Source organism: Peromyscus eremicus, chromosome 6 (assembly GCF_949786415.1).
Source record: "Peromyscus eremicus chromosome 6, PerEre_H2_v1, whole genome shotgun sequence".
In the NCBI taxonomy this organism is placed as follows: domain Eukaryota; kingdom Metazoa; phylum Chordata; class Mammalia; order Rodentia; family Cricetidae; genus Peromyscus; species Peromyscus eremicus.
In genome coordinates, this window is record NC_081421.1 from 41110597 (window position 1) to 41182685 (window position 72089).

General features: G+C 40.0%; 1 protein-coding gene across 1 annotated transcript; it reads left to right on the top strand.

Moving 5' to 3' along the window:
- The first annotated feature begins 29970 nt into the window (after positions 1-29970).
- On the top strand, positions 29971-56612 carry Tiparp (TCDD inducible poly(ADP-ribose) polymerase). Its single transcript, XM_059265430.1, has 6 exons — positions 29971-30189; positions 32731-33691; positions 47327-47495; positions 48677-48837; positions 53971-54246; positions 54571-56612. The coding sequence occupies exons 2-6, from the start codon at positions 32772-32774 to the stop codon at positions 55016-55018; spliced, it is 1974 nt and encodes a 657-aa protein (XP_059121413.1). The 5' UTR covers positions 29971-30189; positions 32731-32771; the 3' UTR covers positions 55019-56612.
- Positions 56613-72089: the final 15477 nt, after the last annotated feature.

The window sequence follows — 72089 nt, forward strand, 5'->3', positions numbered from 1 at the left end:
TCCATCTTTTCTATTTTTAACACTGATGAGACAGATAAAGTACTAAGGGTGTTCATACTGTAGGGACATATGGCATACATTTGTTTTAAACAGTATTTCAGTCATATTTCCAAAAAACATGCTGAATGTTTTTTTTCTTTAACTTCTGGCCCCTTTCTAGCAATAGATCTCTAAATCCAATGGGATGGGTCTAATTGTTAATCTGAAAAAAGTACAATTAAAATACAAGAGTATCCAGAAGCCTGGAAACAAGTTACGTCTTACCTTTTCGAAGATTAACCTCTAAATCCACGGTTTTATTTTATTCGATTGATTGGTTGGTTAGTTGATTGGTTGAGACAGGATCTCATTATGTAGTCCTGGCTGGCCTGGATCTTGTTATGTAGAGCAGGCTGGCCTTGAACTCACAGAGATCAGCTTTCCTCTACCTCCTAAGTGTTGAGATTAAAGGCGTGCACCATCACACTAGGAACGGCCATTTAAAATGTAGCTATTCCTCATCTGAAATATATTTGAAAACAAAAGTAATACAGAGATTTGTCTTTTAAAGTATGAATACCATAATTTTATAATGGAAATTTCTCTTCTGTCTTCTGAGTTTTCAAACACCCTGCAAATGTTCTATAACTTGAAACTTAAGACTCCTTGACTGGTGTGCATTCCTCTGTGCTGAATTTCCAGTTTATTGGATTACTAAAAGAGCCACTTACTTACCTACACATAAACCCTCCCCTAGGAAAGATCAACTGAAACTCCGTGTGATTCTAATGATATATTCATCACAACATCTCAAGACTTAAGATGCTTTGGCGTTTTGCATTTTAACGATCTGGAGACGAAATCTTGGGGCCTCCAACAAGACACAGAATAGAAAAGGGTCACTGTGCCCTATTTTTTCTTTAGTCTAAAAGAAAACTTTTATTACATAAATATTGCATCTGTACTACACAATAAGCCTAAATAAGTGAGAAAAAAAAACCTTACTTACAATCTTGTCCCCTCCGCAGGTCAAACTCTTTGTGCATCCTTCCTAGCCACCGCGGGCAACTGCAATCAGTGTCTTCTGTAACTGGAAATTTCCCTGTGTCCTGCGGTCAGGACAAATCTTTCTCACCCGCCAGTCCCGCAGCTGTGGACCCAAGTAAACATACAGAAGCTTATATTATTTTAAACTATGGCCATGGCAGGCTTCCTGCTAGCTAGCTCTTATATCTTAAATTAACCCATTTCTATTAATCTATGTTTTGCCACGTTTTCTGTGGCTTTACCTGCATCCCATTACATGTTGTTCCTTCGGCTGCTCACTGGCCTGTCTCCCCCTTCTTCTTCCTGTCTGTCTCTTTGAATTTCCTGCCTGCCTCTAAGCTGCCTTGTCAAAGGCCAAACGGCTTTATTTATCAACCAATTAGAGCAACACATATTTGAAGCATACAGAAAGATTTCTCCTTCAGTCTTCTGTCACTGAAACCATTCTAGAAGTATGTTCTACATTGCTGGTGTAGCTATTAAGATTTTTTAGGAATCCACCTGGCTCCACTTCATTAGTACTGGGATGACAGGCATGTGGCTGTGCCTGGCTTTTTAGTGAGAGCTGGTAGCCAAACCCAGGACCACAGGTTTTCAAAGCAAGTGCTTTCCAGAGTGAGCTGTCTCCCTAGCTCAGTCTTCATAAGATGTTAACAGCTACATTGTATTTTAATTAATCTCTTATTGTACAGCATTTGTTATGTAATCCCTTCTAAAACAAGTAATCCACAGCAAGCTGATGTCTAGTTTAGGTTTCTTCCTCCTTGTGGATTATTAATCCAGAGGTGGGAGGACATGACCAGGAGCCAGGAAGAAAGGAAGTTCTCATTTCACCCGTTAGAAGAGGCACCTCCAGCCTCCCATCCTTTTTCAGCCAAGGTTTGTTCAGTAGCTGCAACAGAGTCCCAGACCACTGGGACAAGCTCAGGTCCGTTCTCAGGAAACACAGGCTGAAGGGTCATGACCTCAATGATCTAGTTATGTGTTACTACACGGTTTTCCACTCCTTGTAAGGAGAAACACCAACCAGCATGTTAAGAGTAGACCTGTGTCACTAAAAACAAAACAATTAAATAAATAAATAAATAAATAAATAAATAAATAAATAAATAAATAAAAATAAATAAAAAGATTAACTAGTCGGTTTTGTGGCCTTTAATCCCAGCACTTGGGATGTCCAAGCAGACTAATTGCTGTGAGTTCTAGGTCAGCCTGTTCTACATAGCACGTTCCGGGTCAGCCAGGTACAGAGCGAGACTCTGCCTTTTCACTTTTCTTACAATTCTAAGGTTATATTAATGAGCCACATTCTCCTCTAGTAGCTCCAGAAAGTATTGGATGCTGGTTTTGTTTCACAAGGCTACACAAATCTTTAGTATCTATTTTTCCAGAGAGGGCAACAAAAAGTGACCAGTTTGTTGGGGTTTTTATAACATGCCTGGCATCATCAAGGTAAATGTCTTTGCTAGGTAAATTATCAGCGCTAAACGTGTGTAATGACTCGTTTCTTTTCACAACACAAAACAGTCAATTAACATGGACAGAGAAAGTAATTCAGTGAGGGCTTTAGAATGTGGGGAAGGAACAGCTAGTTTCTCTTGGGCGACACTGGAGAAGGGCATGTCATACAGGATGAGCAGGTGAGAGGTAGGCTGGGAAGAAATGAGAGACGCTCCTCCTCACTCTGCCTCCCCACTCCCTTGTAACCACCGGGTCTGATTCCATAGGGAGCAGTTTGTTAACTGTTTTTAATGTTCCCCGTTGTCTCCAGTGCTATTGTCATTTTCAAACATCTCCAACATCTTCTTTTCTCTTTCCGTGGCATTATAGCACCAGCGGGTTGATGAGCTAAGTCCAGGCCCTGCCATTTGGTAGCCCTTGACTTCTGCCAGCTCTTATCCTAGCCTTAATCCATCTGTAAAGTGAAACGAAGTGCCTATTTCTAGAAGGCTGCTATGACGATTCAAGGAGAAAATATTTGCTTCACATGGTAGGGTCAACTGTTACATTTGAAGCCTCTTCTAGGAGTGACTTCTCAACCCCACTGATGTTAATGCGGGGCCTAAGACTTGATTTAACTGAAGAAGTCTTAGTGGTAATAATTTATGGCACTTTGAGAAGGACTGCCTAAGAGCCATGTAAGGAGGTTTGAGTAGTTCTAGTTGGGATTACAGGCCTGTATCACTACACCTGTCACCTAGTATTTTTTTTTTGTTTTTTTTTTGTTTTGTTTTTTTTGTTTTTCGAGACAGGGTTTCTCTGTGTAGCTTTGCGCCTTTCCTAGAACTCACTTGGTAGCCCAGGCTGGCCTCGAACTCGCAGAGATCCGCCGGCCTTTGCCTCGCGAGTGCTGGGATTAAAGGCGTGCGCCACCACCGCCCGGCTTTCACCCAGTATTTTTCAAAGGAAAGGCTTTTGTAAAAGAAGTTCTCGTTCGTTTAAGTAAGGTAGAATTTGTGATTATTGTAGCACCTTCTGCAGGACTGTCCTCTTTCAAGAGTTGCTCATTACTCTAATCAAAATGTAGAGGCAACTGTTTCCAGTCACTGAGCAACAAACAGACAGTGTTGTCTCTGTCTCAGAGCGGGAAATAAATGAGATGAGTTCTACAGCATGCCTAGTTCCTCTAGGAGGTGCTTTTCGGAGCGGCGAGACAAGGCTAAGGAGAATGCGGTCCCACTGAGTTTCAGTCACAGGTTAGAATCTCAGGTGGGTAACAGCTGCAACTTCAAGAGCAGAGTTCCAAAAGTACTATTAAAAAAGGGTAACATCTTTGAAGTTATTGCCGAATAAATAGCAATAATGAAAAAGAGTGGAAATCCAAGTAGGTTTCATGATATAATAACTGGGGAATTTTCAGATACATTCCCAGTTTTCCAACAGACCTTGAAGACATTTGACTTTCAACTACCCACAGCAGAATGTACCTCATGTCCCCTAGCATCAGAGCTTCAAAACACATGACACAAAAACTAACAGAACTGTCATGGTTTGAGAAATGTGCATGTATTTAAACATCTGGTCCCCTGTTGGTAGTCCTGTTCGGAGAGGTTACATGACATGGAGGGGATCTGTCTATAGTCTCACCCCACTTTAAGTTTACCCTCTCCGCTCTCTGCCTGCGGATCAAGAGGTGACCCTTCCATTTCCTGCCCGGTGCTTCCTCCTGCCGTGCCTCCCCCACAATAATAGACCCTTCCCCCGGATCTTTCTTAGGCTGCCTTTGGCCCTGACATTTTATCACAGCAGGAAAAAGTAACTAAAAAGAACCCCGAGGGAAAATGGGCAAATCAGTAATTACAATCCAAAATGTTATGATTTCTCAACAGTAGATGAACAAGTAGACAGTAAATCACAAAAGGCATAGAATAGGTGGGGCAATATCCTCAATCAGCTAGAATTGTTTTGTTTTGTTTTGTTTAACATTTATAGACTATTCCACTCAACAAAGAGCAGAATACATTTTCACTTACACTTAAAATCATCATGAAGAATGCATTCTGTATCTTGAAGCCAGTTTCAGAAATTGAAATTATTCCAAGCATATTCTTTGATCATAAGAAATTTAATTAGAAATCAATAAAATAAAGAAAATTGGAAAACTACTAAAATTTTGCAAGTTCTATTGTACATTTCTAAATAACCTGTGAATCAAAAAAGAAACATGAGTCAACGTGGTGTTACAAACCTTAATCTCAGTACTCAGGAGGAAAGGCAGGCAGAGTCTGTTAGTAAGGCAGGGCGCTGTGAAACCACTGAACTAGACTGCCTACAGTTAGAAAGAAAGGTTTATTGGGCATCAAACTGCCAAGGCTATTTCCTGGGGGTAGGGGACAGAGAAAAGAGCAAAAGAGAAAAAAAAAAGCGTATTCTATATGACAGTCAGCAGGGTGAGGTCTTTAAGTTGATGTAAGCTGTTGGGATTCCTTGGGAATTAGGTGCCATTGCCCAAGGTAGTGGCCTTTGGGGTGAATTAAGGAAGGTTCCTGGTGACTTAAATGAGGCTCCTGGTAAACAGGAACCCACCTTTAGGTCTCTGTTTACCCAACAACAATCCTTCTGTTTACAGCAAAGTCCTTCTGGTTAGGATAGTGTCACCAGCACTGCTATTTTGGGGTGCCACTTGAGACCTAACAAATCTCTAGAAGTTCAAGGTTATCCTAGGCTACATAGTGAGTTCCAGGACAACCAGAGCTATGTAGGGAGACCCTGTCTCAAGAAACGGGTAGAAAATTTTAAATGTCTTGAATAGTTGGTAGTGTGGCTCAAAGGTAAATAAAAGTAAACAAATGTATCAACTCCTTAGAAGACATAAATAATCAAATTTGATTCAAGAAGAAAAAAATCATCCTATTAAGCTCACATCTATTGAAATTGGCCAAATGTGTTACTGAAAGCAATAACTGCAGCACTCAGGAGTTCAGATGTCAGGGTTTCAGCTCAGGACTAGCCTGGTCTAGACAGTAAGACCTAGTCTCAAACAAAACAAGAAAAGTAGCCACCCTGCACAGAAAAAGAGAAAGAAATAAAATTTTAAAAATTACTTATTTCCAAGCATGGTAGCACATGACTTTAATCCCAGCACTTGGGAGGTAGAGGCAGGTAGATTTCTGTGAGTTCAAGCTTAGCTTGGACTACTTAGTAAATTCCAGGCCACCCAATGTTATGTAGTGAGACTCTGTCTCAGAAATTTTACTTATTATTACTGTGTACCTGTGAGATGGGGGAGGTGTGTGTTGTGCCGCAGTGCATTTGTGGAAGTCAGGGGACAACATTGGAGGAGGTTCTCTCCTCCCACTTCACGTGGGTCCCGAGGATTGAATTTATGTCTTCAGGCTTGCATGGCAAGAGCTTTTATCCGGTAAGACATTTCTCTGGCTCAAAAATTAAAGTATTTGCCGGGCGGTGGTGGCGCACGCCTTTAATCCCAGCATTCGGGAGGCAGAGCCAGGTGGATCTCTGTGAGTTCAAGGCCAGCCTGGTCTCCAAAGCGAGTTCCAGGAAAGGCGCAAAGCTACACAGAGAAACCCTGTCTCGAAAAACCAAAAAAAAAAAAAAAAAAAAAAAAAAAAAATTAAAGTATTCATACCTATTTTTAAAAATTGAGGTCCTAATTAGGGCTTTGCTTTAAGCCCAAAATAGTTTTAGTTGTGAATCTTATTAAACATTTAAGAAAAAAGTCAGTTCTACCCACACCCCTTCACGAACCAGAAGAGGACTATTTCCCAATTCATTCTGTGATGGTATAACTGCTCTAACAACACTGATAATGATGTTATAAGATTAAAACCACCACCTAACACACCTCATGAACAACGATGTAATTTATCTATGAACCTTATGTTACCGAATTCTGTCCAGGGGCACTTTTAAAAAGTTGCCATATGAAGTTTATCTCAGAAACAAAGGTTGGCTTGAAATTCGAACACTGACCAATGTAATTCTCCATACTTACAGAATAAAGGATGCGATCAAATAATCATCTCAATACATAAAAAGTATTTGGTAAGTATCCCAGTTACGACAATTTCTCAGCACATAAGAAGTAGGGGGGAATTTCTTTAACTTGATATAAAGCATCTACAAAAGTCTGCAATGAATATCATAATTATAAAAGGCTATCTGAGAAAACTTGGGAGATACTTAGCAAAGTTGGGATAGGCTAGGAGTCTTTAGAACGAAAACAAGGACAAATCATTAAAGTTTCATCAAAATGAAAAAAGTCTGTTCTTAGACAAATTAAGGAAGTGAACAGATAAACCACAAAATATTTGCAAATTATGCACATGACAAAAGACCCAAATTTATAATATATTTATTATTATGTTGATACTGATACAGCTATAATATGGATCAGTCAGCTTAACTGTAAAATAAAACAATAAAACACAGAACAGATGATTTTTTATAAAACAAGATATTTGGATAGTCAGTACACAAATGAAAAAATACTGTTGTGGTTTGAATCCAGCATTCTCCTAAAGGCTCATCTGTTGTACCATTGATTGCTACCTGATGAGCTTTGGGGAAGTGACTGGATCTGGGGAGCTGTGACCTAATCAGTGTATGAATTCATTGATGGATTCATAATATGATGACATTTATTGGGAAGTGACACTTAGCAGGGGGAAGTAAAGAGTTATACCTTGACTCTGGTCTTTCGGTGTCTCACTCTTTCCCGGCTATCGGCTATCGTTAGATAAGCAGTTTTGCTCTGCATGTTGTTACATCATGATGTGAATGGCTAAGAAACAAAGGACCCAGCTAATGGTGGACCGAAAGTTCTCATATCATGAGCCAAAATAAATTCTTCTTTAAGTAGTTTTTTTTTTTTCAGTTACTTTGTCACAGTGGTAAAAATTGTAAGCGATTCTCAATATCACTAATCTTCAAGGAAATATGAATTAAAGCCACAGTACATCCATTAAAAAGGCTAAAATTTAAGGCCGACACAACCACTATTGGTAAGGGCATGGAATTCCATTTTTTTCCCCAACATTATTACACAGTTTTCAACATGTTAAATAAGTGTTTATTCGATAGTTTACTCACTAACGAAATATTTATCAAGCGTCCACCATGCATACAATGCCATGCTCAAACCAGAGATGAACAGTGTGAGAGAAAAGAAGTGGACAGTGAAGGGAAAAGCCCAATTCAAGTGTTTGTGTTTAGTTGGAGTTTCTCTTTGAAATGAGGGAAAAGTGTTGGAAACAGTAATGACGATTGGACAATATTGTGAATGTACTGGTGACACTGAATTATGCTTAAAAGTGGTAACTGGTAAGTTTTATGTTACATCTATCTTACCATAGTAAAATGTTTATTTGTACTTGATAGAGAAAAAAAAAAAAACAATCCTACAGCTTTGCTTTACAGATTGGCAGAGACGATGTGACATTAGAAAAGTCAGGATAACTGCTCCATCTCATCTTGTGGCAAAAATGTAAAGAAAAATAGTTACCTATAAAATGCTCTAAAGGTTTAAGATGGGGGTGTTTTTTAATATCTTGACAGGGAAAAATGGTGAAATTCAGATCCATTTTGGGATTATTTTATGTACCCCAAATGCTTGATCTATCAAGCACTTGTCTAGAAATATAAAATTGCCACCAACTCTACTACAAAGTGCTTCCCACACAGGAGCTATAAAAATACAAGATTCTGCACCTGTTAGCAAAATTATGAATTGAAATTTCTTGAATTCCAGTGTTAAGTTGCCCCAAAGCTGCATGATTAACACACCCCCTCCTTAGAACTTATGTAACGTCATTTGCTTGTTTATTTTGAATACCTCTATAGAAGCACTGATTTTGTTCCGAATGATTAGATTTCAGGAAATATTCTCAAAGCAGCAACCTAAAAAGTATCATTAGTTCATTTCAGACATTTTTAAGCACATGGATGAGGGTTCATTTTATGTACATAAACTATTTACATATTTCTCTTTCTCTTGACAGAAATTACTTTGGGGGAAAGTATGTTGTTGAAAGTGATTACAATTATTTAAGAAGTACAGACTAAGAACAGAGACTTTTGTGGATAAATTAGATTTGACTAGTTATACCATGTCATATCCTACCATAAATGCAGGATTAAAGGTTACTTGATAGTCCCAATAAAAAAAGAAAGTGTTATTCACAAAGAAGATATAACTTGATACCTAGCATGCTCCAGACCCTGGGTTCAATTCCAAGTTTTGTTTTGTTTTGTTTTTTAAAGGAGAGAAAGTGAAATAGCTCAGTTGGAGGAGCACGCACAAAATTCTGTTTCCATCCCCAGCACTGTACAGATTGAGTGCATGCCTATAATCCTACTACTCGGGAGATGGAGGCAGAAGGGTCAGAAATTCTGAGGTCATCTTGCCACACAGCAAGTTTAAGGTTAGCCTGGGCTACATGAGCCACCGTCTCATCATCAACAACAGAAACCTCACCTATTTTCAAAATGTCACTATGATAATATAATTTCTGACCTCCTACCCCCACGAAATCCAACTCACTGACAGTTATTGATCCGAACAAAGCAATGGTGTGGATCATTACAAGAAGAAGATATATTCTGTGTATTATTTTCTTTTCTGGTTTTTTGAGATAGGGTTTCTCTGGGGAGACTTGGCTATCCTGGAACACTCTCTGTAGTCCAGGATGGCCTTTGGAACTCACAGAGATCCCCCTGTCTCTGCCTCCCAAGTGCTGGGATTAAAGGTGTGGGCTACCCTCCATCCAGCTCTGTATTGTTTTCTTTACAAATTACATAAGTTAAAGTTTTGACCAGAATATGGAGTATGGTAAGATCTCTTAAATACAGAAGACCAGTGAAAATTCTAGTGATGCTTAAATGAACTACCTGGCCCTACTTTTGACTTACATTTTTTTTAGCATATGTTATGTTGATTCAATTCTCTACTTAGGGGTTATAGATGTCTAATTAGGTGTTACATATGACTAAACATAGAAATTTAATTATTCCGTAGTAAATGCAGTTTGCTTAGTAGACAATGGCTTTGAAAACATGAGATCTTGTTGGAAAAGTATAATGAGATGAATCTTTGGTGATGAGAATGTCAGGACCCATGAGTCTATACTAACCATTGGCAAGTACTTGTCTCTAATATCACTGCCTGGGTAATTGTTATTTATCTAAATTATAATCTTTCTTTTTCTGAAATCAGTTAAATTCTCATGCTACCTAAATACCATTCTGACAAAAATTATTTTTAATCTACCAACAGAAAAGCAGAGTCCTTAAAACAAAAGAAGTACTAGTCATGGGTACGTACATAAACATCATTCTGTTGTTCCAAAGGGCATTTTCTGGCTCATGGGGATGATCCCCGTGATGACTATTCTTGGTTGTCAAATTGGCTACATCTAGACTTAACTAAAACCCAAGTGGCTGGGCACACCTGTGAGGGATTTTTCTCAATGAAATAATTTGAAGCGTGAAGACCCACTTTTGATTGGTTCTTCTGGGGTAGAAAGATATAACTTTAATCCAGATCTTTTGAGTCGGGGAGATCCATCTTTTATCTGGGCCACACTTTCTACTGGCAGTCTATATAAAGGACACAGAAGAAGAAAACTTCAACTACTTGCCTGCTTGCTTTCACTCTCACTGGTAAGTTCATTCCTTTACTGGCATTAGAACATACTTCATTTGGGATTATGGTGTATACTGAACACCAGCTGAGACATCAAGCCTCATGGACTGAACAGTTACTGGATTCTTGGACCTTTATTCGCAGACAGCCATTTTTGGACTAGCTGGACCACAGCCTGTAAGCCATTCTAATAAGTCCTATATATATGGGATTTATATATCATTCTCTCTATATATATTTCACTTTATAAGTTTTGTTCCTCTAGAGAACCCTGACTAATACAGTCCCTCTATATCTACTTCACATAACATCAGGTTGTTTATTAAATGCTCTAGTTAGATTCACTTTTTGTACGAGCCTGCTACGTGCCAATTATTGTGTCAAATGCCAAGTGCAATCAAGGAGAATACATATCGAGCAGTAGGCAGAGAGTGTTCAAGGAAAAGGGAACCATTCATGCAAAATCTTGAGGTGGGGAAGAGTTGGGCTGGTCCCAGAAACTGAAAGGGCAAAATGACATGAGATTAGAAAGACTAGCAAAAGGCAATCCATGCATGCCCTTGTGGGCACATTAAGAAATTCTTAACAGTCTGCTCTCTAGCTGGTTCTTAGCAAATATATTGGGGGCAGAGTCCCAAGAAGTACATCTGAGAGATCAGTTAGGATGGGACTGGCCAGAATCTAAGCATCGGCTTAAACTGAAGAGATAGGAGGGAAATAAATAGGAGAAACAGATTGGAGATTTTTTTTTTTTAAGAAAACCATAGGAATTACAAAGTATTTAGATGTGCAAGATGAAGGAATGGAAAGGTTTCTAGCTTGAATAAACTAAAGTACCATTTACTAAGCTGGAAATACAAAAATAGCAGGTCAGGCAAGGAAGATTTGAAATGATTCAAGAGTTTGTTTGAACCAGCCATTCATGGTGACATAACCCTGCCATCCTAGCTATTCAAGAGACTAAGCCCCATAGTGTGGCCCAGTCGCAAAAACTAAGCAAACTAGGGCCAGGGAGACAGTTCAGTGGGTAAAAATGCTAGCTGTGAAAGCCAGGAGAATTCAGTCCCTGGAATCCAAGTACTAGTCAAGTGCAGTGGTGTACGTCTGTAACCACTATAGTGCTAGGCTGGCAAGCCAGGAGGCAGAGACAGAGTCTACAGACAGCACTGGAGCCAGCGGGCCTGCAGTGGGAAGAAACACAGGAGCTAGAGACCCTACATTCTCAAAAACTGACAACTTGTAAGTTGTCTTGCAACCTCCAAATACATGCAGTGACATATGCGTGTCTACACACACACACACACACACACACACACACACACAGCCACATATGTGCAAATAAATATTAAATAAACACAAACCAAGAATTTGAATGAAGGTCGGGTATGTCATATTTCAGATGCTTGACAGAGAGCAAACAAAAGAGAGCCATATCAAATTTGTATTTACACGTAGAAGTTTGGAGCCTACTACCAGTTTATTATTAATACGTATTAACAGTATTGTTAGTGCATACTACTAGTATTTAAAGAGATATCAGAAGTCCGTATTTTGGAGATTGGCTGAAGAGGAGACTGTGAGAAAACAGAGAAGGAACAAAGAAACAGGAGGGAAAGCGGAATATGTCACGTAGCAGAGGCTAAAAGCAGGGGAGAATCAGCTGGAGAGTGTGCGGTTTGAATGCTGATGAGAATGAACAGTGACTATTCGGATGGCCTCCACCAGGGTCACTGAAGGCCTCCACCAGGCACTTTCAGGAACATAAAGAAGAATGAAGACTGATTGGAGAACACACAAAAGGGAGCGTTTTTGCATCAGCACAAAAGACTACTCTTTTTTTTTTTTTTTTTTTTGTAATTTAGGAGAGCACATAAAAAGGAAATTGAAGAAGAGGAGACAAAATTGGTGGAGGGAGACGGGACAGGAGGATGAACTAAGTTTTAGATGCAATGAGATTCAGTTAGCTACAGAGCGTGGTTTTCTTACAGAAGGTTGGATGGATTGAGCTTTAGAATCATGTATGTGCATCTCTCGTCCAGATGTCCTTTTAACATGCCCTACCCCCTTGTCCAGTCCGTCCTGAAGGTTGTGCAATAAAAGAGAAGACTTAGTACATGACCCCTCTTCCACACGTAAGTCCCATACTGCTCCTAAGCTGGGAACAACTCTCCTCCTCTAGAGTCTTCAAACCTCTTTGGTCCTTTACCTGAACCCTTGGGAATTTCCTGAAAGCTGAATTTTTCCAAGTAATATTTCTAGGCTACAAAGTATGCATTGGTCTGATACGTCAGAATGAGGAGCCATTGGAGACGTCAGAATGAGGAGCCATCAGAGACCTCAGAAAGCTGAACTGGAGACCTCAGAAAGCTGAGTGGGATATAGTATGTTTCTTTGTTCCTTCCCTGAGCTGTAACATCTCATTGCTGATTGTTTTCTGTACTTTGCTAAATAGATGAGGAACTCAATCCCTCCAGGAGCTAGCTAGTGTGGTCATTTAGACAATTCTTGAACCAGCACTTTCCTTCAAGTGAGCAATAGGGAGACATTATGAATGTAGAAAAGGCAGAGGACTTTGGGGGTGGGAACCATTAGGCCCAACTGGAGTCTCCTTGGCAATTTATGAAGACGGTTCAAACATGCTTCATGGGAATGCTTTCTTCTAAGAACATGTAGGTATATCTTATAGGCTTCTTTTTCTTTAAAAAAAAAAAAACAAACCTAAAAACAGCTCACATACACCTCCTCAAATAAGTTACCTATTTCATATGAACTGACTCATTTATCAACAGCAAATGCAGAAGTCAGTCATCTCATCATGAAGAGATAATGCGTACTATGTTCAGCTCCAGCATGTTGGAAAGAAATGAGATTTTTCATTGCTCTCTCTCTCTCTCTCTCTCTCTCTCTCTCTCTCTCTCTCTCTCTCTCTCTTTCTCTCTCTCTCTTATTTTTTGTTGTTGCTATGCTGATGGCATCCACTGATTCACACAAGGTTTCTCTGTCCTGAGAGAGACTATGAGTTTTGTACGAAGGAGACAAGGATAGGACATGGACAGATGTAGGAAAGAAAATTTTGGGATATGTCAATTATGTCAACCTCACTGTATTTTCTAGGAAAGCTTTAACAAGCTACCGGAAACTTGATGGCTTAAGCAATCCAAATCTGCTTTCTGAGTTCTGGAGACTAGAAGTAGAAACTAAGCCCACACCTCTTCTGAAACCTGTAGCTGATTCTATCCTGGCCCTTTCCTAGCTTCTGGTGGTATGGTGGCAACCTTTGACAACGCTTGCTTGCAGCTCTATGACGCTACCCTTCATCACCATAAAGCATTCTGCCTGAGGATCTCTTGTGCACGCTGCCATCTCCATATAAAAACAATCATATTAGCCTGGGGCCCACTTTCCCTCATTTTCACCAACTACATGCCTTTCAAACTCCTGTGACCTTATTTTAAATAAGGTCACATTCTGAAATATGATTGGTTAGAACTTCCAATGTATTTTTTTAGAGTCATAATTCAGTAATAACATTCATTATCACAGAAAGGAAAATAACAGTTAAAGACAAAGGTTTGGGAAGCTAGTTGTCCTCATTACTATTTCTGGGCCCATTCCACCCACCCTCTTTTAACAAAAGTTTGCTTCTTTGGGCCTCTCAACTGCATTATCCCCTTTTCTTCTGGTAGATTTTGTTATGGATGGGTTGATCAGTTACCTCTCTCCACAAAATTTTAGGGAGTGGGTTTCAAATTTTGTTGTTGATTTCAAGTCACTGGAGAATGTGGTAAAAATATACAAAAGCCTAGGCTCTATCCTCCTTCAGCGGGTCCACCCCGCTGTAAGCCATCTAAGCTCTGTAACTGTGTTTGAGATGATACATTCCAACTTTAAAAACCACTGACTTGGGCTCATGGCTTGCATTCGCTCTATTTTACTCTTTGCTAGCACTGAAGACTTCATCATCTACGAAAATGAGTCAGCCAAGGCCTCTATACCTTGACTCTTTCATCCTTAATGACTTTCTAGTCCATTCCACTAGAATCAGTTATTCTCACAGCCACATTCCGAATCTTGCCAGGATAAAGAGCGTTACAGTGATTGCGTTCTACAGTGCAGAATTAAAACATGAGTTCTTTTCACCCACTTACATTTTTTATCCTCCCCTGTAGACTAGTTATCTCCCCTTCCTCAGCCTCTTATTCCTATGGCAGACAACTAACCTTCACGGCTTCTTGCAAGTCATAAAATGTCTCCTGGTCCATCACAAGATTAGACTGTTCAGGAGGAGAGGTCATGGAGGATTCACTGGATGTATATAGGCACAATCTATCTTGTCAGTCTGTCGCGTCCGCCTCGACCAGCAAGGATGACGCGACACCAGACTCTTCTCTAAGCAGTTTATTCAGGAACCTTGAACAATCTTCTGACCCCGGGGAAAGTCTTTTTCTTCTTCTCTCTCTCTCTCACTCTCCCATTCTCTCTCTCATTCTCACTCACAGTCACTCCCACAGTCACTCTCACAATCACCCTCACGGGAAAGCCAGCCCACGCCCTTTATAGCCACTGGGCAATCAACCCCGTGGTGCCACGTGGACAATGCCGCTAGGGTCAGACATGTGCAAGCAAGCCAGATTAGGTCCAGGTGTGCAGAAGCAAGCCAGATCCTAGCCTTAGCCAAATAAGGAGCATCTGCCATCGGGAAGGCAGAAACCAGACGCCGCGCCATCTTTGAGGCACAGCCGTGCACGGCTCTCTACATCAGTCCATTATCACAGAATGCCATTCCTCACTCTCCATGGGGTGTTTGTGTTTTTGTAAATTTGGAGGAGCTATTCCTCTTGGTGGTGGTGCTGGTGATTTGTGGTATGGAAGATTGAAGCTAATACTGAGCTATATCCCCAGCCTGAGACTCCTCTTGGGTAAACCACCTTTGCTCCGAAAATGGGGGCAATGCTTGTCACCCACAGCTTCTTCCTCAGCCCCTGGATATCTATTGGGTCACACTCCCACCCCATGGGTACATTCTCCCTCCTGCCAGCTTTTAATCTAAGGATGCTCTATGTTGGCTCCACCACATGTCCACATCTGCCCAGAAAGACCAGTCATCCTGAAAGCCCAAGACAATAGAGACACAATTTAAAATAAAAAATTTTAAAAATTAAAGGAAAATAATGTCAGTTAATCCAAACTTAGGTTTATAACAATTTGCAGAGGCCTAAAAAAGATGGTTGACTCATAGGTTAAGTTTTATGGTCAAAAGAAGCAATGCTATTCAAATTACTCTTGCTATGTTCTTTATAGGAAAAAATTAAATACTTTAGTACTCAATGTTTCTATTTTTAAATTATTTAAAGTGTGTGGGTGTTTTGCCTGTATGTTTATCTGTACACCATGTGCGTGCCTGGTGCCTGGGAAGGACCGAAAAGGGTAGTAGATCCCTGACAGTTGTGAACCACGATATGAGTATTGGGATCAAACCCAGGTCCTCTGGAAGAGTAGCCAGTGCTCTTAACTGCTAAGCCATCTCTCCAGCCCAGTGTCTATACATTTTTTTTAAATTATAGTGTACTAAATAAAAATCAGTTTTACTTTATTTTTCCTAAGTTTATAAACAAGTTAATGTTTTGACAATGATACTTTTAAGAATAGCTTTATTCTTTGATGATTTCATACTTGTATACAATTTTTCTTGATCATATTCACCCCCAATTCCTCACTCCCAACTGCTTTTTTTCTTTTTTCCCTCCACTTACTTCTATGTGTTTATATGTGTGCGTATGTATGTACTATGGTGTTCATGTGAGAGTCAGAGGACAACTTGTGGGTGTTGGTTCTCTCCCTTTACTTGACAAGCCATTTCATGTAATGCAGGCTGGCCTGCGGACAATGACTTTGAACTGATCCTCCTGCCCCACCTCTGGGAATTACAGGTGGTTCCACTATACCTAGCACTCTACCATTTCTATGGTTATTAAAAGTGAGGAATGCTTGCTTATATCTGCATATATAAACATTTGGATATACCCGAACCATGTGATCTTGCTCTACATATAAAATGATTCTTCATCCCCTAAACGTTTCTGCATGTACCCCTGTATTTTAAGAGCAAAGGGTGGCCCATGTAGGTGGTTAGTGGTGATGGTGCTTGCTACCAAGAATAATAGTCTGAGTTTTGTTCTCAGGACCTACATGGTGGAAGAATCGGCTCTTGCAGGTTATCCTCTGACCTTACACGCATGCTGTGGCACAGGTGTACATACACACATAAAGGCTTAGAAGATGGCTCATCAGGTAGAAGCACTTGCCAACAACCTGGAAAGCCCGAGTTCAAATCCTCAGGACCCACATGGTGCAAGGAGAGCATCAACTCCCACAGGTGGTTCTCCATCTTCTACACATGCACACACTCACACACACTAAAATAAAAATACATGAATGAATAAATGGGAAAGAGAGAGAGAGGGAGGGAGGGAGGGAGAGAGAGAGAGAGAGAGAGAGAGAGAGAGAGAGAGAGAGAACATCTCTGTGAGTTTGATGCCATTTAGGGCTACATAGTGAGACCTTGCCTGAAAACAGAATTAAAACAAAATATGTGTTACCATGCATAATGATGATAATTCTCTTACCATTACTATAGTTGAGAAATTAATATTCCTGTCATATGTAGTATTATTACATGCATCTATTTCACCAATTATATGACTATCATTGTAATATTTGAAAATATTCACCATATAGATAATATCAAACAGCCTTTAATGTTCTTCAATTTAAAATAGTTTTATTGTCTTATCTCTCATGATATCAATATTTTTTCAGTTTTATAGGCAATTCTACTATTTGGGATTCATGATATGGACATTTCGGTTTTTGTTCTGAAACAGGTCTTGTAATTAAGCTTGAAATTCACTGTGGTGGTTTGAATGAGCAATGTCCCCCACAGGCTCAGGTATGTGAACACTAGGTCCTCACTGGTGGTGCTGTGGTGGAGGAGGTGGAGCCTTGCTGGGGGGAGTGTGGACAATATAGAAGATGTACTTTAAGACTGAGTATCATCTAACCTTTCACCTAGCAGTGTTAACATCAACTAGTAATCTTTTCTTTATCAATTATTATATTAGTTAGCCCAGTGATTTTTCTAATTCTATCAATCTGTCCACATTTCCTAGCCATTTTTCCTCTGTGAAGAACTTCCTCAGTGAAGTGTGGTGTTAATGCTTGTAATCCCAGTTCTTTAGGAGACTGAAGCCTGGGGAGGTTGAGTTTGAGGCCAACCTGGGTTTTACATACACCCTTGAGCCCTATCTCAAAGGACCAAACCAAACAAACAAAACAGCCCAAGAGCTTGCTCTCCTCTCTTACGCTCCCCCAACTTTTGGAATATTTTTGTCTATTTATGAATTTATTTTAAATATTTTGTAATGAATTGCCATTATTTCAATACCACTCTTATTGCTCTATTGTGCTCAGTAAGATTTCCAGTTTGGCCTCCATGTTCTTTGACCCATCCCATCCACTGATGAATGCATACCTAGTTATTTTTCAGTCAATGTATTGTATTTGTATAATCATAAAAGTAGCTCCAGGTCTTCAAGAATATTATCTTGTTCAAAGGAATTATCTTGCAGCAAAAGATTAAAGTCAATGGCAATCCTAAATCACCTTAATCCAATCCAACTGAGATACATAAGAGAACTTGAGAGAGAAGGCTTCAACTCTCTAGAATGGTTGGTCAGTTTCCAGCTTACCCCATCTTCCTAGGTAGTTCTTGGTTCCTAACCCAAAGCCTGACACCACACCCCTTGACCTCCTCAGATCTCAATTTTTATTTTTCTCACCATTAACTATCAAAGTTCTCCACAGCGTCCCAGCCACCTCTCTGAGCAAGCTGGGCTCAAGTGTTTTACTCACCTCTCTGGCTTTCCTTCTCCCGGATCTATTTCTGTGAGTCTTTCTTGTCATGTTACCTCTCAGCAAGCGAAACAGCCTTTAGTCTGAGCCCTGTGTGATGGAGCATATCTATAACCTATCACTTGGAAGGCTGAGGCAGGAGGATCTTAAGCTTTATTGAGTTCATGGTTAGCCTGGGATAGATAGTGAATTTAAGGCCAGCTTGGACTATATACCAGTACTATGTCTCAAAATTAACGAAATTAGAAAGTAATTATGGTTCAACTTCTATGCTTTTTCTTGGTAAGAATGTTATACTGAATTATTACTGAGACTGAAAGATTCCCCTGACTCCTTATTCCCACTCCTGCCTCTTTTTTTGAGACAAGGACTCACTATGTTCTGGACTGGAACTTGCTATGTATTGCAAGGTGGCCTAAAGCTTTTGACAATCCCCCTGCCTCTGTCTCCATTGTGTACCTGCATTATAGGCATACCACCACACCTGTCATCCCCTTATTACAGATTGACATTTGAAAATAAAATATGATCACATCATTTTTTTCTATTAAAAAATTTTAGGTTATTATCTTATTATTTTACATGTATGGCTGTATTGCCTATATGTCTATCTGTGTGCCACACACTTAGTGCCTATAAAGGCCAGGGAGGGTATCAGATCTTCTGGAACTGGTGATACAGTTGTAATTGACTGAGTAGGTTCTGGGAATCAAACCCTGGACCTATGGAAGAACTCAAAACTGCTGAGCCATCTCCCTAGACTCACATCATTTTAATTGAAGCATTTTGATTCAATTTTTCGTTAGCATGCCTAAATGTGTATATCCAAAAAATTCTCTCCGATCACAGACCTTCTTTATTTTCTGTTTCCAGGCACACTGGCTCTCTTGTGTACACCACACCTTCACAAATCTGACTTTTCACTCACTTGTCTGTTCATTACTAACTACTCCAGCTCATCGCTCCTTGATCTACTTGCTATCTAATCATCAGAATTCATTCCAATGTTTTTTTTTTTGACCAGGCATATCTTCCCCAGTCTAGATATGGTCTCAATTATGGAAGCCTGTACTTCCTCAGTGTTCAAAATCTATAATTATGGAGCCAGACAAACGGCTCAGTGCATAAAAGTAATAGCTGTGTAAGTCTGACAAACTGAGTTCAGCCTGACGACGACCTGAGTTCGATTCCCAGGACCCACGGTGGAAGGAGAGAACTGAATTCCAAAAGTTGCTCACAGACATACATCTTACACACATGTCCATCTTACACACACATACAATACATTTTTAAAAACTTAATTATATGTTGATTTGTCTGTCTGAATAATGTATATTATTACATGTGCTATATGAAGGCAGAGGTTTTGTCTCACTTGCTCCGACACTGCATACTCAGCAACTTCTTATAGAGGCAGTCAACAAAAGTGAAATAAAAACAAAGTATGTCAATCATCAAGGTTTTTTGTTTTTTTCTAGGTCACTTTATGCAACTAGCCCATTTATTTCCAGTAGGTCTGTACCTGGTGTTCTGTTGATGCAGCTAAAATTTCCTGGCTTTTCCCTTTGAAGTTTAAGAAAAACAGTTTTGGTTTCCATCTCTCTATGGTCACACAGATTTCATTTCAACAAGAAGTTATTTTTAACCAAAGAAACACTATTCTTCGGTAAAACTTTCAAACTAAAGATTGTTATAGTTTCAGTGTCAATATACCCACTGAATGTGGAGAAAAAAAACAATTTAGATTCTTGACTTCTAATTAGCTCTAACTCTTCAGAAAATGAAAAATAAAACCGTGATGAAGTCAAAATAATGCATACAGTAAATAATGTCGCAAATATTTTCTTTGGCTTAATATAGACTTCACTGGTACACTAAATTTCCATCTGTTTAACATTTGACAGTAAGAGACAGCTGTGTCTTTAAAGTCTACAGGCAAGAAGCCAATAAATAATAGGAATTCAAATTGATACTCTAAGTTTCTGCTTTAGAGACAGATTTAGCTTACATTACTATAAAGTTGCATAAGTTTATACCAATTTTTTATTTTCAAATTTAAATATGCTTGGCTTTGCTAGTTTTCTTTCTTTAGCCCTGGAAGAGCATGTAAATACCACCTGTTTCACTTCATCAGCCTGAAAGTCATTTATGACTCAATCAGCTTCCTTAAAGGGGGTTGCCAGGCCACAGTTGGGCAATGGGAGCTTTGCCTTAGCTCATATTCTTAGGGATTGCAGTTTGCCTTTGCTGGAGAAACATGGAATTGTTAGGCAGCAGGCCAGTACCACTCAGAACAACCACCTATGCTTGGGGTGAGGGTGGAGCATCTTTTCCTTTAATTGACTGTTAAGTGTGCCTCTTAACCACCCTTTGTTTTCTGTAAGGCAGAGAAACCAGGAACCAGCCCAAACTGTTGAGTCACTGTACTGGTCCCTTTTTAGGTGAATTAAAGTAAACTTGGCTTACTATAATACTAGATTCTCTGCCTGAGAAAATTACTGCCTGCCATGTTTTGAACATGTAATATCACAAACACATGACTTCCAGCTGAGCATGTGATGATGAGTCTTCCCTCTCGGAACATGTACGAGTGCCCCCCTATTGAAAAACCCCTGGCTTTGTTCAGAGGTTCGACTTTGGGAAATATCCCCAGCGTGCGTTTCACTTGCTGCAAGAACACCTTCTTCCCTTTTTATTTCCCGGTTGTGCTTACTGGCTTTGTACTCAGCAGGAAGCCAACCCATTGCATCCCATTTTAAAATGAATGGGCAAACCAAGGGCAGCCATACCTCGGGAGAAGACATCTCCCGTCTCTGCGAATGAAGACTGCCAGCTGCCTGCCAGAAGCAGAAACCAGCAGAGCTGCCAGGAAGAGTTTCAGACCAACTGAGTCACTTGGAAAAGACACTCTCCAGCCTGTTGAGCTGCCTGCAGGCTGCACAGTGTGCTTCAGGTTCCCAGCTTCTGTGAGCTGTCGCCCATGCAGGGTGGACCGCGGTGATGCAGCCATCTTTGAGTCATTTCAGCTCCTGTAAGTGACCCCTCACCCGCATTCCTGTAAGGAACCCCAATACAACTCATTGGTTCACCAAGTTCGACTTTGGTCTGCTAGGGTTCTCTATGTGGGGTGAGTCCCCAGGAAAAGTTTGGTCACATATCAATGCCAAGTGGAGAAAACTGTGTGTTTGCTATGTAGACTTAGAAATGAGGTCTTTCAGACCCGGGAGATAGTTGCTTGCTGCCAAGCTTGATGACCAGAATTCAATCCCTGGGATTCACGTAATGGAAGAGAGCCAACTACACACACACACACACACACACACACACACACACACACACACACACACAAATAAATTGATGCAGTAAAAATAATATAGTTGAAGACATTCTTGGTTACAATGGCCAACAGCTCCAATTTCTCCCCTAACGGATAGACTCCATTGTCTCATTGACTACTAGCACCTCTTCAAGTGTTGTCTAGAATGTCTCAATAACAATAACCAAAGCTACATTCTTCCTTCCCCCTCCTCCATTCCCAAAGCTTGTTCCTCCCAATGAAATGACAACCCATTCTTCTAGTTGCTTAAGTTACACATGGAATCATGCCTGGGTCTTCAATTTCTTTCATACTCCAAATTCAATAGCAAGTCCTCTCAGCACCTCTCAGCATGTATCCAGAATCTACCCATCTGGCACCTTTGCTATAGTTCCCACACTGGTTCAACCGCCATAATCTCTTGCCTGCCACTAGCTAATCTTGTTTTCATTCTTTCCACCCTACGAAGCTCTTCTCCACACAGAAGCCAGAGCAGTTCTTTTGAAATGTAAATGACACTGACTTTGGTTTTCTAGGTCTAAGCGGGATCCTTGTTTTCCTGGATTCCCCTCTAACATCCCAAGCTTGCCCCTAGCTCAGAACCTGTATGTGCTGCACCATTTACCCGGGAAGCTCCTCCTCCAACGTTCTCCTTGCTTGCTCCTTATTTTCTTCAGGCTTCTGTTTATATGTTTTCTTCTTAGGAAGGTCTTTGATGCTCACCACATGACTCCCCCGACCCCCCATAGCTTATTCCCTTTCCCACAGCACTCCAAGGATTTGTGGAGGAATGTATGATGAGTATACATTTTTATCTAGGACAGTCTTAATTTAACCTATATTGTTCAGATATAACTGTGAGTAATTATCATTCACATGCTCTTGTTTGCTGAAGTGGTTGTTCTAACCTTAGCATATTTTATCTTTACAGCTTTCAGCATCATCTAATACACTGAGGAAAATGACCTGTCTGTTTTTCCCAATTAGAATACTTCTAAGAATTTGCAATCTGTTTTCTTTTGTATCATCTAACACTTAGACATACCTAGAACATGGCATGCAAAATAAATAAATAAGCTTAGAATGCAGATGTTCCAAAATATGTGCTGAATAAATAAATGGGGTTACTGACTATCTGATATATATATATGTATATGTATATGTATGTATGTATGTATGTATATATATGTATGTATGTATGTATGTATGTATGTATAACATGTGTCCTGCTAAGAACCAGGGAGGACAAGCAAATATGGTACCTTTCAGCGCACAGGCCTCATCTGAGAAACTCTGGTTTGACTGGCTTTGGGTAAATATTGAAAACAGATATATAACACACACATACTCATGTGTGAAGTAGCTAAAATAATTCCCAACTACTGGCCAGGTGGAAATAATGTGGGCTAAACATTATTTACCTGGTGGGAGAATCAGAGAAAGGTAGATGGTAGGCACCAGAGTAATTCCTCCACTCTGCCAAAATCACAATTCTGAGTGTGGACATCAATGAAAAGCTTAAGCCATGTGCGTGAACCTGAATAACATAGTTGGCCAGGGTCCAATAAACTCAATTCCTAAATTCTGTTATTTGGTGAGAATGATAAAAGTCTTGAGGCAGGTGTGGTGGCCCATACCTGTAATCCAAAACTTGAGTGACAGAGGAAGGACTAGGAATTCAAAGGAAAAAAGGGGGGAATCTTTACAACTAATGGTTTGTTGTTTTGTTTTGGATGCTAAACAGTTAAAATGGGCGGCTCCTGACAATAGAAGAAATGAGAAATGGCAGCGGTGGCGCACATCTTTAATCCCAGCACTCGGGAGTCAGAGCCAGGTGGATCTCTGTGAGTTCGAGGCCAGCCTGGTCTACAGAGCGAGATCCAGGACAGGCACCAAAACTACACAGAGAAAGCCTGTCTGGAAAAACCAAAAAAGAAAAAAAGAAAAGAAAAGAAAAGAAATGAGGAATGGAGTCGTGGACTGGATGAAAATGAGCCACTCAAACCTACTCTGTTTATTTGCTTTGTAACCAAACCCATGCGCACAACACTAATTATATCCTTGGGATAAATTCCCACAAGTAGAAGGCTGTTAATTCAAATGATTTATGTACATGCTTACCCAGATCTTTAATTTTACTTGAGGATCTCACTTTTTGAAAAGCATAGAGTTTCTGATGGCTGGAGAGATGGTTCAGCGTTAAGAGCACTTGCTGCTCTTGCAGAGGACCTGGGTTTGGTTCCTACCACCCACATGGCAGCTCACAACCACCTGAAACTCCAGTCCAGGAGACCCAACTCCTTCTTCTGGCTTCTACAGGCTCTTGCAAGTTAAACTCACTTACATACACAAAAACATTTTGTTCAAGTAGGTTTCTTGTTTTATGTTCCTGTTCAATTTTAGATGTACTCCAAGTCGAAACAACTGAATTCCTAAACATTTTAAGGAACAAGGTTTAAACATAGTTCAAGAAGTCTGAGGCTAATACTTCTCCCTTCTAACAATAAAATTAATCTCCCTTCTGTATATTTCTAGCATTGTTCCTGTACATACCTGTTACCACAGTTTATGTACTTGTTTTCTTATTTAGCCACACTTTTAATCCACCTTCTCCCCGCTCTCAAGTCTTCGAAATGATGGAGAAGCCCTTAGAGCAGTAGGAGCAGCGGGTCTGCTCCCCTGCCTGTTCTGAGATCTCATTCCGGAGATCTGGAATAGGACTGGAGAGTTGTGGCAGGCTCTTCTGATGATGGTGGGTTCACAAGCTTCCCTATGACCAACTGAAAAAAGAGCAGAGGCTGTCTTAATGCACGTCACGTGACTACTGCGTAGCAATATATATTGACAAGGTACACTAAATCCGTTGAATGAGAAGTCGGGAAAATATCTGGGGCTTCTCTGGGGGCATCGCCTCGTATAGACCCCAAACCAATTATATTAGAAAGCACTTTCAGCCGGGCGGTGGTGGCGCACGCCTTTAATCCCAGCACTCGGGAGGCAGAGCCAGGCGGATCTCTGTGAGTTCGAGGCCAGCCTGGGCTACCAAGTGAGTTCCAGGAAAGGCGCAAAGCTACACAGAGAAACCCTGTCTCAAAAAACCAAAAAAAAAAAAAAAAAAAAAAAAAAGAAAGCACTTTCAGTATATGCAGCAAGAACTACTCAGCAGGTCCACCACACTGGAGGGAATAAAGCGCTCACCAGACTTTCTGAATCCTCCAAAAAACAAAAAAGTCAGTGGATAAACAGGCAACTTACAATCCACATCTCAGATAACCAGAAGAGCGTGTAAACTCGCTGAAACATTTTATCATTTCTTGTACTGGGATTCTATGTTTAATTTTCTCCTGGGTCTTTACCTTAGTTTCCCAGACATAAGTTCTTGCTGCCTCACTAGAGGCAGAGGCGGAAAGAAAGTGAGTCTCGAGAGTGAGAGGAGATTATGCCTAAGAAATTTTTTTTTAATGTGGTAATGGTCTGTCATCTTTAGAAAATATGACTTTTAAATATCCAGTTACCAAACATATGTAGGAAAAAGCTTAAGCCAACCTAAAGCATTAATTATTCACACAGCCATAGAAAACATGATAGCCTGAACTTAGCACTCATAGATAAGGAGATCCAGGCTCACTATTGTACAAGTGGCTTTGTTCTCTGTGTGGTCTCAGCTCAGCAATGCTAAAGGACAAAGCCTCTGTTTTCAAATCTCAAGTCTTTCCTGAGCTCTCCTGGTCATGTTGGTCATTGTTTCCTACTTGGTATGGTAACCAAAAGTAATTCTCTTTCCTGGAGAACGGTGTTGGGAAGTCAACTATTACTAATAATTGCAAAACCCGAAAGCAACAGGATACTGATATTTAGACTTGGTAACATTTAGACTTGATATTTAGACTTGGTAACATTTTGAAGAAAATGAGAACTAGAGACTTTGAGTCACTTGAAGTTTCAGAAAGAAACCTCGGTTCTTATGTTAAAATGTGTTCATTAGGAGTACTCTAAGAAACTGACTTGTTAAGCTGAGGCAAACCCAGAACCCAAGAATCATGAAAATTGGCATTAAAAAGAATGCTTGGGAATGAAAATATTTCCAGTCTATATGCATATTTCAAAAGAATTAAATGGTTTATAGAAATACCCACAAATAGAAGATCCACACACCATACATATCTGCATGGTATGTCTTCCAGTAATGCGAGAAATCCACAGAGTCTGTTTAAAGGGTGATGGAATTTATTAGGGAGGAAAACTCACTACAGCATGGGAGATTTATCGTAGGGTCCTGGAAAGTCGAGCTACAGTCCCACACTGTTCTTCCGCCTGGTCCATCTCAGCATCCAAACCCACGAGGGGGAGAAGAGAGACTGCATAGGAGCATCTCAGGTCTTAAGGGTAGCTGACAGGCCACGTCCCAGGGGCATGTACTTCCAGGTCATAGGCAGGTAGAGCAGTTACCTACTGTGTCTCCAGGGCTGTGCTTCAGGGTCATAGAACAGATATCTACTACATTCCAGTTTTGAGAATCATTCGCCAAGATCCTATATGCTATACATTATCCCTCTATATTTACTCATATTTAACTCACTGACCTGAATTAAATAATTTTTTAATGAGTTGAGGGCAGTGAGATGGCAGTCACAGTGAAAGCCTGGTGACATTGGTTTGATCCTCAGAATCCATGTAAAAAGTGAAAGGAGAGAACTGATTCCATGAAGTTGTCTCCTGATTTGTACATATGCTATGTGTGCACCCATAAACACACACACACACACACACACACACACACACGCACACACGCACACGCACACGCACACGCACGCGCACGCGCACGCACACGCACACGCACACACACACTGTGCTCCTCACACACGATAATAAATAATAATTTTTAAAAGTTATTTGACTGCCAGGCGGTGGTGGCGCGCGCCTTTAATCCCAGCACTCAGGAGGCAGAGGCAGGCAGATCTCTGTGAGTTTGAGGCTAGCCTGGGCTACAGAGTGAATTCCAAGAAAGGTTCCAAAGCTACACAGAGAAACCCTGTCTCAAAAACCCCCCAAAAAACCAAATAAATAAATAAATGAATGTTAATTGACATGTTCAGTGACAAGAACTAGTTAACTAAAACATGTTACCGTTACCCAGCTAGTTATTTAAAGTAATTTCCCTTCTGTATATTTTTAGGAGCTCTCCTGTGTGCATATATTATGTTACTTACCGAAGTATATGTGTTTTCTTACTTAGCCACACCCTTGCTAACTTGTGCTAACTTGGAAAGCTATTTATAGTATAACATTAGGTAAAATAATATAAATATGCACTAATGTCATAATGGTAAAAAAGTACTTGATAATAAGGCAGAGAACATAATTCTATCAACGTGTTAAAATGAGACTTTAGGAGATTAGAGTATGAGTATTGTTTCTTCTCTCTACTTCCTATTTCCTTTAATAAATGTTTCTTAATCTAATAATAATTTGAGATATCAGGACCTAGCAGAAAACGGTACAGGAGTTGATACATTATTTTATGATGGTGCTTATATCTTATGATACACAAAGACATGACTATCTAACTTGCAAACTATTCAAGCAAGAACACTCAGAAGATAACTTAGGACAGTTTATGTACTAGCCAAGACTGTTTAGCTACACACTCCAGGAAGCAGTGGAGTCAAATTCAGGCTTATTTGGGGGCCAGAAGTAGCCATTTTTAGGACTGCTGAAGCAGCTTCAGGATATCGTGAATGACCTGGGTTCCTTCTTTCTTTCCAAGCATCCTCAGCCTATGGCTTCCACCTTCATGTTTTCCACATTATGCCTTCTTTTATTTTTGTCATGAGACACTATTTCCATCTATGTGTCAGAAGAGAAGCAGGGTGAGGGAGGGAACTGGAGGGAAGGAGAGGTTCAGTATTAGAAAAATAAACGCTTTTCTACCATTTGAGCGGTTTCTAGAACTGTCTCTTATGGGTACCCATAACTGCATGAGATCTAAGGAGACTAATTTTTCAGCTAGGCACCCCGACACCCTTCTTCCTCAAGAAAAAAAGAGGCAGAAACATAATCTTTCTAATAAAGGAGAAAAGGACAAGAGGAACTTTATGGCCCAATTCTCCCCTCTTGTCATTCAAGGAATATACTCCTTCCCTCCCTAGAAAACCCCAACATTTCAGTCATTTATTATAGGGCGCTCAGAGGGCAGGCTCCAAGAGCCCTCGTGATATTACTGGTACTTCCTATCAAGTGTATGAACCGTGCTCACTTCAGCAGCACATATACTAAGGTCGGAATGGCAAAGAGATTAGCGTGTATGAGAAAGACAAAAATTTCCACGAAGCATCATATAATTTTAAACATTCATATTCCAAACTTAAAAAAATCTTTTAATCTTATGTGAATGATATTTTTGCCTACATGTATGTATGTGTACCATGCTTGTGCCTGATACCCATGGAGGTCAGAAGAGGCATCAGATCCCCTGGAACTGGAGTTATAAAATGTTGTGAGCTGCCATGTGGCTACTGAGAACAGAACCTGGGTCCTCTGATACAGCAAGCAAGTGCTCTTAACTACTGAGCCGTCTCTCCAGCCCTCCCAACTCCAACATTTTTTTTTTTTTAAACAGTATGAGAGTTCCAGCGTTCTGGAAACCAATAATTAAAGAATAAAACTATCTCTGGAAGTACATCTAATTATCAACCCTTAATTGAATTAAGATAAGTCACCCCTAATTTAAGCGACCCACCGCCTTTTATATAAATACCTTCCCGCTTAAATGCTGAACTTGGTCATGTGACTTGCTTGGGTCAATGAAATATAACTTGCGTGATGCACGCAAAAACTTCCATACTGAGGCTGGTTCTCTTGGAATGCCCTCTCTTGTAACCCAGATTATCATTTTATGAGGAAGCCTAAATCAGCCAGATGGAGAATCACACAGAAAAAAAGTTTTCATCATTGTATTTTCCACATCGTCAGCTTAGTTTTGCTTGAGACTCTAGCTTCAACCTCATGTTCTAAGACCTTTGAGTGAGTCTAGTCAAGCCCCAACCATCATGCCGTACAAATGAGCGACTGGTACTGTCCTGATGGAATTCCTGAGCAGAGAATCTGGAACCACCAACAAATCAGTTATTATTTTAAATAATTACATTTTGGGCTGATTTGTACATAGCAGTAACTGAAACATTACTAAAAGTATAAAGAATATAACAAAAAAATGGTTGGAAGAGAATGGAATTCTAAAAATAGCCCAAAAGAAAAGCAAACAACAAAATAGACGAGACAAAAAATAAATAGTAAGATGACAGATTTAAACCCAAATATGGTATGTCCAACCTGAAACATGAGGGCTGCATGTGTGCCTCAGGATTAACTTGGAATGCAGCCCAACGTAAAATTGTAAACTTACTTAAAACATTGTTTCTACAAAATTTTGGTAATCATTGCTTGTAAGTGAAGTTGGTACAATTTCAAAAAGCTGGGAATACTACAATTTTATAATTTTTCTTTTAAAACTAGAATTTTATTTTGCTTAAATCCTGGCCTCTGAATTCTGCCCCAACCTTCCCACCTTAGTTTGAGGGCCTTGTGATCACTAATTTGGTTTAGCCGGGCCATAAAACCTGGGAACTACAAGCTCTTCTTAGCGTCTATTTTTCCAGGATTCCATTTTTGGAATAACTACGACCTTTTAATTTTTCCGAAATTCGGATTATACTAATATAGTATTTCTTTCCTACTACAGGAAGCCTATGCAATACGTGAAGTTACAATCCACCGGTCCTTTACAAGCCAGATGACAGTTCCATGTATATTTTTGAGGTTAACACACGGTCCCCCGCAATCTCTGAGGGCAGCCGTGGGGTCTGGGTGACGAGGGCTAGAGCTCTAAACCTAGTCCACGCTCGGCGCGTAATCGGTGCTCTGAGTTGTTAAATGAATTAGTCATTACGGCGTCCGTGGGTTGTAAAACCCGCGCATACGCATCTCTATTGTCAAAAAGCCCAGCGCTGGCTTCCCCTAGCGGAGGCTGAGTCGGTGTCCGAGAACTGGCGGCGGGGCGGGCGAGCCTTCCCGCCCGCACGGCGCGGGGCCGGCGACCCCGTCTGGAGGAGGCATCGGCCACCTCGCTCCCCCTCGGGATCCGGAGGCGTCTTGGAAGGAGGCAAACAAACAAAGGCGATCGCACCGAAACCGCTCGTTCCGTTTCACATCCTCTCTCGCATCGCCTGCCCGGGTGTCCGCGGAACACCGTGACCCTGCATCACCCGTCTGCAGGCAGGTGGAGCCCGTCCCGCGCGGTGCCTGCCCTCCCAGGCGCCTAGCGCTCACGAGGACCCTCCCGGACCCTCAGGCGTCTCTCCAGGGGGAGGAGGGGGAGGGGGACACACCCCCTCCTCCCGGGAGCACCGGGCCGCCGCAGGCACTCCTGGCGGCCCACGGGCGCGCGCACGGGCGCGCGCGCGAGCCCGATCGGGAGCAGGCGCACGCGCACGGGAGGCGGGGCCCCGCTTCCCGGCACCCACTGAGCGCCCGGCCCCCCACCCCCACCCCACCCCCTCGACACCCAAAGCTCCGCCCTCTAGACGAGAACGCCCGGAGGAGGAGACCGGAAGCCTCTTAAAGCAGAGCTGGAGCTGACAGGCGAGCGAGCCGGAGCCCCGGAGCGCTGTTGCGGCTGTCTGCGCCCTAGTCCGCGGAATGGCCAGCCCGCGGCTCGCCGCCTCAGCCGCCCACGACCCCTAGATCCCGGCACCCGCCCTCGGCTCACACCGCTGGCGCAGACCCGGCCCGCGGCTCCGAGCCTGTGGTCCGTTCTCAGGGCAGCCCGCCTGAGGTAAAAGGGCTCGGGGTGGGCTGCGAGCGGTGGAGGGACCCCCCAAGCGGGATGGCTGGCGCCAGCCTGGCCACCCCGAGTCCCCCGGCAGGACAGCGGCGGGTCCGGAGACTGCCCGGGCGAGCTGAATGCGCTCTTGTGGGTCGGTGGCGGGGTGGGATCGGGTCAGGCGCCGGTCACCGGGAGTCGGGCAGGTGTATAGATGGACCGGCGCGGGAGGGCTGCGGGGCCGCCGGCGATGCCCCTCCGGGATGGGGGAGCAGCAAGCGGGGCAGCCCCTGCGGGAGGAGGGCTGGCGCTGCGGGAGAGTTCCGGCCGGCGCGCGTTCCGGGCTGCAGCCCAGAAGTTTGCAGCCTGTGTTGGTGTTGTTAACTTTGAGTGCGCACGGGTCCCCCTTCCTCTTCGCCGCCACCCGGGCATCGCCAGCTGGGGCTCGGCCCCGCAGCCCCGGGGACTCGCGGGACGGTCCTCGGAGGGTGGCAGGGCTGACTCGCAATGGAGTGGCTTCGGGGAGGTGGGAGGTGGGGTCCTTCGGGAGAGTGGACGGTGAGTGAGGGGCAGCCCGGGTGATGCCCACCCACACCCCCGAAAGTGCGGAGCCGGGTGGAACGGGCGGGCGCGGCGGACGGTGGTGGCTGCGCAGACTGGCGCGGCCGGCAGGAGGCGTCGCTCGGACCCGGACTCGGCGCCCCGGTGTCTCCACGGCTGGCTGTTTGGGGCGGGCGGTTTCCATGGAAGGTGTGATCAGCCGGGAGTGCCAGACGACCCGGGCGTCACGAGGTGAAGGGTGGTGCGATTGGATTGCCTGCTGCGGGCGACCGGAGGAAACGTCCTTCTCCAGTCTTTATTTTTCTGTTATGCAAACTAATTGAGGAACTGGTGGCTTCCGCACTTCACTCCTCTGCTTCCCAGTTCTGTTTCCGAGTTTGGTGAAGGGCAGTAAGAGGAAAAGTTGTGTGCGTGCGTGCGAGTGTGTGTGTGTGCGTGCGTGCATGTGTGCGTGTGTGCACGTATAAATAAGATTGGCTTTAGGGTTTTGCCTGGATTGGTGTGATAGGAGTGGATAATGTGCGTGCGTGGGGGGAAGGCACAGGCCGGTTTGATACGGAGACGGAATACCACAATCTGTGCCAATTGAGCCTTGAGGCAAGAGCACCGAATGATGAATAATAACGCCTGGCTTGGCTGCTTTCCAGTTATTTATGTCTCATGTCAGATCCCTCCTTCGTGAAGCTTTCTCTAACAATGCCAGCCAGCTCATACTGAACTATCTTTTTAAATCTCTTCTGTTCATAGACCAGCACTTTGTTCCATGCCTTGTATTTTTCCGAGTTTTGATTAGTAAGCACTTTTTATACATAGACTTATAAATCCTGGATTTTTATATTCGTTCTTAAAAGCACGCAGTTTTATCACTGTTGGTTTTGACCTTCAACCAAGAGCAAAGCATCTAATGTGTGCTTATTCTTCAGTAATGCAGCCACTAAATATTTATGGACATCCTCAGTAGTGCACTGTGCTAGGTACTGTACTGGTCCCCTAAGATGCATACTTGATTAAATCATAGGTCCTTGCTTCAAAGAGCTCTTTCAGTCTATTGGACAAGAAAAAAGACCATTAATTGTTCATCACTGTTCCTTCTGGTCTGGCACAATCTCAGTAAATACCTGGAAATCTCACTCGTTTTAAAGGGGCTGGTTCTTGAAAGGAAATTTCTTAGTTTCTCTCAGTAGTCCATTCAGATTCTGAAATTTGGTGTTTTATATTTGTATTTTTGGTTTATAATATGTTTTCATTTGATTTTTTAAAAATGGGTATGTGTAACTTCTAAAGACAACGACTAGACGATCCTTTGTATAAAATCATGTTGTATTTGGCTTCTAACACACAGTACAGTAACTGTTGAAGTTGAGCATGTCCTGATATTCCTTCAGTTTTGGTAATGTTTTTGTTCATTGTAAAGGTAGATCTTTAACATTTGGAAGTTAAATCCTGGAACTTTCAGAATATTAAAATGCTGGCAGGCTCCTGGCTGCTCCTGTGTCTATTCTTACACATGTCCTCCCCCACCCAGTTCTTTCACTTTTTAACTTTTAAAGTTTATCCTTTTGATGAACTTCCCTCCCAAAGAAACTTAAGTTTTTGCAAACTCATGAGACATAAACAACTGTGAAGGGAACCACAAAGCCAGAGTGGAGATGTGGTTTCCCTGCTTCATCATCTAGAAAAGACAGTTATTTCTACCTCACAGGAAAAATTTATACCCCAGTAGAATCACAGCCTGTTAAATATAGTAAGCTCATGAATAAATGGTCCATACCTATTGAAAGATACATTCTCATCTAAAATTATCTAGTGCAGGTTTTAGCATAGCTTTGGAGTCTTCAAGGCTCAATAAAAATGAAAATTGACCTGTAAGAGCTAAATATAATGCAAGCAGTGATTACAGATACTTAATTGTGGACCAACACAAATGTTTTAATGAATGAATGGGTTCAGTTGTCAGTTTTCAAATGATCATCTTTCTTCCTTTCCTGGTAGGATTCGTACATACCGAGGTGCAATTGGAGCTAATCCACATCATGGAAATGGAAACCACCGAACCTGAGCCAGACTGTGTTGTGCAGCCTCCCTCTCCTCCTGACGACTTTTCATGCCAAATGAGACTCTCTGAGAAGATCACTCCATTGAAAACTTGTTTTAAGAAAAAACAGGATCAGAAGAGATTGGGAACTGGAACCCTGAGGTCTTTGAGGCCAATATTAAATACTTTGCTAGAATCTGGCTCGCTTGATGGAGTTTTTAGAGCTAGAGACCAAAATGCAGATGAGAGCAGCTTACATGAACGTATGGTGAAAAAACCCCTGGAAATCAACCCATCATGTTCACCAACAGAAAACAGTATGTCTGTCCTGATTCCTGATGGGACAAATGTTGAGGGCCAATTACCAGAAGCTCATCCTTCTACTGATGCTCCAGAACAGGTGGTTCCAATCCAGGATCACAGTTTTCCACCAGAAACCATCACCGGGACAATGCCAGATTCTACAACAGTACCCTTCCAAACTGACCTTTTGCATCCTATTGCAGGTGATGTTCCTACCAGTCCTGACTGCATAGATAAAGTTATGGATTATGTTCCAGGAGCTTTCCAAGACAATAGTTTTACAATCCAGTACATTTTGGATACCAGTGATAAGTTGAGTACTGAGCTCTTCCAAAACAAAAGTGAGGAAGCTTCCCTTGACCTTGTGTTTGAGCTAGTAAACCAGCTACAGTACCATACTCACCAAGAGAATGGAATTGAAATTTGTATGGACTTTCTGCAAGGCACTTGCATTTATGGCAGGGATTGTTTGAAACATCACACCATACTGCCCTATCATTGGCAGATCAAAAGGACAACCACTCAGAAGTGGCAGAGTGTTTCCAATGATTCACAGGAGCACTTGGAAAGATTTTATTGTAACCCAGAAAACGATAGAATGAAAATGAAGTATGGGTATGTATTATAATAACTTAAAAATTGTTAGTGTTCTAAAGAAAAAGAAGCTGAAAGTTTGGCATGGTGATTTCAGTAGTGTGTCAAGTTTTTTCTTTTATGACTTTTATGCTATTCTGATTTTTCATGATGTTTGAGTAGTGTAGTCTCTTTATGATTTAAGTAATTTAGATGCCATTCTGTTTAGTGTGTATGTGAATGAAAGTTGTATATACACTGAGTGTTGTGAGTCGAGTGCTATTTTAATTGTTATCACCTTGCCTTTAAAAGAAAATCCATGTGAATCTTAATGTGAATACTTAATTTATCTAGTTTTGAAAATTTTATGTGTTAGGTAACTGTTTTTTTTAAATAGGAGAAATAATATTTGGAGCATTTTGTGGCCCTCGTTAGCTTGTCTAAATAATTTCTATATGAATAATTCAGAAGTTCTTCCCATATACACAAGGAATGCTCGTGTGTGTGTGTGTGTGTGTGTGTGTGTGTGTGTGTGTATGTGTGTGTATATGCTATTTTGATGGTGTTTGAATGTGTATGAGTGTTTTGCCTGCATGAATGTATGTGCACCTGGTACCTGCAGAAGCCTGAAGAGGGTATTGAATAGCATGGAACTGAAGTTAGAAACTGTTTTGAGCCTCCATGTGGATGCTAGGAACTGAACCTTAGTCCTCTGCAAGAGGACTGAGCCATCACCCTAGCCCTCGTTTCTTAAAAATCATTTTAATAAGGTATTGTCCAAAAACTGTATTGCCCCTGAGCTAGCAATTCTAATTGTTCTGTCAAGAGTAATAAAGTTTATGAATTCTCAAAGCCACTTTAATCCTTCCATCTCCAGATTGCAGACGCTTCATAGCAGTGGCCTCTCACTTCCCTTATGAAGCAGATTTCCAGTCCATTGAGTACTTGAACATTTTGGTACATTAAGTTTCTGTTTGACTTGGTTAGAAAGAAACTAGCAGATTCATTGTCTAGCATATTACATTCTGTTACCATGAGCAAGACAAGACAATCATTTTGGTCCCAAAAGGTCCAAAAATTCTTAGGTCAAAAACATAGTGGGCATTTATATCTTGTAAGATGATTTTGCTGAAAAGTAGCCAGATTTAGAGCCCTTAGCATACACTCTAGGATCAGTTCTAAAGTAGTTCCAGGAGGAGCTTGATTTCCAAATTAGTATTAATGATGTTAACTAATATTTATATGACACTTAGGAGAGGAAAAGTGTGAGTGAGTTGCTGTTATAATTGATATTGCTGCTACTACATTGTAAATGGTCCTGCAGTAATAACATAACTGGAAATATGAACTGTTAATTAGTAATGAAATTCTCAGTAAACTACAAGAAGAAATAGAAGATTATAAATAATTCTCAATAAATTAGGCTTTTGGGGAGTTGACCTGTGGTCATTGCAACCTGGTTTTCCTTGTATTCCAAAGCGATGTTGTGTTTCCTGGCAACAAGATGCAGATAACGGCATGTTGAGCCTTGCTGAGAGATTCACAAACAAGCTGGAGCAGCCCAGGTTCACATGGTTACCACATTATTTGGCTAAAGCTATTAATCTCTGTGGTCAGGCCTGTAAAGCTGGTCTATCTGTGCAGATTGCACATAACCAGGAAATGTGTGTTCAGCTGTGTATATGACCATATTGAACCCAGTCTTGGGATTCAGGAATAGTGGATGAATGACAGTTTGTTCTACTTGTTTTGGGTAGTGTATGTGTGTGTGTGTGTGTGTGTGTGTGTGTGTGTGTGTGTGTGTGTATATATATATATATATATATATATATATATATGCCATATTATCATTTTGTAGACTTTGAGGGATGTTCATAGTTTTGGGTCTCTAGCACAGACAGGTCATAGTTTCAAACTATGCAGATAAAATTCTTTATTTTTCTTTGCACCTGTGAGGATTTAACACCTAAGTTAATCAAAATTGGCTGTGTAATATTTATTTTGTTTTCAGGAGTGAAATTGGGTAGGAAATTGAGCCAGATAGGTTCACAGTTCCCTTTCAGCTCTTTAGTTAAGATGATGCTTATATACTAAAAAGACATTTGCCTATTTGCCTATTTGATTCATTGTAACAAGCTTGTGATATGCTCCTTTTTTGCATTCTCTGCTTTTGTTCATTGCAGGTGTTTATTGCCAACTCCACATTTGATTTTTAGGCTTCTTTTGTACATGGGCCATGCCTTCAAGAATTTCTAAATTTGAAATATGCAGCTGAGAGCAACAACACTAAGTGTATTTTTATTAAGAAAATAATCTCTAACAGTGTAGATACTCATCATTAGTAGATGGTGATTTTGAGAGGCAGAGCTAAGCAGTTTGAAAGGATCCTTGCTAATTGGAATACTGTTGTTGATAATTGAAACTGGAGGCAGTGCAAATCTTTTTAGCAACCAAGATCACCATGAGTTTCACATTACATTCATTTTTAAGTAAGTCAGAACATTCTTTTAGGTACTGCTACTTCTTAGTAAGGAAGGGAACCACAAACTGGGTTTTGGGACTAACTTGCTAATGAAACTATGACCAACGAGTATTCCTAATTCTCAATTTGTTGAAGGAGGATAGGAGTGAACCCATGGTTAGTTTTTCTCAAGGAGAAGTTGTTTTTGTTTGAGACATGGTCTTGTTCTGTAGCCCAGACTGGCAATGAATTCATGGCAGTCCTCATACCTTAACCTAAATGCTATGATTATAGGCATGAGTTGTCATTCCAGCTCAGAGTTTAGTATGTGTGTTTGCTTAGTATTTATTGGTAATAGAATTTTACTTGCTTAAAATGTTGGTTGCTGTGTATTTTTATTGGTAATAGTTCTTATGAGCTTTTTCAAAAATCTATCCAAGGGATACATGAGATCAAAGCAACTCTCTGTAAGAAGACAAAGAGAAGTGCATAGTAATTATAGAACGCTTATATTGTGGTTTATATGGCTTAGTGAAGTATCTAAACTAGAGCAAGCTCCTGACTGAACTTGACTGGAATAGTTAAATTAGCCAAATTAGTTCTGGTCTACACAGCTGTGATGATGTATGAACTAACTCGTTATGTGTTATTGATAACACTGGACAGAGAAGAACAGCTGAAAGTTAACTATGCCTTGTGACATTTTGGTATTTCTTGAATATACACAGCTGTATGAGTTTGAATTTATTTTTAAAATTCCTGTGTCAAGAAAGAGAGAGCTCCATAAGCAAGAACTTGTTTGAAGTGACTTTCAAAATGGGTGCCTTGTGCTATTATGATAAAGCCATGCAGTGACTTATTTTTTCTACCTCTTTATGCTGCTATTTACATATGAAATAAAGCTAATTGGCATCTATCTGTACTAATCTAGAGAAGTTAGTGGGCCTGTGTAGCACTATCATGGGCATCAACAGCAGTCAATCATTTACTTTTCTGGCTTCTCATCAATAAGTAGGTTACTTTTTGAAGCAGCTGTCACCTGGCTTCAGGTTGGGGTCAGGCTTTTCCTGATGTAATAAAAAATGGACCTTGGAAAAAGCAAAGATTTCTAATTATTCAGACAGTCATAATCAAAGCTCATCAGGCTATCTGGCAATTCCTGAATATAATTGCATGATATATAATATAGTTTATTATCCAGTTGAATCCAAAGCTTTTAAATTTTATTATATATTTAAAAAGAAATACTAATAACACTATGGTATAAAGAAAAACTCAGGCATATGAGATACTCTTCCTGTGCCCCTGTAAATCTGTTTCATTTTTTTCTGTTGCACTAGAATTTCTAGACTTATATTAAGTTATAAAGCAAAGATAAATTCTTTGTATTTCTGATTTGTGAGCCTCCCTTTATTCCAGATTTGAATGCTATTTCTAAAGAATGAAGCAGTTTATATCATGTATAAACCTTAACTACTGAAGGACTGCTACTAAAATCCAACGGTTGTAAATTGTAACTGTTTTCTGTGGCCTCCAATTTCTTATCCCCGGATTTGAGACCATCAGAATGTGCATTCTTTGTCTGATGGGGTTGGTTCTGGAATGTATTTAGATTAGGTTGTCAGGTCCTTTTAACCTAGATCAGCAACCTTAAGTAATTACCAGTCTCTGTGTTGTGGAGGGAAAACTGAGTGCATGTGTATATCACTTTACAAAGGGAAAAAAAAAAAATCTTACTTTGAGTTCCATTATGATTGATTCTGGCACAGCTTTGTGAAAGGCAGGCTCAAAGTGGACATTGGTGAATTTGAAAGAAACTCAATTTTTAAAGTAAGCAGTGTTTCTTTTATAATTGAATTATTTTGTATCTTTGAGAGAGAGTAGAATGCTAAAGATTGAGCCACTTTCTGTTAGATTCTGGGTTTAGAGTTAGGATTTTTATGCTTATTTCTGTCAAGGCAGGCTTTCTAGGGACCAGGAATTACACTGCATAAAGAGCCCCATTTTTTTTCCTTACAATTGTTAAACCTCACCCAGCCCAACCTCTGAAATAGTAACTGAAAGCCTCAAATTGTAAATAAGAGTTTGAAATTTCAAGTGCTGGATTTTGAAATACGGCGTGAAGTTTTTTTTTTTTTAATGTAAAATAAATAAACTTATCTCAGTTTGTATTTTGTAGATTTATCAGTCTGTACAAAAGATATTACAAACAACTAGAATCAATTCTGTGATTAAGAAGATGCAAATTTTAGAAGTTGATGTTATCTAAAAGCTTCTAGTTATCAAATATTTGAGAACTTTGAATTTTTCCTTTCTGACCTAGCCAGTTACTGTTTTTAGGACAAGCATGGAAAGTTAATTAAGCATTCCTCTTTGCTGTTCTACACGATAAAATATGCCTGTCTTTTCAATCTTTCTCTGCTTTATTCTGTTGACTAACTTGAGCACCCACTTGACCAGTAAAGAACCCTTTCGTGGTTATTGCAAAGGATAAGCTTTTAAAAGAGTGGGAATGGTAGGGTGACTTGTTTCTCTCGTGTTCCAGTACTTGTACCACAAGAAACTGTGTACAGAGTGTATTGTAAACGTTCATGACTAAGTTGTCTGAGAGTTTAGTACATTTGTATTCTTTATGCAAATTTAAGTCCTATGCTTCAGTGCAATTGCTTCTGAGAATTAAAGAAAGGTTTGTGTTATGTTGGTTGAAACAGTACTTCTCTTACATTAGCTGTATTTTTTTTTTTAAAGAAGATTCCTTTTTGCATCTTAAGAAATTCTTACCCTGTTTCTTCTCATTTGAAATAGCTATAAGTTCTTTGCTCCACGTTTTTACCAGCACTGATTAGTCAGGCATCAAAGAATGGCAGGAATGGGAACCCAAGGATGAGCTTTGCAGTAATACACGTGCTTTCAGAATCTTGCTTATGCTCTGGTCATCACAACTCCCACAGCTGATCAGGGTGGAGAGAGAAGAGCAAACGGTTCAAAATACCCTGTATAATTTCCTGCTGTGGTTGGCTTTTGGTTTCTGTCACCTGGTTCAGCTTTTTATTTCTAGACATTAAAAAATTCAGCACAGAAGAAATAATTGGGCTTACTTCCTAATACTCATCTTCATTTAAAAAATAAAAGACATTCATGAATCTGGGTAAAGGATGAAAGAAAAAAAACTTCTTGTTTACTTTTTGACATTTGGATTATCTCAGTACTATCATATATCAGAAGTGTTGTGTGAAATGTTCTACAATTAATTTGTTAATTTAAAAATTTTAGACTAATCCCTAAAATTGAACTCATCAGAGAAACTTGACTTTGTAGATGCCTTCTCTTCTTCCAAAAACTACCGTTTAAAATCATGGTTAAAACTTTTGTGATCACTATTTGTAAAAACTCATAGTTTTCTTTGTTTTTTAAATTTCTCAATATCTTTTCTGTAAAAACTTCCTCATCCCTCCCCCAAGCATTTGCTTGAGGAGCTAACAGTAATGTATTTTCTGTATATTAGTTTGTGTACCTTAAACTTTAGTCTGCTAAAACTTGTTTACTTATCTTTAGATTGTTAGCACCAAATACCAAATCAGTGAGTCTATTTCCATTTCTTTTATTTACCAGTTAATTTTATTTAGAGTAACTGAGGAAAAAAGACAAGGCTAAATAAAATTTGTAATAGTTTTTTTTTTAAAGAGCCATTTGTAATTGAAATATTAAATTAGAAATAGATTGGATTACTACATTGTATCTTTCTAGATTTAATTAAAATATGTTCTATAATGTTTATAATTAGTGTCTGTTTATGTATAAATGAGTTCTAATTTGAGATTGTTTTAAAGTGATTTAAAGATTTTATCATTTACATGCATCTTATATGTATATATACCATTAAATATTTTGTTTATGTAGAAGTGTTTTATATATTTATTTTAGTCCTTTCTACTTTCAAATTTTTAAAAATTGGATCAATTTGTGCCTTGCATATATGGCACACATTTTTGATTGATCACTTTGAAACTCTGGCTTTTAAAATACTTTATTCAACAAAGAGGATATTTACCTATTTCAATAATCTTTAACTGCATAGTTTAAAGCAATATAAGGTAAATAAATGTAACTTTTAGCATGATTTTTAAAAACCAATCTGTGCTTCCTTTCTCAGCTGTTCTCATAGAAATTAAATGTCACTTCCTTATTAGGCCACAATTAAATATGTTTCACTTATAGTTACCTTTCACTAGCTCAGGGCATGTGATTGAACTTGGATCAGAGTTAAGGCTGTATGATATTTCTGGCATCTTCAGAGTGCAAAATTTAATCCTAGTGCTCGAAATAGATAGCAGTAAGTTATTACAAGTATACTTTTTATTTACAAAAGATTTTAGACTTATTCACATCACATTAGAAAATTTGTCTATGTTCTTTGCTTTCATCTGCAATTTTATTTTAATTTAAAAAAAGGCCTGTAATACTTTATTCTTTTCCTTGAGTATGGATATCATAATTTGCTTTTAGTGGTTACGTCGGTAGAAATGGGTGCTAGTGTGGGGAGTAGAAGGAAATGTAGGAGGTGTAGGAACTTCAAATATAGGGTCATTAGGATTTTAAACAGGTATTTAAAATAATTCAAGTGTCTGTCTTAGTATCGTAGTGTGTTTTGTTTGTTTTAGCATAAGCTATATACTAACTGCATTTTGCTCCATTCTAGACATCCTTTGGAATGTTCTTTCATTTAGGAAACTTAATTAAGCTCCCCTTTCTCCTATCTCTTCCTCTCTATCCCACCCGTCACCCCCTATTCTACTATGTTCTCTTCTAGAATGACTCCACGATCACCCACTAAATGTCTGACATGTAAATCAGGCATGATGTTTGACATACAGACAAGTGTGATGTCCCGCTTATAACTAATTGCTTGCCTTCTCAGAAATTCTGAGACATGTTTCTCATGTTCAGGAAAATCCAAGGGGGGCAGCACACATGTGCATAATTTTACTTCATGATCACTTTTTAAGATGCATTGTATCTTAAAATGGGGATACCCTTACTCCCTACCCAAAAAATTTTAATGTATTTAGAAATATTAGATAAGCCAATGAGTCTATGTTAATAGTTTTACTGAGTGATCTAAGCCTTAGTAATCCTGCCTCTGATAGATCAACCTCTTTAAAAGTAGACCCATTTAATTCATAATCAACATTAAAGATTTGTTATTTTATTTTTCCTGCATGTATGTATGTGTATGATGTGCATGCTTGGTGCCAAAGAGGCTAGAGAGATTCCCCTGGAACTGGAGTTTCAGATGGTTGTGAACCATCATCTGGATGCTCAGATCAAACCCAGGTCCTCCAAAAGAACAGCAGTGCTGTTAACTGCTGAGCCATATCTCTAGCTCTAACATTTGGTTTTTAATCTCCCCATAGCTACTGAGATCCATGTGGATAATAGTATAAACTCTGTAATTTGTCTTATGAATATGTGTGTGACTGTAGCTACTTTGAAATACAAAAGGAATCCAGGTATATAAATGGTTTATAATTTTCAGCCTCTAGTGAATGGTGAAAGATGTTGCATGGGATGTCAGCATTTATAAATGTTTTATTTTCTCCCCCAGGAGCTCTCTACTATTTGTTTGAGGCAGTGTTAGCAAAAATCATAACCAGTAGCAAGATACGGTCATTGACATGACAGTGATAGTGCTTCTAATATAGAAAACTATGGGCCCTCTTTAAATGCTCTCAGATTCAAAAAATTGTTATCCAGGCCTAGTGTTACATGTCTGTAATATGGCAGGGGACTGCAAATTCGAGGCCAGCTGAGACAGGTTAGTCTGTGTCACAAATAAAAAAGGGCCAGGGATATAATTGAGTGGTAGGATGCTTGCCTAGCACACGTGAGGCTCTGGATTCAATCCCCTCCTCCCAAATTGAAATTAACCAATGCCTTCGGTATATGTATATGGCAAACATTTTTATTGTCTACTTTGAGATAAGGAAAAATCTTAGTTTTAGCAAAGGAGATATTACTCATTTTCATATAAGTTTAACTGCATAGTTTAAGGAATAAAGTACACAGGACTCTGAACTTTAATAACTATAGTGTTTTCACAAAATATGTTGGTATGTTATACACCATGTGTTTGGTTCTCATCTCCTTGTAAGGTCTTGAAGGCGTATATAAGCGGGCAGATACTCCAACATAACTGAGTTCTGGAAACATCAAAGCCCTGTATCAAAAGCCAGCGATATTTTGTGTCCCTGTGAAATATCTTCAGCAGCAACAGCAAACATTCCCATCTGTCAGGCTTGTCTTAAGCTAGGAGAGTCTACTATACTCTCCAGGCAGCATTTAATCTTTTCCTTCTGTCCTATGACCCTCAGCTTCGGGAGACATTTTCATTTTACATGAGAGTAAGAAAATAAGAGGGCTTACTAATTGTGACTGCTTAGTTCAGCTGATGAGTACTAATGCTTGAGGTCGTGGATAATATCCTTGTAGAAACTGGTTAACTCTTTAACAGGCAGAAAGCCAAGGTTCCAAAGTCTACCTGATCTCGTTAAAACTGAGCAGAGTAATGTTCAGAAAAGTTTAGACTTAATTTACTTTGCTGAAGTCTGAGTTCTAATTTTTATTTACATCATCTTCCCACTTACAAGTCTGCCTCCTATAATTTGTATTGGCATCATTATCTGAGAAAGATTAGAAACATGGGACACATTCTGTACTCTGAGAACGTCTTCAGTGTAATGCGGACTGGCCTCAAACTTGACGGTTCTGCCTCAGCCTTCGGAGTGCTGATACTACATGTTTGTGCTACCACAACTGGCCACACATAATTGTTCTTGATGTAGTTTGATCCTAACCCTAACCTCCCAAACAGCCCCCTTTTATTTATTGCCTTCTTAGTCTGTCAGCATTTGTCTCATATGATTGTTAGACTTAGAGTAATAAGTATTAATAAATATGCTAATATCTTACAAAAGAGTGTTGGTCTCTCCTCTTTCTCCATCTTCTACCAAAAATAAATCATCTTACTGGAGTAAGCTTTAAAAAAAAGGCAACCATGGGCTTTGTTGAAAGTCATCCAGCCCATAGGATCAAGCCCTAACCTTAACCCAGCATCCAAAGTTCTTTCTTATCTGGCTCCAGCCAATCTCTCCAGTCCAGTCTTATCTCTCCTCACCTCCCACATATATACACACACTCTGACCTCCCACATGAACTGCATGTGCTTCTTGCACTCTACCCTCATGCTCTGCTTAGTTCACCTCTCCGCATGTTAATCACCTGTGGTGTCTGTTTGGTGACTTAAGTTCACATGTCACTCATTCTGAGACAGCCCTTGTTACCTCTCCTGATACCTTTATCAGCAATGGCAAGCCATTGATTGGTATTTTTTTTTTAAAGACAAGGATCTCACTACATGGTTGCCTGGAATTCACAGTGTACTATCTCCTGAGTGCTGGAACTAAAGGTGTACACCACCACACTTTGTCCAAGCCATCTACTTTTGAGTTATCCTCAGACCACCTTTATGTCCCATTTCACACTATAACAGGGTTGCTCTTCTCTTTAAACTAATGCTATGTGGCATTTTGACCTTTTTCAGTCTTCTGTCCCTAGCATGTAATCCAATACATAGTCAGTGTATCTTCTTAAAATCATTTTTAACTGTCATTATTTCCTTCATGGCTTCAAATACCTTATTACATTGAATTTATTTTGTGTGTGCATGGGGGAGGGGGACATACCATGGCACAGTTATGGAGGTCAGAGGATCACATGTTGGAGTCAGTTCTCTCTGTCCACCACGTGGATCCTAGGGGTGGCAGGCTTGGAGCAAGTGCGTTTACCACAGAGCGGTCTCACCAGTCCCCCAGTTACTTTGTAACTATTCAAAACTCTTCTATCGTGTACTGAGTTCCCAAATGCATAATGCATAAAGAGAAAACTATCTGAGCAAGAAACGTTGTAATTTCTGTTTTACTCAACACCTATGTCTGTATTGGTTTTGATTGTTTTTCACCTCTGTCTGTTTATCTTTCACATTGTGATATCTTTTCTCTCTCTTAGTATCTGAAATACACACACACACACACACACACACACACACACACACACACACACCTATAAGAAATGGTGTGGGGGGCATACTTTCAGCCCCTGTGTGGGTACTGGTGCATGCATTGGTAAGATATGTCTGGAAATGTTGGCTTAATTAGTATGTGAAGGTATTTGTAAGATAAGCTAACCATTGTTAAGAATCTAAATTATGAGAATGGGGTCCTTTCCGGAATTTCAACTTAGTTTTCTATGTAGAGTTTTGAGCAAGTATGTGTGGTGTATATTTGTTAGCAAAGCATGTAATAGTTTGTAATTTCATTCTTTTAGTAAAACTTGCTCATAGGATGTGTTTTTGTCCCTCTGATTAATGATGAGGTTATAACTAAATTCTACGGTATAGTGGCCCTCTCTCTTCCATTCTGGCTATCTCAACCAGGCTTCTCCTCTACCAGGATTGGTGCACTCTTGCTTTTATAGTGGTACCTCCCCCTCGTTTTATAGCTTTGTTTCTCTCGTTCAGTTTTTACATGTCCTATAATTACTGCATCCCTGTCTGCTTTCTCCCTCTTGATCTTCTGTACTCCAAGGTCCTGGATTAACTTCTGCTGTCCCATTGCCTGTACATGGTATGCATGTCCTCCGTGTCTTATGCACTGTTTAGAAGGTCTTCTCCAACAATTTGAACTGCTCCTATGTTTCAAGGAGTAAAGCACGTAGAGAGCTCATTTTTCTAGTTCTCCTGCACAGCCCTTTTACTAGTTGATATTTCATAATATTTGAATTCCTAAAATTTTTTCTCTTATATACTTCTTGGGTTAATAAGTTTTTTATTTTTCCTCATCTTTATCCATTCCTGGACACCAATAACCCATTTTTCTCCTGCAATGCTGCATATTTATCACTTATTCCAACTGTTTGAATATATTATTTGCCACTTATCAATTTATATGGACAGATGTATACCATTTCTTTGGAACTCTGGAAAACTGAGATCACATCTGTTTAATTCTTTGTGCATTTCTAATTCAGCCCACCATTTATTATCATGCATAGATTACTCATAATGTTTTCTGGTAATAGGAAATAATGGCTTGATAAAGAAGATATTGAGCATTTGGTAATTATACACATGTATAGTGATACAAATTATAGGAGAGAAAAAACTCTTGGCTTTGAATTTTTTAAAGCATTCCCTGTTTAAGGAAAAGCAGGTAGCAAAATTAATCTTATAAAAAGATAATGTTTATCACATTTGTTATTTTACCCCTGTCAAGTCTGTAAAAGCATATTGAAAATGAAATATAGCTAAAACAGTGTTTTAATAAATCAATCCAAAGAAAGTAAATTAGGGTTTGTCATAGAAATTTCATAATGCTCAAAGGACTAGAATGCATAAAGGATGTGGCAAAAGTCATGTTTATAGATGTTTTCTCATGCAGATCATTGTCTGAAGTTTTAGTGATGAAGGCTTGTACAGAAATTGCTAAAGTGATGTCTACAATAAAATCTAAACAGCAAAAAGCAGGAATGACAGTTTGTTAACTTCTTGAGAAGCATTTACAGGAAATGAAGTTAATGGGAATTACGTTTAGAAACTTGAAATGTCCCTCAGAGAGAGAAGGAATTCTATCTTTTCTCAGTTATAAATAACATCAGATTCTCCTTCATACAGTGACATGAAAATCACTCCAGGCAGCATAGTATGAAGTTGGACTTATGCATAGGAATTTCCGTTTTCAGGGTTAATTTTTCCTTTTTCTAGAATTTCCTATGAACATTTTTCTTTTAAATTAAATATTACTAGTTATAAATAATTTTAAATGAAATAGTGTCCAAATGTGATTTGCCCCTTATTCTTTGAAAATTCCTAATTATACTGAATAAATGGGTTTCATTATTTCATAATGAACTTTGAGAAAATCTGTCCCCTTACCCTTATTCCTTATGCCTCTACTTCTCTCTAATAATCTCTCTTCTATATTCATGTTATTTTCAACTACATTTTATTCCCATTTCATGCTTACTTTAAGTTGAATGTTAAAGACCAAATCCTAGTTAGTACTCTTTTTAAGAAAAAAAAAATTGTTTTGGGACAGGGGAATCTTTAGGAACATTTTACAAGTTAGCTCGTTTTTGCTGTCTTCAATTACATATGTGGCTTTAGGTTAGTTTTTCTTTGTTTTGTTTCCCAAAGAGTAGGATCTGATCATAAATTATGACAGGATAAGGGAGTAGTAGATTTTCCTGGACATTTGCCAGGGCAGTGTGCATTGAGAGATGTTCATAGATATTCATGTGGGAAAGGGAAAGGGTCTTCATTGGTTTGGAAGTAGGCTTTGTCATTCTTACCATAGCACTACAGTGTCATCCTTAGCATGTTACAGGGAGTAAGGAAAGGCTACAGTAAATGGTTTAACTTGTGTAACCAGTTTAATTTTCAAACATTTGACTACAGAGGGTTTTTGGTACTCATTTACAGTCCTTGAAACAAGTGTACCAAAAGCAGAGTTGGACTTAACTAACAAATGGGTTATAATGAATACCCTTCGCAATATCTTGTTTTGTAACAGGGAAAATCTGTCTCACTACTTGATTTCACATGTTAAGGTCTGCTTGATGTGGAGTGTCCTCTGTTTTATGGATACCACTTACAGGTTTGCATTGAGAGTGGAGAGACTGGGGCTGGAGAGATGGCTCAGCCGTTAAAGGCTAGGCTCACAACCAAAAATATAAGAGAGTGGAGAGACTGAAGGAAAGCAGTCAGGCACTTAGAAACAAATATCTGCAATGTTATTTTATTTTAAAAAATATTTTCTTGGGAAACTTGCAAACGTTCATTATACAGAGCAGAATACGATGAACATTTTACTAGTTTCTTAAAGTTAATGATTCAGATGAACTAATGATTCACTAAAGAGGAAACATGTTTTATTTAGGCCATCCTTTGTCAATTAATGATTTAAGTGAATTTGATTCTCATAATGGACTTGTCTCCTCCAACAATTTGAAGATGTAAGCCAGGTGTGGTGGCACAACACCTGTAATACCAAGTAGAACAAATTTTGACAGTCCTACAGCGGGATGTAGTAGAGATTCTTAGTGCCCAATAAGATGTTTAGGTACTCTTATTTAGCTGGTCTTTTTTTCTTGGGTCTTTCTAGAGGACAAGACTTTTGGGCAGATTTGAATGCCATGACTGTATTTGAAACAACTGAATTTGACCAACTACGAAGGCTGTGTACACCAACCTGTAGTAGTACAAATGCTGTTTACAACACGTACTGGAAATTCTTCTGTAGAGACCACTTTGGATGGAGAGAGTATCCTGAGGTATTTACATGTTCTTTTTTCTTTTAAATACTTTAATTTTTTTCCTGAGGTCTTTTTCCTTTCCAACAGTCACTAAGTAGAACTGAATTTTTCACAACCAGACACCTTAAGGATGTAAATTTAAAAGTCTTGATGGTACAGGTAAAACTTCTCTCTTCATATTTCTAAAAGTATATTTCTTTCCATTAATTTGAAACCCATACATAGACTGCTAAAGGACTTTCCCAGAATCTTACAGTATAGATATGAAGTACCTACAGACTTGGTGCCATCTTCATAATAATTTTAATGAGATGAGAGTTGCTATAACTTTGGATATATCTACCTTCTGTGCTTATAGAAATCGAATTGTGTTAAATTTAACATTTTTAGAAGCCAAATGGAACAAGAGTCACTTTTGAGTCCATGGAAGAAGTGCTTGAATATGTTTATTAAGCTATGATCAGGCAAATCATCTCTTTAGACTCTTATCATGTGCACTGCATCCATAGTGTGAGGTAGAACTCATCATCTTGTAGGCTGAATCCGGATGTTAGAGATCAAGTTCTTATCCCAGTGATTTGTTAGTTTGTTAATTTCATTTGTAGAATTACAAAAAGAGATTTTGGTATGTATGTGTTTTTTAAGACATGACCAGTACCTTAATCCCAATTAAACACACTATTGAGCCGTATTTGATTTTGTCATTTAAGAATTGATTGGTGTCTGCCTTGCAAATGGGGTAAGGGGAAGTTTAAACAGAATACTTGGACTATCCTTGTGCTTTTTCTCTCAAGTTTCTTAGGATTAAAACTCATTTTGGTTTTTGTTGTTGTTGTTTGTTTGTTTGTTTTTCAATTTGGGCACAGTTACCTTTAATTCCTTTCTGAAAATTTCCTTAACAAATGTAAGTCAAGAAAGCCTCTAGGACATCATTAAGATTGAAAATAGAATGAACCACTGAGCCTCACATGGGTCATAAGGCAGAAGATATCCATGCTCTTGTGAACAGGGAGCATCTATCTTTCTATTTTACATATTTGAGGGACAGAACTCCTAAATATAGAAATTAGTTTGATTTATTGTATTTATTGAAATTCCTTTGATGTTAGCAGTGAACTGTTCTTTGCTTTCAGTTACTTTTCTCGTATCTTACAGAGATTATAAATTTGATTTTCATTTACCTTTTTTTTCCTCCATAGTCTGTTGTTCGGTTAATTGAAGAAGCCAATTCTCGAGGTCTGAAAGAAGTTAGATTTATGATGTGGAACAACCACTACATCCTCCACAACTCCTTCTTCCGGAGAGAAATAAAACGGAGACCCCTCTTCCGCTCTTGTTTCATACTGATCCCATATTTACAGTAAGTAGCCAGTTGTATTTTACTCTTCATTTTTACTTTCCATTTGTGTAAATGCACTACTGGATGCCAACTTTAAGAGAATTATCTTGGTTACTATTACCAGAATATGAAATTGTCCAGTCTTTAAATTGAATTCTTCAGTAACTTGAGTTCAAATAACTATAGTTCATCCAACCCTAAAAGCATGAGTTTTGTATTGGAGTTTTGAACTAAAGAGCAGGACACAGTTAACATTTTCCTACAGCTAAAATAACATTTTTGGAATGAAGCAGAGTTTGCGTCTTCTAAGGAGATCCTTTCAAGTTACAAGACTACTTCCCACCCAGTTAAATGGCCAGTGGACACGAGTGGAGTTTTATAAGGCGATGTTCTCCATTCACTCTTCCTTGATTGAATTTTAATAGAATAATTTATGTTCTTTCTTGCTTAAGTAAGGCATAACTTCTTGTGATAATGAAATTATCTTAGTAAAAGGAGTTAGGTGCACCTCAGCAACCGTTAGGACAGTAGCCTTTAAAGGCCAGTTTAGGATGGCTCAGTGGGCGAAGGCACTTGCTGCCAAGATTAACAACTGGCGAATAATTCTTGGAACCCACAAGGTAGAAAGAGAGAGCTGACTCCCAAAAGTTGTCCTCTGACCTTTATACATCCTCCAAGGCATATGTGAGTATAAAAAAGTTTGTCTAGGTCAATCATAACCTCTATCCAGATATACCATTACTAGAGTTTGGTTTTCAAAGTGATACTACGTTTACTTAGTTTCTGTGATCCATTTTGATCCGTAAGATAGAAGTGCTATTTTCATATTCCTGTTATTTTTATTTCAAGTCATTCATGGTAAACACTTAATGAACTTATTTCTGGAATTGAAAGAGGACCATTAAAAACGAGTCAAGCTGGTCATGATGGCTCTGGCTATAATCTTGGCACTCAGGGGGTAAAAGTAGGAGGTCCTTGAGTTTGAAGCCAACCTGGCTTCATATTGCCAACCAACCTGGCAACCAAGGGAGACCCTGTCTTAAAACAAGCCCACAAAACTCCAAAATAACAAGAATTCCTCAAACAATTAGAATTCAAAGCCAACTTGTAATAAGGTCAATTTTAGAAGTATATTGGCTTACGTTTTCTTCCAAGTCTTTATGTGAAAATGAAAATTATTACCTTCTAAGTTGCTTTTTTTTTGTTTTTTTTTGTTGTTGTTGTTGTTTTTATTAGAAGTAATAAAAACACTATTGCTGAGATTTTGCTAGTAGCACAGCTGGAGCCAGTGTCTACATCCAGTAGTTAGGAACATACTGTCCTCCTGGTGAGACAGTAGAACTCATTAGTAAGACCAGCAGCTTGGCATGCTGAGCTGAAAGAAGCAAGATGTGGCTCCCCTCTTAGGGTAAAAATCCTCATTCAGATGCTACTTTGTTGGGGAAAGTTTTAAATAGTGAAAAGAAGTACTTAAGGGATTATGCCCTTTTTTAAAAACCTTATACTCATTTTAAAAGTATAAAATATAAAAATAATATAAGCACAAATGTGCCATTTTTATATAATACAGACTTGCAAAAAATGAAAATAATTGTTTGCTTTTTCTTTTCAAAAGTTTTAGTCTTTCTGTCTGAAACAGTGATAATAAAAGAATTAAAATAAGAGATCAGCAAGTCAATGAGAATAGGCAGATGTTTCAAGAAGAAAAGCATGGAATGGGTTGGGCAGAGTGAAGTGTTAGAAACAGCATCCTATCGGCCTTTCTGGTATATAGCTGTGGGACATTAAGGAGGAAGGGACATTGGTTCCAAAGAGCAGATTTCAGAGGTTGTGATCTTAACTAGAGAGAGGATGTTTTGTGTTTTACATTTAATCATTAAATTCAAAGAATCAAAGGAAACAATAGATGTAAGGGTCATATTTCCAGCACATTCTGTTGTTTAAAGAATTTTCCTGATGCTGATAAAAAGGAACCTATTCTTTAATATTCCTAGAATACTTGAGCTGAAGTAGCATAAGCAAAAAATCAAAATAAGGGGCTTGAGAGGCCATGTCTTAAAGTTGAAAGGACATCTATTACATGTAATCGTCTCAGAGTTATAAGAATGCTAAGTTTAGTTTCTTTGACTCTTCCCTTAGAGGGGTAGAATTAATCCATTCTTATTTCAGTACTGAAATTGGTTTAGGAAACATTTCAGAATGGTAAAGGAAGGCAAGGAGAGTAAGGTTGGACTCGGAAAAGCCATTCTTCAGAGGTTCTTGACGGCTAATATAGAACTGTAAAGCATATAATATGTTATTGGGATAATACAAGCTGAATAGAAACAGCATTCCCGGTGGTACATTTGTAACATTGCTTGAAACATACATGCACACATAGAGATACACATACACACTTTTTTTTTTTTGACAGGGCAGCTGGAATAAAAAAGTCCATCATACATGTCCTTAGATGTTTTAGTAGGGTTAGAATGTTAGCTTGATAAAAGCATGTATGTGTGGGAATAGATGTTACCCATATATAGAAACTAGAATATCTGCATATTTGTGTTTATTGCTGCACTAGTCATAATAGTCAAAGAACATCTCTATGTACCCACCAACAGATAAACAGAGAAAATGTGTTATATATTTACTAGGTTTTATTTATCCACAAAGAAAAATGATAGTCATTTGAAAGGAAATGGATGGTCCTGGAGCTCATATTGAAGGAAATAAGCCAGACTCACACTGACAGTTATTGCATGTTTTCACTTATGTAGGATCTAGATTTAGCAACATATATGTAAGACAGATATGAAAGTGGAACAGGGGGTCTGGAGGGAGGATAGGGGATAATAAAGAGTAATGGAATAAACAAAGTACAAAGATAGACGTGTGTTTTTACCTTTCTCATTGCTTTGACAAAATACCTGAAAAAAAAAACAAAAACAAAACAAAAAGCAAAAAACCAAAAACCAGCTTGTGGAATGGTTTGTTGTGGCTCCTAATTTGAGGATACAGTCGATCAAGGCAGGGAAGTGATGATAGAAGATGTGTGAGATGGCTGGTCGTGCTATATCTGCTAACAGAAAACAGAAAGAAAAGAATGCTGTCTTTCTTTTTATTTAGTCTGAGACCCACATCAATTGTGGGAATGTCTTTACAGAATGCCATTAGGTTTATCTCCTGTATTATTCTGAATCCTGTAAGATTAACCATTACAGCATCTATAAAACAGCATAATGAAACCCATTATTTTGTATTCCAACTGTAAATAACAAATATGTTTTAAGTAGAATGTTTGGGAAGAATCTTACCTTTGTTGGAAATGTCAAACCCATTATTGAAATCAGGTGGGCTACTAACCACCTTTGCAAAGCAGGATGCAGGGAGGAGCTAAAAGTTGAATACTTTCTGGTAATTTGTTCAGAACAGTGATGGCATTTTAAGGAGAGCCAAACTTTTTGAGAATCTGACTAAAGCAATAGAGCTTCTCTTTTGAAAAACATACCAGTGAAAAATGTAACCATTTTAACAGGAAAATATACCTGTACCAAGGCTCCAAAGGAATTGACTGAAGCTCTCATGCCCCAAAAGACAAGAAAGATGTGTCTTTTGTTGTAAAGGTTGGAGAAACTACTTTAAATGTACCTAAATTTCAGATAATTGTGGTGGCAGTGGTGGTGGTGGTGGTGGTGGTGGTGGTGATGGGAGGATTTGCTGAGTCTTGAATCCACTCACTTAGAACTTTGACTTACAAAGGGGCTTTGGGGCACACTGAATTAAAGGCACAGCTACTTACTTGAAGCAGACAGGGATTAGAGAAGGCAATTGTGTTCCCATAGCTTTAGTTTCTTAATAGGCCATCTTTTAAGAGTATAATGGCAATGTGGTAGTATTAAGACCAGTAATCGTAGTTGTCGTGAGAGTCAGGCAGACCAGCTTGTTCCACCACTTAGCCTTATTTTGTTGTAAGATGTGAAACGTGGAAGTGGAGAGAAACAGGCCTGGCTTACAAAATTCATCCTGCTGTATTAGGGCAAAATTACTAACTTCTCTGAACTGTTTCTTTTTATTTGAAAACTGGGAATAATCAAGCCATGTTACAGAGTTCTTGTGACAGTGATACTGTGTGTGAGATAGTTGTGAAATACATAGTACGTGTTCAGTAGGCGACTAATGAGGGTGATGGTAGGATATGCTCTTTAGAGACAAGATGAATGTTCATATCTAACTATAACCTCTGTGTCACAAAGCTCTTTTGACAATGTCAATTTCCTAATCCACTTGGCAGACATTACTCCTTCCTTGTGACCACCATGTACTGATGAGTGAGTGTTACAGTACCCTGGTGCTGAAACTAGGTCTTGGGGTCAGGATTTCCTATTCTTTGCTTCTTCTCTTTTCCTTGTTTTGAAATAGCTTAGAAGTATGATGTAAATATATGAACCGAGCAGGAAAATGCAAACCTACTGTTTATTTAAATTCATCTTTGAAAGTTAACAAAGCTGAACTTAAAGATTGAATGAGGGGACTGGAGAGATGGCTCAGGGGTTAGCAGCACTGGCTGCTCTTCCAGAGGACCCGGGTTCAATTCCCAGCACCCGCATGGCAGCTCACAACTGTCTGTAACTCCTGTTCCAGGAGATATGACACCTTCACACCAATGTGCATAAAATAAAGTTAAATAAATTATAAAAAAAAAAAAAAAAGATTGAATGAACGGTGAACATTCTGGCATCTACTAGCTCTGTTTGGGGGTGGATGGCAGGGAGAATGGTGCTGGAGATTGAACCAAGAGCATTAAGCATCACAGGTAATCACTTAATTACTTGAGCCTACCTACCCTGATTAGTCCCCTAGTTTGTTTGGGGTTTTTTGTTTGTTTGTTTGTTTTAGTTGTTATTGTGAGACAAAATTTCCCAAGCTGATCTGAGGTTCTGTTTGCTTGCCTGTATCTCCTGAGTGCTGGTGTCATAGCTAAGCACCACTACACTCAGGTTCATGCTTTTCTTCAGTAAATAAATAACATATTAATATATAGTAAATAACATTAATATATAAGCACTTAAGCTGTTCAATTATAAAACTGGACACTAATACAAAGCATTGTATACCGCGGGCTGTACCGATTTCAGACTGCTTTACTTACGTGTTTCTTCTCCATTTTAGGACACTTGGTGGGGTTCCCACTCAGGCTTCTCTGCCTCTTGAAGCAACTTCATCACAAATCATCTGCCCAGATGGAGTAACTTCAGCAAACTTTTACCCTGAAACGTGGGTTTATATGCATCCATCTCAGGACTTCATCCAAGTGCCTGTTTCTGCAGAGGATAAAAGTTATCGAATCATTTACAATCTTTTTCATAAAACTGTACCTGAATTTAAATACAGAATTTTACAAATATTGAGAGTCCAGAACCAGTTTCTTTGGGAGAAATATAAAAGGTGAGTAGGTGAGTCGGAGGTGTGAAAAATTTAAGAGAACATTTATTTCTTAATATAGCTATTGTCAAGTATCGAACACAGTAAACACTTGCATAGTGTAATAGATTCATATTTTTCCAGGTAGGCACACATCCAGTCATCATAATACACCTATAAATAATATTACTAAAATTTATAATAAACATAATATGATTTTTGGCATTTTGCTTTCGTAGCTAGTTTACTATATCTTCACCCTTGAAACCATAAAGTAAAATTTGTGTTCTGTTTATTATTATAACCCACATGTCCTTCTCCTAAATGCCTATCTACTTTTTGCATTAGGAAAAAAGAATATATGAACAGAAAAATGTTTGGCCGTGACAGAATAATAAATGAGAGACACTTATTTCATGGAACATCCCAAGATGTAGTAGATGGAATCTGCAAGCACAACTTTGACCCTCGTGTCTGTGGGAAGCATGCTACAATGTTTGGACAAGGCAGTTATTTTGCAAAGAAGGCAAGCTACTCTCATAATTTTTCTAAGAAGTCCTCCAAAGGAGTCCACTTCATGTTTTTGGCCAAAGTGTTGACTGGCAGATATACAATGGGCAGTCATGGCATGAGAAGGCCCCCTCCAGTCAACCCTGGCAGTGTCACCAGTGACTTGTATGACTCTTGTGTGGATAATTTCTTTGAGCCTCAAATTTTTGTCATTTTTAATGATGATCAGAGTTACCCTTATTTTGTTATCCAATATGAAGAAGTCAGTAACACTGTTTCCATTTGAAAACCTTGGTACTACTAAGTTATTTGATATGAACTCAATCCAGCATTTGTAGCAGGTTTGGGTGGGACTGGGTGGGAAACAGCATTGGACAGAAATAGAATTCTTTTCAGGCCCAATTTTTTAAGTGCTAGAAAGTAATTTTTTAAAAGAAACAATGGATTTTTAAATGGCCACTTATTATTTAATTATTTACTAATTGTTAGTGTACTCAGTGTGGAAAAGACTAAAGAGTGCATATTCTTCATCACACTTGTACATATAGGCAGCAATATTAGTAGAAGTGTTTGGAGACAAAAAAAAAAAAAAAAAAAACAACAACAACAACAACGACTAGCCTAATTAAATGTTGCTTGGGTCTGGTAGAAGTTTGGTGAAGACAAATAGAGGCTGTGAGCAAAGTGAGGATTCTATTTACTTATCATTGATAAAACCAACTGGAACTGTACTACTGTGCTTATTACCTATCCAAAGCATTATGTGTTACACTTTGGGGTGTATAAGTTCATGTAATTCTGGTAGATGAGAAGAATTTTTCATTCTATGGGCAGGACTGAAATATATCACCTACTCAGAAAACTCCAGAATTTTCCCTGAGAATTTAGGGTCTGTTCAGAGGAAGTAAAATAATAATAACAATAAAGGAACCATTTGAAAAAATTGTCACCAGCAAAATTTCCATTAATTAATTGTGGAGTGTGATACATGTGTTAAAATTCAGCTATGGAAAACTCAGTCTCTTCCATTGTTGCTCACTTTAGTTTCAGAGTTGGGCAGCTACGTTGGTTAATGTTGGGTGAGGGTTAACAGTACTTTGGGGATTCCAGACCTACCCCTGCACTCTGGTAATAGACAGTAAAAAACATCTACACTCAAAGTGAAAAGGTTGCTTACTGTGCTTTGCACAAAACAGATTCTTAGCCATACCTGCTGAGTTGAATTGTCGAAGACAGCAAGCCCACCCTGTGCCTGCTTTGCCAGATGGACTGGATTTCTTGGCTGACTCTGTACCTTACACTACTTACTTTAATAGAAACACAAACTTGGAAATTGTGCCACTGGCCCAGCCAGAGCATTGTTGGGTGAATGTCTTGTTGCCTCAATTCACAGAGGTGGTAGTACTTCTAAGCAAAGCAAAAACCCGAATAACTGAAGTGAAAGTGGTTGTTCATAAAATAACTTACCATAGAAGTCCTTCAGATACCAAGCTCTCCTTGTATGTTTGTGGTTATCTCATTTACCCAGACTTTACAGGAACTTCTTTGTTATTTAAAGCAAGATATAGCTGTACAAATGTCTCAGTGAATCAGTCTGTTCAAGCACTTACCAGGGCTTCCACACAGTTATTTATTTTGCCCTCGATGGTCCTGTTGTTTGCCGCCACTGGCAGGAGGGAAAAGGGCAGCCGTGGCAGTCATTCATTCAATTGTAACTTGTAAACCAGTGATCCCCAGTCGTTTTCAAGTTAAGACATGTTATCCTTGCTTGTTGATTTTATGGAACTTGTTCCTTTTATCTCCCTAAAGGAAACAAAAGCTTTATGACATATTTATTTTTTTAATAAAACTAAGCAAAAATAAAAGTTAATTCTTTAAAACTTCTGCTTTGTTCTGTTTTCATCTAAAATAACAAATCAGTAAATAGCTGATGATCTGTAAATGTTGAGCAGTCGCTTGATTGGCTGGGTGAGTGGGTTGGTTTGGTATTAGAAGACAATGATGGACTCTGAAGAGACCTGTTCAGAACATGCTGCTTCTCAACTCTTCTGCTTGGGAACTGAAAGTGTATTACCTAGTTGTCAACTGTAAGTCACAAGAAAAGAGTGAGTATTTTATTTGCAGATATGTATTTGGGGGCAAGGAACAAGTTTTATATCAGCAAATACCTATAAAGAAAGAAAAACATGAGCTAGTTTGAAAGTGCCACTTTTAATTATGTGAAAGGAGTATAAAAAGGAATTGTAAACTCAAGATTTCAGCCTAATGAAATTCCTCTGATGAGTATACGTGAGCACCTCAGACTGTATCTGCCATGATAATAATGACTTTTGTTGTGGAATATTGGTTTATACTATGAAGATGTCCTGCCTAAGGCACCTTCTGATTGGTTTAATAAAGAGCTAAATAGCCAATAGATAGGCAGGAGAAATAGGTGGGACTTCCAGGCAAAGAAAAGAAATTGGAGATAAAGCTAGGCATGCAAGAGAGATGCCAACAAGATATGATCCATGGAGGGAGTCAGACATACAGACATACAGAATGAAAGAAGGGTAAAATGCCACAAGGCAAAACATATAAACATAAATGGGTTAAGTTATAAGAGCTAGTGGGACAAGCCTAAGCTAAGGCCGAGATTTTATAATTAATAACATGTCCCTGTGTCGTTATTTGGGGCTGGTGACAGAAAAGAAAGTCTGAGCACAGACTTTTAAATTCCTGTAATAAGTACTGTTTTTATTGTTCTGAATTAGCTATGTGTATGTGGTCAGTCTAAATTTTGTAATGGCTCTGTGGGTTTGAAACATACTAAAAGGCATTTAGTGGCTTTCTTCCTACCAGCACAACTATAATTTATACTATTTCACTTAAAATCTGGTTGAAACTTCTAAGTGAGTCCACAGCCTCCTTAAGATATTTCAGTGTTGTATAATACTATACTGAGGAAGATGTTTCTTTTTCTTTGATTTTTTTGAGATAAGGTCTCTCTAACTCTGGCTGTCCTAGAACTCACTGTGTAGACCAGGTTGGTCTCAAACTCAAAGATCCACCTACCTCTTAACTCCTAAGTACCGGGATTAAAGGCATGCGCCACTAAGCCTGGCCTAAGATTTTTTTCTCTAATGTGAACAGTTTATACAAATTTGATCCCTTAGAGTTTAAAGGTAAAACTTGACTTTGTTTTTCAAATGTTTGAACAGGCTGGCCTCAAAATCTAGATCCTTCTGCTTCAACCTCCCATGATGACTTAAGTTCTAATCCTAGACAAATCACAGCTTCTTGCATAGTTAGTGCCTTTATCTTAAAATAGGCTTTTTGTTGTTGCTTTGTTGTTGCATTTTTAAGACAAGATCTCACTTTGTAGTCTAGACAGTCTTGGGACTCAGTACCTCAAGCTAGACTGAACCTATGATGATCCTCAGTCTCGAGTACTGTGATTAAGTACTGTGGGCTTGAGTCTCTTCACCTAGCACCGCACCACACTTTTTTCTGTTGTTGTTTATTGTTGGTTTTTTGCCATACTGGGGAGGGAAACCAGACCTTGCACGTGGTAAGCAAGTACTCTGCCGCTGATCTGTATCCCAAGCCTTCTTTTTACCTTTTCTTTTGAGACTGAATCTCAAATGGTCCAGGATGACCTTGAATTTTGATGCTCTGGCTTCAGCTTTCCTAGAGTAGCTGGGACTATTAGTTGGGCTCTGGGTTTCATCTGGAAGGCTTTTTCAAAATGACTAAGTAGTAGAAATATTCTTTGAGACTTTACAATTTTTGTAAACATCTCTATAAATAACTGATACTATTTCCTTAAAAACTGGATAGTTAACGTTTTCCCCTAGGTAGTATTGAGTTTTTGAAAACAGATTTGTGCAGCCTGCTTACTGATTTCCATCCTCTTGTAGGCAAATTAACAAGCAGAATGAAGTTCCAATAGCTTCTAGCCTTTCTGCACTTCATATTACTAGGTTTTTAAGTGCAATTAAGTTATGTCATGAAAGTCTGAAATGCTGCCGTATTTAAAAACAGTTGGATACTTAAAAGATTTAGCATGTGTTCCGGGAGTATTGCTGACAAACACATCCATTCATGTAAGGCTAAAGCTTCAGCAGTGTCACCTGACAGTTGCGTGTAGGATTAAGTCTCCCAAAAGATATTCCAGGAACGGATTAAGCCATAAAAGTACGACCAACTAAAAATGCAGATGCAACCTTTCAGTGATGGACCACGAGGGCTACAAGCAAGCTAAAAAGGGTAGAAGCCAGCAGTGTTACATTTCGGTTTAATTTGGGTTAGTGGGTTCCTGTGTGCTACTGGAGTTAAAATTAAACTGGGAGTCACTGGGCTTTCTACTTCATGGTTTTGGGGGGGGTGGGGGTTTGGTTTTTTTTTTTTTTTTTTTTTTTTTTTTTTTTTTTTTGGTTTTTTGAGACAGGGTTTCTCTGTGTAGTTTTACACCTTTCCTGGATCTCTCTCTGAAGATCAGGCTGGCCTTGAACTCACAAAGTTCTGCCTGCCTCTGCCTCCCCGAGTGCTGGGATTAAAGGCGTGTGCCACCACCGCCCGACCCTACTTCATGTTTAAATAACTTATTTATAACTCTCTGTCTCCTTAACTATGTTCAATCTTAAAGATCACTCTAATTAGTTAGCTTACTGGCTCAGCTAAATAAGTGTCCAAGAGCCTCTAACCCCCTTCTGATTCTTTCCGTGTCTTGGGTACCAAATTATTTGGTGGGTTTTGTGTTAGGTACAGCAGAACTGCACTTGGAATAGTTTCCCGGTTCTTTAGGTACTGCGTTTAACACCTGAACGACAAGAGTACTCTAAACATGTGCTATGTGATGGCATGATAACATTGTACTCTGAAATATCCCTTTTTGCATAATCATTAGTTTGCAATTTTTTTTTTTGAACAGCAATGATGGATTTTTGACAAAAGTCAGTCCCATTTGAAGGTTTTGAGAGTCTTCGATTTTATGATGCCGTGGAGCAAACAACCCAAAGTCATGTGCATGCTAGGCAAACGCTGTACTTCTGAGCTGTCTCCCTGGCCCCACATTGCAATCGTATTTTGTTCCAGGGTTTAAGTCATACTTTCTAAGCTGGCATAGTTGGTCTACATCTAAGAATAGCAATCATAAATTTAACCAGCATTGTTCTCAGTAATTTTAAGCTGATTGAACCTGGTATGTATAATGACTCTTATAAAAGTAGCTGGATTCATTCTAAATGCGAGTTTCTACCCATGGCTCCAGATGCATACCTGCATTTTTTTCTAGAGCTGCAGCTTCTGTAGTCTTATCATGAACTCGTTAGCTGTATACACATCCTGCCAGCTGAGTGGGAATGCGGGTTTTTATGAATCATCGTTACCGCCCATTTTGTGATAAATTACTGCCATTTGTCAGCAGCAGCTTAGTCACAGGTCTGTCTGTTCAAGAAAGGCATCCAAGTTTAGTAACTGGGTTGTGGGCAAATTAAGATAATGTAAAGCAGAACAGTGTCTAGCTTATGGTATGCAATAAAAGTTTATCTATTAATAGTAGCAGTAAGAGCAATAGCAGGAACAGTGGTGTAATGAATTGAACAGAACTCCCCAAGATGTTCAAATCCTATTCCCGGAACTTGTCAATATGCTACTTATTGTGGTAAAGGGGCTTTACACAGGTGATTAAGGATCTTACGATGGGGCAATGTCTTGCTCTATTACTAGAACAATACCTAGGACATGGTCATACCTAAAGGAAAAATTCTGTGTAGCTCAAGACCCAGGAGGCTTCATCCAATAAAGGAAGGCATTGTGTATTGTCTCACAATAGAAAAGCAGAAGGGCAAATGGACATGTGTAAAGAGAAAGCAGGGAGTGGGGGAGTGGGGGAGGGGGAGGGGGGACAGAGTGCTTAGTCTGTCCGTTCTTGATAACTAGTCCGTTCTTATGAATGAAGCAGCCCACTCATAAGGGCCTGTCCCATGACCCAAACACCTTACTAGGCCTCATCTCTCTCTTAATCCTACCACTTTGAGGACTGAACGTCAATGTAAGTTCTGGTATGGATAAACCACATTCAGATTATAGCAGATTATCCATTTGAGCCTCGTGTCCTCCAAAGACATCTGCTTTTGCAGATGTTTTCTGTGAGGAGCGTTTCATCTGCGTGTATTTGCACCACATGCATGCCTAGTACCTGCAGAAGTCAGAAGAGTACCAGATGGCTAGTACTGGAGTAAAAGATGGTTGTGAGCCACTCTGTGAGTGCTGGGAACTGAACACGGATCCTCGGCAAGACCATCAAGTTCTCTTAACTGCTAAGCCATCTCTCCAACCCCACAACAGGAATACTTCTAAAAAGGCAAGGGTCAGAGAGAAACTGAGAAGTTACTATGTTACTGGCTTCAAAGAGAGAGGTTGAAGTCATCAGCCAAGGAATAGAGGTGGCCTCTGGAAGCCAGAAAATAAAAGGAAATAGATTCCTATGTAGAGCTTTGAAGGAAACAGCCATGTCAACGAATGCCTGATTTTGAAGACTAGCCTCCAGAACCAAAAGACAACACATTACTAGTGGGTTTTTTGTCACTAAGATAGTTTGTAAGAGTTGCTTAGCTAATGTAATAAAAATAATTGAATAGCTATCAGCAAACTGTTGAAATATAAATTGATAAAAGGCACTCCAAATCTGAAATTTTTCCAATGCCTGTTGAGATTTTAAAGGCTGTGTGAAGTTCTAAGTAACAAGTGACAGTTAGTTGGCTGTGAAATTTATACTTTGTAACTGTAGGCTGTTGCCATCCATACCATATATCACTTTCATTCAGTCTAGGAAATTGAACCGAAGAATTAGTTTGATTTGTTATTTGATATGAAGGAGTACTCTATAATTTTTTGCCTCTAGCTCTTATTATAGTAATATACCTAATTACAGGAAAGCGTTCTTTTAAAAAATCTGGTTTTCTTCCCTATCCATCCTAGAGTAGGCCATATCTAAGAAAACTGACGGCCTTCCAAAAACTCCGCCTCTAAAGCTGCTCTCCTTTTGAAGACAGGCCATAATGCTTATACTTCTATTGGGTGGGCAGTGGATGATCAAGAGACTACTGTGAACAGTCTTATGCCTCTACACGGGCACACCTTTCTGTTGAAGGACAGTCCTATCCCTGCTGATCTGGTTCAACAGACATCTCCCATCAGGAGGCAGAATGGGTGAACAGCTAACTGGATCCAGGAGTTACTACAGAGTGTTCCCTGGGTGCCAAGTGAATAGTAAAGATTTCTGACTTCCAAGTTCTCTGTCACAGAGTGACTCAAGGCCAAAGGAAGCCACCAGAAGACAGGATTCCCAACCCCACTTTTCAAGAATTAAATAGTGTGGACAGTGCTGTGGTTTTTTCCAAATCTAACATAAACCAAGGAGGTTTCTCTAGGAACAACAGTGGCCAAACAGGATGAAAGGGAAGGAATAATACAGGAACCATGACCACATAAATAGTGAGGCTGAGGATCAGCCCCAGATAAGCCTGTGGCAGCCTGTAGTTAACTGGGCTGTGTGGGAGCAAGACAGGCAGGTAGGTGTGGGGCATGGATTTTGTTCTGTCCTCTTGGTTACTTTTGAGTAGCTAACACCAAAATATGCACAAAAGCAACAAAGGATGCAAGATGTATTTTAGTTTGTGGTTTCACAATGCTCACTTGGTTTCATGTTCCTTCACCTGTAGTGAGGTAGTACATGGTGGCGATGGGGGAATAGTAGAGGCATCTCGTGGTATATAGAAATGAGAGAGGGGGAAAGGAGACCAGGGACAAGATCCTCCCAAAGACGCCCTCCCCAGTGACCTACTTCCTCCAGCAGTGTCCTACCTACTACAGTTTCCAGAACCTCCCAGAATAGTGTTACCAGATGAGGATCGAGCCTCTTACATGAGCCTTTGTGGGGGAGCACTTCATATCTATCGGGGACTATGGGGGTCCAGCCCCTCGATAGTCCCCTCCCAGGGCCCGGGAAGAATCTACAACCAGCTGATAATTAATCTTTGATAAAAAGAAATGAATCTATGTACACGAAACTCCTTAGTTCATACACTTTATTATTCTGTGATAGTTCTCTCTCTACACAGCTTCTATTCTGCTCTCATGTCTAGCTCCTTTCTTGCCTGATTTCTCTATATTTATCTACTGTCCCCTCTAGGTTCTATCTTAATTCCTTCATCTAGTTCTGTCTCTTCTAGGTTCTCATCCATCTAGTTCTTTCCCCTATTAGCTCCTCTCCCATCTCCTTCTCTCTCATCTGGCTCGTCCTCATCTTGTTCTTTCCCATCTGGCTCTTCCTCATCTTCCATTTCGTTCCTCTAGTACTCTCTTTTAGCCCTTCAATCTAGTTCTTCCCCATCTCAGTTTGTTCCTCTCAAGTTCTTACCCATCTAGTTCTTCCTTTCTCTTTTCTCTTCTCCGCCTTGTGCCCTGGAAGTCCCGGTATATAAAGGGAGGGTCCGAGCTAAATTGTGTAAAGCTATTACTTAACGTCCACCTCTCCTAGGTGGTGTCTCCTTGTGGAATTTACCGTAAGTCAGGAGACTTGCATGTGGGCTGTTATCATTGTTAGTCCTCGGAAGTTGGGGCCCACCTGGGCGGTGTTTCCTGTAGTCCTTGAAAGTGGCTAAGGGAGATAATCTGATTCCAGAGAAAGCCTTTCCTGAGGCTGTTCTCCAAATGCCTGGAATGTGTATGTCCAGAGGGTGATCAGTCCACACTGTTAGTCCTTCTTAGGGAAAAGTCAATTGGAAAAACTATGAAGGCACACATGATTTTCATAACAGAATACAGCTGATATATAACAAGCCAAGTAACACCAAAAACTCCTTGGGATTTGGCTTCCTCTGGAGGAATTCCCTGATCCCTCCAGGTAGTGACTTTGCCATAACCAGCTGAGTTCTTATGATATATTCCTGCGGCCTGCAGCACATATCCAAACTGTAAGACCTTTTCAGAGGCATCTAGTGAGCCAAAATGTTAGAAAGAATAGCTGATAGCCATGCCTATAGAATTCCTAGATAAAGAATTCTATGTGTTGGCAGATATACAGAGTTCCCACAGGAAAATCTAGTAAGGAAGTAGTGATAACTGTGGTGGTAACCCTTCACGTTGATGGTGATTGATGATGGTAGTGATGGAAACATTTACGGTAGTTAATGGAGACAGTGGTGGTTATGGTCAAGGTGGTACTGTTAAGTCATGGGTACCGATGCCTCTGATGGAGTGTTGCTATTAGCGTGACAGTAGTAGAAAGGGGAGGGGATTAAGATTTGATCTGGAGAGAGTGCAAATAATGAAACTTTGATTTTCCTAGTTTCACTGTAGAAACTCTTTCCCACAGGAGAAAGGAAGTGTAAAAATTCTGACCATGAGTCCTGTGTAAGAAGTTCAGTCAGAAAACTTTGGAGTCAAGACAGAAAAAACGATAAAATCAAAAGCTTCTGTTGACTGGCAAGTATCATAATGCATGGGAAATGGATTTGTACTTAGGAAGGTATGTTAACAGCTGTCTTGCTTTTAAAAGTAGAGTTTCCATCCACAGTAGTATGGCAAGAACCAAGGTATGCTTGCTGCCCTCCTGCAGGAATACCCTTCCCTTGCCCTTGTGAATGTGTCCCTGGAGAAGTTTAGTGGCCACATGCAGCTGTACTAAAGGCCCTGGTGTAAGAGAGTAATGTAGAGTGGCTTCAGACACTGGGACTAGGCTTAAGACGACAGAAAATTTTCTGAAGGAACAGTATCCCTTCCAACACCAGAGAGACAGGTTGGCTCAGTGCTGAACAGAGTTCATAAGGCATGCCTAGCCATGGGCAGCAGCCCAAGAACTTAGGAAAGGTGATGGTGTTACCTGAGTGGGAAGTTCTTTCCAGTTCTAAATTGTGTTTACCCCTTCCTTACCCATGAGTCTTTAAAATACATCTCACAACGCTCTCGTGTTTTTGGTACATTAAAGGGGCTTGAGGGGGCCTATTGGGCACTGTTGGGCTTGTGCCTATAAGAAACAGACTGAAGCTACAGTGATAGCGTTCTGAATCAGGGAACTGGCATCATGCAGTCACTAGAAAATTTAAGTTCTACTATTGAGTGAGAATTTATGTTTCCTCTCCCAAAACTCCTATATAGAAATCGAACCCTCAGTATAATAACAGAGGTGGAGCATTTGGGAGACAGTTGGATTGTGAGGCCAGAGCATCCAGTGATAGTCCTATATAAAGAGGAAGCTACTGTCCCTTCTTTCATGGGAGGATATGTTGTTGGTTGTTTTTATTTTGGGGGGAGGGGGCTTGCCACCCAGATTCCAAATAAACCACACACGGAGGCTTATTCTTAATTATAGATGCCCAGCCTTAGCTTGGCTTGTTTCTTGTCAGTTTTTCTTAAATTATCCTGTCTACTGTTTGCCTCTGGGCTTTTTCCTTTTCTTACTTCTGTGTATCTTACTTTCACTCTTACTCCGTGACTGGCTCAGTGGCTGGCCCCTGACATCCTCCTCTCCTTGTTCTGTTGCTCTTTCCTCTTCTCCTCCCAAATTTATCCTTCTATTTATTCTCTCTGCCTGCCAGCCCCGCTTATCCTTTCTCCTGCCTTGCTATTGGCCGTTCAGCTCTTTATTAGACCAATCAGGTGTTTTAGACAGGCACAGTAACACTGCTTCACAGAGTGAAGCAAATGCAAAATAAAAAGAATGCAACACATCTTTGCGTCATTAAATGAATGTTCCACAGCATAAACAAATGTAACACATCTTAAAAAATAATATTCCACAACAAGGATACAGTGAGAAAATAACTGCTCTTGTAGGTATACCCTTCTGTTGTTGCCTTCATCCAGGGTTTCCACAGCCTCTGGCAAACAGTTTGTAGTAATTTGTTAAGACAGTCTAAAGCTGTTCAGAGAGGTGCCATTTGTAAAAATTCATAAATATACACTGGCCTTCCTATAAATGATAGAGGAGTTATTTCTTGCCGTGTGATTTTTTTCTGCAAGTCCTGCTTACGGTGTCCTCTGCCATGTCTCATTAGTACTAGAAGGCCCTTAACAAAGCTGGATACATCGGGGGCCAGCTGGTCTTGAAATTTCAGCCTTCAAAACTATTTGCTAAATAAACCTCTTTTCCTTATAGAAGTACCCAGCTTCAAGGATTTCGTCATAGCAACACACAGTACACCAAGACAACCAGCTTTTAGATATGGGATACCAATGTGATGTCTAACTTCCCGGGTGAATGTGATTTAATAGATAGAGAGATGAACTAAAAAAATGAAAAGGGCTTATACCACTGGGATTTTTCTATTCCCTGCCCAAGGCCCCTCATGTTCAAACCACACCACATTCTCATTTATTTAAAGGTGTGTGTTTACAACTAGATTGTAAGCTCCCAAGGGCATCTTTGTATTCTCAGTGCCTAGTTAGGGAGGTTTTTGAAACAGGGTCTTCCTCTGTAGCCCAAACTGGCCTCAAAGCCATAATGCCCATTTCAGCATGTAGAGTTCTAGGATTACACATCCAGTTCTGTTTGCATTTTTAGAAGCCAGGTGCTTCAAACACTTCATATAATGTAGCTAGAGTTTTCCTGCCTTGCCCACAGCCAGGACAAATCTCTGTCACCCGCCAGTCCCACAGCCACTCAGATCCAACCAAGTAAACACACAGAGACTTATATTGCTTACAAACTGTATGGCCGTGGCAGGCTTCTTGCTAACTGTTCTTATAGCTTAAATTAATCCATTTCCATAAATCTATACCTTGTCACGTGGCTCGTGGCTTACCGGCGTCTTCACATGCTGCTTGTCATGGCGGCGGCTGGCAGTGTCTCCCTCTGCCTTCCTGTTCCCTCCATTTTCCTCTCTGTTAGTCCCGCCTATACTTCCTGCCTGGCCACTGGCCAATCAGTGTTTTATTTATTGACCAATCAGAGCAATTTGACACACAGACCATCCCACAGCAATATAATGTTCTTTGAGTGGCCACAGCAAAGTGCGGGATATCTGAAAAACATTCTCTTTTATTTTATTTGTTATTTTTCTGAGTGTACCATGGTACACATGTGATAGTCAGGGGAGAACCTTCGGAAATGAGCTCTCCCCTTCCACCATGAATCCCAGGGACTGAACTTGGACCCTCAGGCTTTCAAGGAAAGCATTGTTAACCAAAGGGCCACTTGCTGGCCCTTGAAACCCATTCTCAAAGAATAAAGTTAATTTAGGATTAATTAAGAATAAGATAAGACAGTCACATCCAACAGGGTGATAAATAAATATCTGCCCGGTGTCCCAGCCCCACCCCCGAATGGAATGGCATTCCCCTGGTTCAGCAGAATCAGCTGTCTCCCCACACTGGGAGATGTGCTTCAGGAAGTGACTCAGGGCACGGCACCAGATTTTTAATTCTCTATTTACCTAGACAGCCAGAATGGCAATACTTTAATTGATTTGATGAAGATAAACTGCCAAACCAGAGAATTCTGGTAAATGCAATGTACTTAATGTCAAACTATGCCATTTGTTTAGACATATTAAACTTGAAAATACCGGTTGTTTTTTGTTTTTTTGTTTTTTTTTTAACTAGGCGCCTTGTGAGTATGACCTGCAGTGACTCAGAGATGAATTCAGACCACATCCCAGCTGACGATTAGACAGAGCTCAGCAGGCATGACTTCTCTGAAGGCAAGAGCTGACCTTCATGGTATTTGGTTGAGCTGGGATCCATTTTTATGTCTCAACTGTTGTTACATTCTGGTCTCTATTTGCTAATTAAAATTCCTTTCAGCCAAGAATGGTAACTGGAACCTGTAATTCCAGCACCAAGGAGGTTAAGGCAGGAGGATTGCCATGGTTTCTGTACTGCAGAAGAAGACCTCATCTCAAAACAACAACCAAATTTCTTTAATCCTCTTAAGTTTGGCAGACCCCTTACATAGAAGCTTTGCTAGTCTCTCTTGTCTCCCCATGTCTTTCCTGAGAACAACACATTTTCGGCTGGGGCAGGGGAATGGAATGCATGGCTTGAAACAGTGACTAGAAGAACTGTTAAATAAAATGTGAAAGTGAGAAATTGGTGTCATGTGACTACTTGGAAAAAGAGAGCTTGAATTCTAGTCCCCGATACTTGGTGAGCTTTAACCAAGTCACTTAACCACTCCAGGCTTCAGTTTCCTTATCTGAAAAATGAGTGACTCAGACCTCTAAGGTCTTTTCTATGATTCTACGACAATTTAAGAAAGACTCCATCCATAGCTTGAATCATTAATGCTAAGACCTTGGCCTTTGTCACAAAGAAAGTCATTTGATTCCGGGCTGAGAGACTCCAGAGAACTCCAGAAAAGAGAAGAAATGTAAGATAGAAATTCAGAATTCCTCCCAGGACTTTGCATTGTAGAGCACTCTTGTCAGTCAGTGATGCTACCGAGCGAGTTCTAGAGTCTCTCTTTCCCCTCCCTCTCTCCCCACTCCCACTGCCTAGTGCCCACACCATGTGTCATTCAGTCCCTCTCCCCCAGAATATTAAAGGGTTTGTTGTCAAGGACCAGAAAAACAACGGCTTTCCCTGAAGCCTCGTCATGAGAACAGGGATTCTGATCCAGAAGTTAGCTCAGCCTTCTGTAGTGACCTACTTTTCCATAGCTTCCTCCTCTGTGATCAGGTCCTGTCTACACAAGATGCCAGGCCTGCCACCTGGAGGGTTCCTCCTGGGATTTCTCCCTGGGGTTCCTGCTGGAGGGGAAGGCTGAGGCTGGACTCCCGAGCTAGAGTCTGAAACCTTTCGTGTGAACCCAGCTTCAGAGCGGCAGGCTAAAGACATCTGATCTCCAATGGAGCATGCAAAGCTGTGGTCCTGGGCTCATGACGAGCAGTTTCTGTTCTGCACTCCGTGATCAGGTTGTGCTCTCTGACTCAACTTCACATGCAGCAGCTCTCAGGGTATTCCCGTGGCCTTTCCTAATGAGCACTTCTGCTCCCGGCAGCCTCAGTCACTCTGCCAATTCCCCAAGCTCTGCCCCTGCATGTGTTCTCACACCCGCCTCAGAAGTAATGGAAATTTTGCCCCACAGCAAGTTAATTCCTCACATCTCACTAAGATACATATTTAATGCATCTTAAAAATAGAGACTGAAAGTCATTTCCATAGCTAGTTCAGGTTCTTGATGGCAAATTTTCTTTTAAATAAGACTTTTACATATGCAGACATGCTTTATTTAACATGAGACAGATTTTATTCTCATAATGAGCAGATTATGAGTGTTCTTGGCTGACCTTCTCTAGCACAACATTGTAGGAAACCAGAGTTAGCTCAAAATACAGGCATCTGAAAAAACACTCGATTTTCCTCCTAGTCCCTAGCATTCTACTTTTACCAGTCTGTCACCACAGTGTCCCAGCAGGTGAGTAGTTGTGAGAACTGGGGTGACATTTCTGCTGGAAGAAGCTTGTTTTTAGAACCCAAAGACACCCCGCAAATGACTTTTAAGACTCCCCCCACCCCCACAACTCAGTTCTCTATCTGAACATTCTTGGTCAGGGTAGCTGTTCAAATCTTTGAATGGCTTAGAGGTAAGTACACCATCTTCCAAAGAGGAGAGCTATCCCAAGAGAGAACAGTGTTCGGAAACATTCCTTCTATTTGATCTTCCCTGTGCTCAGCCCTGGCTGAGAGTTATTCATCTACTAGGCCAGCCCACCAGTGATTATACCACTGATTAGGGGTGTTTGCCAACAGATAACATTTACATTCACGATAGAGCCGTCAGGTAGAAACGCACAAGACAAACTGCGTGTGAAAGTTATATGTATGATTCCCAGTACCAAAATGCTTTTTCAAAACTTTTCTTAATAGCCAAATATCTGCACAAGAATGCAAAACAGAAAAGAATACGTAGTTTTCTGGTGGAGGCAAAAGCTGTTACCAATTTCTTCTATATTCGAGATAGGGGACATTTTTTCACTGTGCCCCAAACAAACAGGCAAATACAACCTGACGCAGACAACGTGAAAGGAGTAAAGGGTTATATTGGATCACAGTTTCAGAGATTTGGGCTCCGGATGAGCTGCTGGAGGACCGTAGTGAGGCGAAGGTGTGAGGAAACCAAACCCACCGGCCTCATAGTGATCAGGAAGCAGAGAGAGATGGGGACTGAGGAAGAGAGGCCAGGACAAATTACACTTCTCCGAGGTTACATCCCCAGCAGCCCACTTCCTCCAGTCAGGTCCCGCCTTCCACAGTTTCTACTGCTTCTCATAATCTAATTACGAATTCACCAATGGATTAATACAATGATTAGGTTAAAGCCTTCGAGATCCAGTCACGTCCCAAAAGACCATCAGCTGACAACCAGGCTATTTGGGGTGACACTTCATCTCTAGCCCATAAGATCCTTCCAAGGATCACCTTGATGAGTATATTTAATATTCAGAGATGACGGAATATTAAACACACCATTTGCATTCCTTGCTTTTTTTTTTTTTTACATTTGACAATTTATCTTGGAGTGCAGTGATGTGGAATATTATTTTAAGGCGTATTACTTTTGTTTAGGTTGCATTTGTTTAACTCTGTGAAGCTGTGTTATTTTGCCTGTCTAAAACACCTGATGGTCTAATAAAAAGCTGAACGACCAATAGAGAGGCAGGAGAAAGGATAGGCGGGGCTGGCAGGCAGGGAGAATTAATAGAAGGAGAAATCTGGGAGGAGGGATCTAGGAACAAGAGAGAAGGAGGAGGACTCCAGGGGCCAGCCACCCAGCTCCCCAGCCACCCAGCTCCCCAGCCACCCAGCCACCCAGCCACCCAGCCACCCAGCAAGGGTAAGATTTTCAGAAGTAAAAGAATGGGAAAAGCCCAGAGGTGAAAGCTAGACAGGTTAAGTTAAGGAAAGCTGGCTAGAAACTAAGCCAAGCTAAGGCTGGGCATTCATGATTAAGAATAAGCCTCCATGTATGATTTATTTGGGAGCTGGGTGATGAGCCCCCCAAAAAAGAGTAAAGGCAAACAATCACAGTGCAGTTTCACTCATCTTTATTTTTTATTTTTTATTTTATGTGCATTGGTGTTTTGCCTGCATGTGTGTCTGTAAGACGGTGTCAGATCCCCTGGAACTAGAATTACAGACAGTTGTGAACTGCCATGTGGGTGCTGGGAATTGAACCTGGGTCCTCTGGAAGGGCAGCCAACTGTTGAGCCATCTTTCCCGACCCAGCTTCACTCTTCTTAATGGCTATAAAGTGTTCTGTTGTATGAATGCGCTGTGATTTATTTTTTGTATTTGTTTTGTTTTGTTTTTCGAGACAGAGTTTCTCTGTGTAGCCCTGGCTATCTTGGAACTTGCTCTGTAGACCAGACTGGCCTCGAAGTCTCAGATCCGCCTGGCTCTGCCTCCCGAGTGCAGGGATTAAAGGCGTGCACCACCACCACCTGGTGATTTGCTGACTTCTTAATGATGAACTTTCAGATTGTTGGTAGTGTTGTTACTAGAAAACTGTGCTGTGATATCTTTTGTAAATATCCTCTTGCGCGTGTTCCATTTTGACAGTCTAAGGTCCTAGCAGTGGGGTTGTTGAGTCCAAGGATTTTTACTGGAGCATTTTAAGTTTGGGTACATACTATAGGGTCACTTACCTTGGAGATTGAATCAGTATGTCAGCATTCCTCCAAATACCTCCCCTTCACCACAGTAAAGGCATCAGAGGACAATGGCCTCCTTTTATGTGTTCGTGGAGTAGCTTTTTTTTAAATAGAGATGTATAAGCTGGGCACGGCAGCACACTCCTTTTTAATTCTAGCACTCGAGATGCAGAGGCAGGCAGATCTCTGAGTGTGAGGCTAGCTTGGTCTACATAGGCCAGCCAGAGCTGTAAGTAAATCCCTGTCTCAAAAATAAATAAAATAGAGATGCATAAGAGAATGTGAGAGCACATAACATTATCATCAGGCTCACTCAAATGCCATCCCTCCTTCTTTTTGGGGTTGCCGCTGGGGATGCAACCCAGGGTCTCATCTATGCTAACTAAGCATGTGCCCTACCACTGAGCTCCACCCCAGCTGTCCTCTGAGCTATTTTAGCATCACTTGCTATCAGAAGTTCCTTTGTTTCTTTGTTCATTTTCTTTTCCTACCTGCCCACCAAGTAGAAGGGAACCCTGGGAGATCATAAAGGCTATCTATATTTTCTACCCAGTACCTGGCAGTAATTGGCAGTCAATAAATGTGGCTAGGTGGAAACAGTGGGTCCAGAGTACTTTTGGTACATTTGGTACCCAAGGACATGCTCTGGGATTCCCCCCAAGTTCTCTGAGACATGTTCAAAGCTCAGGGCCCAGAGGAGTTTCTGACACATTCTGCTAA

Bases quoted from the DNA above. Each gene is read 5' to 3' on its own strand.
- Tiparp (XM_059265430.1), top strand. From the start codon at position 32,772: ATGGAAATGGAAACCACCGAACCTGAGCCAGACTGTGTTGTGCAGCCT. The intron at 47,496-48,676 runs GTATTTACATGT...TTTCCTCCATAG, and splicing joins GATGGAGAGAGTATCCTGAG to TCTGTTGTTCGGTTAATTGA. The intron at 54,247-54,570 runs GTGAGTAGGTGA...TTTTTGCATTAG, and splicing joins CTTTGGGAGAAATATAAAAG to GAAAAAAGAATATATGAACA.